Below are 72,089 nucleotides of genomic sequence, written 5' to 3' on the forward strand. Positions count from 1 at the left end.
AGACAGCCTTAACGGTGGGACTCTGGTCTATCACTTACGGACCCATTGTCTAAGATCCAGTTTCCTGCCCTGGCTCAGGGTTAGGGACGGCTCCTTGATTTGTAGAGCTCAGTGCAAAATAAATACGGAGCATGGGTCAGGATAATGAAGTCAGATTCTCCAACCCACTCAAGTGAGCAAGCTTTGGGAAACCGTAAGCTCTGCCCTGTGACAAGCATGACACCTGATTCAAGGATGTGAAAATGGCCCCATTCAGTCAATGCACTCACACTTAGAGTGCTTCCAGCTTTCTTCTTACCACTTACTAATAGCCACATTGTGGGGGGAGGGTGGGGGGGAAGGCGAGTCCATGCTGGAGCACCGGTTGCTCTCCCAGAGGACCCAAGTTCAATTCCATGCACCCACATGACAGCTCACAACTGTCTGTAACTCCAGTTTCAGGAAGCCCAATGACTTCTTCTGGCCTCTGCAGGAATCAGGTATGCATGTGGTGCACAGATATACGTGCAGGCAAAACATGCACATACAAGAAAATAATGATAATAAACAATGAAAATAATAATACCAAATAAAGACTTTTTTCTAAATTTCAAGACAGCAACTGTAATACATTAGATCCCAAGTAAAGGCCCTTCAGAGCACAGCATTGTGACAATCTGGATCAGGGTCTTGTTTTTTATTCTAGGGGAAAAATTCTAGTGTAACACAAATAAAATTTTTAATAATAATTAACCAGAAAAACCTTAGATAAAAATTAGCCAGATATACAAGTATACAAATTCAACTTCTTGATTCTAGAGCATTGGATGATGTTCAAATCTTTGACTATTAAGGCTCTTGTAAAGTTATCATTTAATAAAAAAGTAAATTCTAGCATACCTGCAACTTTATGTAACGATGTATGCATGGGTACAGACTTGATGAGGCCCTGGGCACATGAAAGCAGGTTGGTTTTCATGGTGACAAGGTTACGGAGAAACGGTCCTTTTGGCTAATCTCAGGCATCCAATATTGAGGAAAAACATGAGACAAAATGTTTCTAGTTCTATGGCACTTATCAGAGTCTCAAGTGAGGTATTGGAACTCTGGTTCCAACACGAAGGCTACATCTTCACTGTTAGAATTGGTCAACTAAAATGCCAAAGAATAGCAAAATTTTTTCTTCAAAAAGATTTTTTAATATACTTTAATCCCTCTTTTGTATGTTTGTGTAAGTGTTGAGCTTGAGTGTTTGGGTGCTTGTGTGTGTGTGCACATGTGTGCGCAGATGTTCAATTACATGAGTGGGCTGCAGAGCCAGAGGTTAGTTTTGAATTGGGTTTGCTCTATACCTTATAGTATTGAGGCAGTGTCCTTTCCTTAAAGCCAGAAGTAACCAACTTTTTTAGTCTAACTTGGCGGTTTGCTCTGGTGACCCGTCTCCAACCCCCCAATGCTGGAATTGCAGGGAGGCTGCCCTGGCAGACCAGCATTTCTATAGGTACTGAAGCTCTGAACCCTGTTCCCCAGGCTTGCATGCTGAGTGCCTACCCATCGAGCATGCGGAGTGCCTACCCATCGAGCATGCCGAGTGCCTACCCATCGAGCAACCTCCCCAGTTCACAGCTCATCATTTTCTAAAATTAAAATTTTCCAGGTTAGGATTCTCTGAATGAGGCCGGATTCTCTGAATGTGGCTGGCCCGGAGTCTTTCTGAAAAGCCATTGACAATGGCACTGGGACTTGTTTCCTCTGCATATGCTGGATTTTTGGGATCCAGTCTGTTTGGATGCTCACCTTCCTGGACCTGGAGGGAGTGGGGGAGGAGCTTGAACTTTCCACAGGGCAGGAGACCCTGACTGCTCTTGGGGATGGAGAGGGAGGAGGGGAGGGAGTGGGAGGAGTGGGAGGGGGTTGGGAGGAGGAGCAGAAATGAAGACTTTTGTATTTTAATAAACTTTGAGAAAAAAAAAATTTTCCCGGTTAATTTCTTGAAAGGACTAAAAATCCTATGGACATCAACACCTCCTTAAAACTTGACAAAGATGGCTAGAACTTTGATATCCTGGGTTTAATACTTGAGCTTTATGTAAATTCTATTCATAACCCTCATGTGCCTGAGGATGCAGTCTCAGGAATTTCTTCCTGGAGTTTACTTCCTGACAAAGCACCGTAAAAAGGCAGAGGTGCCGCACTTTGCATGTGTGTGTGTGTGTGTGTGTGTGTTTGTACACCGTATCAGGAACATTTTTCTCTAGAGTTATTTCAAAAATATTTTGTTTAGATAAGGGCCAGCCATCTGTAAATATCCCTGAAGTAATTTGCCATAGGCAGTTTTGTTTTATTATTTTAGTCACCGGTCTTAAAGAGGCAGGACTTCAGAGTCAAAGAAGTTATTCGTACTTTGCAATTCCTTTAGTTTATTTGCTTGTGGCCTCTGCTCCCATGAAGTTTTCTCCTTCTCCCTCTCCCTCATTCTTTCTCCCTCTTCCTCTCTCTCTCTCTCTCTCTCTCTCTCTCTCTCTCTCTCTCTCTCTCTGTCTCTCTCTCTCTCTCTCTTTCTCTCTCTCTGAAAAAAAAATTCATAGGAAACTAACATCTGGAGCCAATTGATTAGATTTTGAACAGCCTCCATTGCAATATGCAATAATTGCTCACCTCAGTTCGTGCTGTGTGACTGATAAAGCAAAGGCATCTTGTTCTCATCCTTAAATTTCTCTGTCATTTCCTCTTTCACATAGATAGAAATCTGCATCTAGAATGCACAGTGACCAGGATTGCCTCAAACAATGAATGCTGAGCAATGTGAACCAAGCCGACAGGATTATTTCATTAGTGAGTTTGCTTCTCTGTGGAGCAAACTGATTTGTCGTGAGCACGTTCATTCATGCATGAAAAAGAAACAAAACAAAACATTCACATATATTCCCTGATTTCAATTTGCTCATTCTCCTTTATCAGTGCATCCTGCATTCGCTTTGACCCATCCACCTGTCCAGAGCATCATAAAATCTGTTTGCTTTTGCAGGTCTCGAGACCCGTCGCCTCTTCTGTTCTCTCGGCTCTTCTTTGTGCTGTATCTATACCAATAGTTTGCTTACTTTAATGCACTCTCGTGAGACACCTAAACCACACAGACTTTGCTGTAGGACTTGAAAGGTGATACGGGGTACTCAAAGAAGGCAAAATAAAAATTTTGGTCTGTCAACATTTTCAAAATATCTGATCATGCAAGTTTCCTAATATCTGCAGCCAGATGCTTCTAATCATAAACTTGAGGACAGTTTGCCAGCATGAGTATATCCTTAATTCCAGGGCTAGTTGTGAACCAATGCACCTATAAAAAAAATACTCCCGTTGATACTGGTCCATTTGAGAATTTAAACTCACATATTTCATCCTATTAGTATTGCTGACATTTATCCCTACCCCAAAACCTTCAATTTCATTTATATGTGAATTTAACACAGGTGCAGATGCTGGCTTAGCATGAGGGAGCAATTTTCTGATTCATTCCTTTAAGACCCTGAGGGAAAAAACGAGCAAGATGCACCAAGGCAATACTGCATTTTTAAACATGAACTTACGCTTGTGTCTCTGCTAAGGCAAGAATATAGATTCAGTGCACAAACACGTGAATCAGGCCTCACAGACAGTTCCCATCGTCACAATGTGGAAACATTTTTAAAACTCAGGTTGAGACAATGGTTATAAAGAGCATAGTTTTAAAGGATGATTATTTTCATATTTTTTATGCTGTTTTTGAATTCTGTAAAGGATGTAAGAGCAAGTGTAGAGAGGTCACTGCCCCAGTCCACGCACATTATTCCACAAAAGGTATTCCTTTTCTTAGATGACACAGCATGGTATAACACAGTTTTTAATAATAGTTTATAAAAATCCTTGGGTTTTATTAGTGCAGGATATGGTAGGCCTTCTAGCCGAACAATAAATATACTTGTTTAGTGCTTAGTCGCGGAATGGAGGAGCAGACTAAGTAGCATGTTTCTTATATCACCAATGGGAATTTTTTTATTTGCCCTCAGGATTCACATTGCCATTCTGCTCAACACTGTTAAATATGACAAGGTCAGTAACCCTGTTTTTGTAAGAATGATTGCTAACGAACCGGGGCCTCACACACATTGTCATTGTTTAACAGGGTCAGCCGAATTAACTGAGAGCATTATGCATGTGCAGTGCCAAGACGACTCCATCAGCAGCCACATGCAATGTCGGCCATATTAGCATATATAGCAGAGCAACAGATGTCCAGTCTGTAAGCAAGTCAGACTAGCATAGAGATTCTGCATTCCAAGTTGAACTGTTGGAAGGCTTTGAGTCACGGTACAGAGAATATTGAACCTGGGAGGCCAAAGTTCTATCTTCATCTTTGCCAAGTCTTAACTGAAGGTCACTTTCCGCAGCAATAGGATGCTAAGTCAAAGGCAGGTGACATCAGAAGCCCCTTGATGTTGGTAAGCTATGGCTCCCAGTGTGAGCTTCAGTGGCAACTGATTTAGTGTGGTGTTTCTGTTTTCACTTCTTTCCATTAACAAAGAGGTAGGAGATGAAGATAGATCAACGTCAACAAGTCTGATTACCTAACATGTCCTGGGTTCAGAAACTCAGAAGCCTGTACGACACTGATTCACTGGTGACTGGCAGCCATCCCTCAGCCTCCTAATCACGAGCACTATAATTGAGTCTAGTTATCATTTCCTGAGAAAGTCTGTACAGAATTCCTTGGGAGCGTATGATTTCTTTTGTAAGTCCAGTGGAATAAACATTATTAAATCCACATTTGAGAACAAGTAATACAATCATCCCAATTAAGACAATGTTCGGAAAACACAATACTGATCAACAACTGGACTTTTGATATTTATTTTATTAAGAATTACTTATTTTCTATCATCAAGTAGAAACAACTCATAAACATCAAATACTATTATTAATACCATTATGAAATAGAATGTTAGCGTTGCCTAGAAAAAAGAAAACTCAACATCCTATAAGTGTGGGGAAAACGGTTTTTTGGTGGAAGGAGGAAAAACAAAGATAAGTGAAAAAACTATTTAATGGAAAAATGCTGTAAAGTATTGGAGATTGGCATGTAAATAAAATAAAAATATGAGGAATGGAGTGTTGCTTTTAAATCCATTTTAGTGTAAATAGACTTCTTAGAATACAATTTATTTTTAATGCAAATTGTTCTAATGTGATAGAACAAATTTCCTTCACCGATCATACTGCCTAAATTATGTCTTCTTCACATTGATTTTCCATATTAAATTGTAAATGTTTATGATGGGCCTTTTAAATGTCTGATACAGTGCTATTATTCTATGGCAAATATTTCTCAGGTGAACACATTATTTTAAACAAATATCTTAAAGTGAGCAGGTTGTTGGAGCCCCCTCAAAATTCCCAGCATGCAGATAATGTGTCTCTTCCCTGCGGCTGCTCTTCCAGGGGATTTTTGCCTGCTGATGCAAACCTTAGCGAGCGGTGCACTTGTTTGGTTAAGACTTTTAGCCTTGACCTTCAGCTTTAAACCCTTGTCCTTTATTAATCACATGTTTCCTGAATCAAAGAGAATATTTTTGGAGCGGGAAAATTGTTCTGGGACCGAAGGAGTGTTATACACCAAACAGACTTGCCCAGATGACAAATAACCCTGCATGATAGCCGGGTTCATCCAGCTGCTCGGCCTCATGTTATGTGATTGATGGTGTTGATGTTCTAAATAGTCCTAAGATGTGCCAAGTATAAGAGCCATAACAAAGTCCTTCAGATTTATACCGTGGCAAGAAGGAGGAAGCGAGAAGGCATGTTCCCAGCACATGGCAATTCTAAAAATGGTGTCATGATTATAAGTAACCTTACAGGGTTTGTCTGCTTTCTCTCGAAGTTAAACAAAAACTATTTGCTGGTCAGGAATGGATAGGGTCACATGAGGTCTGTCTGAACTTTATGATTACTAAAATGTTTCTCTGTAACTGGACACCTGCTGAAGCTACAAGAATATTGGATTCCGTGGAAAGGTCCACATGCTGGCTTTTTCTTTACTTTTGTGGCTCCTTAGACTTAGAGAAAGGTTATTTTCTTTAAAAAAAAAAAAAGTGGTATATGACAGTATAGTGAAACGGTTAAAGTGGAAGAATCCTTGAAAATGATTTAACCTCACTTTTCTCTCTTTTCACTTAAGAGGATACCTTTTAAATCAGATAAATTCACAAAACCCTCATTTTAAAGGTGTTTATAAACAAGTCTTTAAAGGTCAATAGTATATTAAAAAGCTAAAATCTCATATGTAATCTTTTCAACAATAGTAGTTAATATTCTTAAATGAAAGTTAAGTATAACTCCTAGGAAGTTTGTCTGCTAAGTCATCAGAGTTTCTCTCCTTAGGTCCATACATCAGCCAACTGTGACTCTTCATAACACCTAGAGGGAGGCCCTGGGAAGTTAGCTCTCACGCCTCATCTGCTCTGTAACATTGCTTAGCTAAAATAGTTCCAATCTGAAGTTCTAAGGAATAGCTCTGTGGAACTCGTCCTCTGAAATTGATGCAAACGTGTTGTTCAAGACAAGCTCCATCCACTTCGAAGAACTTTTTAGTCTCAGTAGCTGAGAGCATTATACTTTGCTAGTACAGCCACACCCACCATAACAATCCTGAGGCAATGGAACTGATGACATATTTGTCTTCACATGGACTGCCAAAAAGCATGAAACTTAATGCAGAACTCATATTCCCATAAAACAGAGCCCAACACCAACAGCTTTGGCTGCTGGCTCATGTGGTATTCCTTTCTGTTTTCTTTGTCTTCCTCCTTCTTCTCTTCTTCCTTCCTGTTTATCACAAAATTATATTGTCTAGATGTAATACCTTTGGGACCCTCAAGTTGTCTAAACACAATAGAAAATCCCCTTTTTCTCTGTCATCATTTTACATACATCTGAGGACTATTAAGAAGAACAATAATAACTTTTGAATCTTTATGAATGAACATGAATACTACCATGGTTTAATATGATGGAATATTTAAGAGCATAATTGTTGGGCCAGAAAGATGCTTCAGTGTGCATGAAAAGGTTCTTGATGGGCCAGTCTGGTGACATGAGTTCAATCCCTGGAAGCCGCATAAAGGAGGAAAGCAAGAACTGACTTCACAAACTTGTTCTATGGACCTCTGCATGTACTGTGTCATGTATAGCTCCATGCAGACACATCATGATCGCACATGTATGTACACACTAATAATAATAGTTAATAAAACCCCTTTTTAAAAAATTGCTAAATAATCAGATCAGATGAAGATCTTTAATACCATTAATAATGCTAGCTTTTACTTCCAAATTGAGGATGAACTTAACATTCAGGGAAGCTAGGTGGATTCTGTCTTAACCATTATAATATTCAGGATGTTATGAATGTATATAACTGTGCAGAAGACTAAAGTTGATAAATAACAAACATCTGTGGAGAACAGCACATCATGGCGCTCTCATTACATTTTGATAAATTATCTCAACACTGCTTATCACATTAACAAAAGTGTTAAATAGACTAGGTAAATTCCAGGAACTTATGAGATTAGAAAAGTCAATTAGTTTTGGAGGGACTACTCGACACAGGGCATGGAATCACTTAACTTGGCAGGATCTACTTGGCTATGTTTTAGTTATTGTTTTTAATACCACAGGGTAGCGACGTCTTTAGACCCACAAGTCACATGACAGTGTCTTGGAGCAACATCAGCGGTCCTTCACTTCAAAAGCCACAAGTATAAACCTCCTTGAGGAATGTTTCAATTGTAGAAAACACAAAACAGAAAAGTTTGTCTTCACTGTAGTTTAAAACCGCAGCATTACAGTAGTTTCGGATTTTAATTTATTTTGATGCCCTGCTGGGGTTTCTGCCCTGCTGGGGTTTCTGCCATGATGGTGGTTGTGTTTCAAAGAGTTTTATACTTCTCCATTAGTCTTCCCTACATCACTCCATACACAGGAGACATTTATGCCCTTATATCTAAAAAGCAAATACACAGACAAATGCACACATTAAGATACATTTTTGTGCCTTATGTAGTGAATATGAAGGCCTGTGTTCATACAACTCAAGAGAATTGGCTCTGGCCACTGTCTGTGTAAAAGGCACAGTCAATAAATGACTACTTGACAGCATCAATACACCAGTAAAGGAGACCAAATAATTCTACTCCATGCTCTACACTGATTGGAAACAGTTTACATCTAAGCTATTTTCAAATTATTTTTGATACAAAACAATCAAAATAAAGTCTCAAGAAACCCATGCCTTTCTTTACTTATAAATGTTCCTGCTGGCACTGTTAAGAGTTTAGTCATGGTTTTTCATAGCATAACTCATAGCTTCCCAATACGTAAGCTTTTCCACTTCAACATGTTAGACTTTTGACTGCCATGATCTGAGCCTGCCCAGTTCCTAGCACGGCTTCCAACAGTGGATGACTTTGTCATGAGGGTGGCAAGTTCTTGCCCTGGGTGTTGAGCACTTTACGTAGGCCATCTTAACAGAGTTATGAATAACCTGTTCAAGTACTTGACTTCAGTCCAGACTTTGAGCATCCCAGAGCTTTTGACTGCCAAGGAGGCTCTTAGTTCCATGTGGTTAAGAGGATACTCTGAGATCTGAGTTCTCTTTTCTTCTGGGACTTGCTGATCTTTCTTTCTTTCTTTCTTTCTTTCTTTCTTTCTTTCTTTCTTTCTTTCTTTCTTTCTTTCTTTTTTTAAATCAGGGCTCTTGTGACTGCTGGTGGGTTTTCTACTGTTGAATCTGTAGTTTCTCAAACTTCCCTTGAAGCAAGGATTGTCTATTAATAGCATTTTAAAGGATGTTTGCTTCTTCCAAACTTCCCGAGGAAAAAAAATCCTGGCCCTGGTTACATAACAGACTGGGAAAGTCTGCTCTGTTTGTTGCCTTGTTTTCTCTGGGCAATACTATATCTAGCTCGTTCTGTGTGCTTCCCATGTGAAACAGAAGCTTGTGGTTCCGAGAACAAAACTAGACTCCCTAAAATGTGCATTCTGCCTCACCATCACAACGTTCCTCTTTGCCAAGGCTAAGGACCGCATGGGCTCAAGCAGGGAGAGCGCAGCAGTGGCCCAGCTTCCACTTCATTTTATTTATGTTTCATTTAACGGTGAGTGAACAGTTTCTGATCACTTGCTTATAGTTCCCCCAAGGTACAAGTGAGACTGTCCGTACTGTATTTCAGTTCATTGTCTCAAACTTTCTGCTCTGCTCCCACTGTCCCCCTTGGTTTTCTTTCCCTGGATGCTTCCATTTGCTATTCCGAAGGCTCCGGACTCCTATTCTGTCTGTCAGAAATAGTTACTACGTGAGTATTAACATCTTGATTGTTATCTAGTAACTGAGAGTTGCCTGCTGTGCATGAGATTCTGCTAGCTTGGAGCCCGACTGGACACAGCATCTGCCAGCTGCCTGCTGAGAGCGACCATGCACTGAGATACAGGGTGAGCTTGTCACTCGACAGACAATGTCAGGCTCTGATTTCTGGGACTCGGGATGTGTCTTTGAAAGGCTCTTCAGCCAACAGCAGATCGTTCCTTCACTCATCCTCTTGTTTGGTTCAGGAGATAGCACTTGGCACAAAGAGACACATTTCCTAATAACATTTCATTCTTTTCTGTCAATCACTCTCTTTAATTCCCTGCATGTGGTCCGCTGGCTCCAGGTCCTCTGACTATATACCCTGAGCCTGGATGCTCACATTTTGTGTTCCTTGTTCATCATTATCACTCTAGAGAGGTTTTTCTTTGTGATCTCGGTCAGCTTTACTGACTCATCCTTTGTGATGGTCAGTATTGATATCTTTTTTTCCCCCTAAAACATCCTGTAGGGCTTTCAAAACCTTTTGATTTTCAGCTTTTCCATTGTGATTTTCTTATGGTTCCATTCAGCACTTGTTTAGCTATTTCCGATCTGGCTGACACATCAATCAGGATCGTTTCTTTAACGCATCTATTGCTGAGTTTCCAGAGTTTATGGCAGCAGTTTCACTGTGGTGTGTTCATCCTTCTCTGCTTTCCCTACCGTAGAAACTGCCGTCGATGGTTAGTGCTGCTTTCCCACATGGCTGGCTCAGACACGACAGGGCTTGAGAGCTCTTTTGGCCCTTATCTATGGGATTTTCCAAAGATTTCTGTTCTGTAACATCAACAGACTTCTCAAATATGGTTTACATGCTGTTTTACTTACTCTTGTTTTTTTTTTACCTGAATCTCAGTTTATACATAGCTTGTATCTTTAGTTTGTACACACACTCCTATCGTTTGGTTACCTTTTCATAAACACATTTTGTTTCTCTAACATAGTAACAGCATCAGGAACACTTTGAGATACTTAGTAAGGACAGCCGCTCCCACTGTAAATGGAATCCAGCCCTTTAAAGTTGGAAGAGAGATTTAGCACATATCTGAAAGGAAGATGAGCAAGCACGGGATGAAAGCAAGAGAGTCAAGCTAGAATGCAAATCTCATCCTCAAAAGGCTCACGAGGAATATGGCTCCCTGATCTCATAGTTAGGTAAGTCTTCAGGATGCAGATTCTCTGGAGGACTGAACAGGATCCCAGTGAAAACCGTGGTTCCTAGAAGAAAAAAAGAATATTTAAAAATCTGAATGAGTAAAAGAATATGTCTGCACAAAAAAATAGTTTCTCATCTACAACAATCACCTCACGATTACATGGGTCATAGAAAATGTAAAGGAACTTTAATATCCAAAACGAAGATGAAGAATACTAGATTTTTGATCACTCAGAGAGAGTCTCTCCCACTCCACCAATCCATATAGACAAATCCGTTTGTATTAGTATGTGAGTTCGCTTGGCTTTTGTCTTCACTACCTTACCTTCTGTGCCTCTTTCTACAATTTAAAGTCAGCTTCTTGAACAATGAAGTATTCCCCCCCCCAACCTGTACCTTTTATCGACGCGAGGTCTATTCATTCAAGTGGGTTCTTTTGTCTTGAGCCAAACGTACATGTGCTTCATCTCATGTGTGTGTTGAATATGCAACATTATATATTTAGTTTCTAGTTTTGCTGATATAATTAGAAAGCAATTATTTTTTTCTGTCCTGGAGTCTAGAAAAGAATTATTTTTGAAGATCTTATCTTATATAATTTCCCACTAATTCCTCATAGACAAGCCCCATGTTTAACATTCTCGCATCTATTAAAGAATCTGAGCTTCCTCCCAAGTGAGCATGCACACCATGCCGTACCTTTCTCCGAAGCTGCTTCCAAACCCCTCGCCAGCTGACTGTTTCCTCTCCACACTCTCTAGTTCACTTACATAGACTCTTATCCAAAAGATTTATGAAAATACATATTTTAGAATCTAGATTTTTCAGATTTTGAAATTTTACACACATAGTGAGATACAACCTAAGGATGGAATCTTAAGTCTGAAAATAAAAGTTATGATTCATAAACACCAATGCATACAGCATGAAGGTAATTTTATACGGTATTTTTAATGTAATCATGTTTTAACTATAGCCAAGCAAACGAGGTTGGGTGTGGAATTTTCCCCTCATGGCATCATGTTGGTACTTTAAAAGTTTCAGCTATGAAGCATTTTTTGAAGTTTTTATTCTCTGATCAGAGCTACTCTATATGCATTTTAAAAGTTTAGTTACCACATTCTGCTTCATTAACTAGTTCCAAGAAAATGACAGGAAAAGTTCTGCGTTCACCCAGCCTCAATTGTTCACTCTGCACTTTCTGGATCTTTCAAGAGCTGTCTGGATCCCCGTGTGTTCTACAGGGGACCACTGCTCTGCCCAAGATTCCAACGTCTCCCTTGGTACACCCAATTCCCTAGCACAAGAATCTCCTAAAACAAGATGTTGCTTTTCTATGAAGTTAGGAGGGCTTTTGTAGCTCTTCAATGCTGAAACTTCACAGTGACCTATCAACCAGAAATGAGCATGTTGTATATTAAGAGACAGCCTTGAATTGTGTGGGAAGTCACGTTTGCTTGACATTGGCTCAGAGGTGAATCTGGATCCATTCCTGCTATCCAGTTCTGCTTAATCAAGACAACCATTCCTGACTCTAGTACTGAATCCTGGTTTCTCATAGGAACTTTTAAAAAAAATGTATTGACATTGTATCTGTTTTGTCAATATGCAAGGGGAAAGTTAAGAATGATAAAATTGAAAAGGATTAGCGAATATCCAAATTTCTGTTTAGAAAATAAAGACAGTTGGGCATGGTGACTCACACTTACCATTTGCAGGGAAGAGAATAACGCAGGAGAGTGAAGATTTTGAAGTCAGCCTGGGCTACCTAGAAAGTTTTAGTGTGGTGAGACTTTGACTCAAGACTCCTAACAAGTAAGTAATGCCAAATATAGATATGGATATTGATTCCAGATAATTGCGAGCTAGAGAAGTCAGAGGAAATGTAAATTCTTTTATGCACATGTAACTAGTAGTAAAACTAGATTTTTAGAAAGAAAATAAAAGAATAAAAGAATTCTATAAATATTAAACTGCTAAATTATTTTCAAGGCAGTAACAACATTATTAAATTCAATTTTCTTGATGCTTTATGTAAAATCATTCATTTGCCATCTCAAAGGAGGATAGTACAGTTAGCCACGATGAACCTAGCTATGCATGGAGTATTTCAGCTCATATCATTTACTCCTCATCTTTATCCTATAACAGCACTGATTTAAATGGGTGGTCATTGAGCAGGTGATGATGTCACAAAAACGCTCTACAAACTTTCCCGCTGGATTAATTAAGAAATTGACATGGAGCTGTAGATTCCAACATAGCGTCCTTTTAAAGAAAGGAAGTAGTAACATAAGAAGGTGGGACCCATCACAGTGTTTGCGTTATATAAAGGCCTCTCCCCGCCGGGGTAGGAAGTAAACTAGTTAGGAAGCTAATTCTAATTTAATCACTAGTTCAACTTAAATTATGATGACCTGAATGGGGGCTGTGGCAGTGTCTGCAATAGCAAGCATATTTCAGAAATGCTTTGCACAGTGAGTAGGAGGGTGAGAAAGAAGTGACAACGGGACACTATCAGCCTGCGCACAATCCTCCATCTAGCGGTCTCCCCGTGCTGCAGGATGCACAGCACATCTACAGGTGTGCTGGGGAGAGCGCCCACAGATGGCAACTCATTTGTAAGGTGGGCAACGCCCCCTTTTACATCCTTGTGCCTTCCATTATTGGGGTTCTTGGATTTAGGGTAATCTTCTTAGGATTCTTAATGCCACCCACTTCTTCAAAGTTCTTCTCACAAATGCTGAATCAGCACATATACTCATATTTAAATATGTATGTATATAAAACCAAATACACATATATACAACTGTATATAAGATAAAAACTAGACTCAAAGAACTTGGCAGCATCAGAAAAGGAAAGATACTGATAACGTGGAAATGAGGATCGATCCTGCTTATGGCAAGCCCTCTCCATACCAGCAGGAGTTTTCTGTCCCAGAAAAATGTTATTGCAATATAAGTGAACCACAAAGCTCACACTGCTATAATGAGCTTATAGAGGATTCACTGAAGTTAGCAAAATAAAAATATTAGCTTCCTACTGCCAACATTGAATGCAAACACAGTGATTTCACGTCTCACTTTCATACTTGACCTTGAACATGTTTTTACACCTCCTTTATTCTCTATTTGTCAAAAAAAAGGTTTCATAGGTCTAGTTCAAGTCCAAAAATAGGATTCCACTTGTCTTTACTCATGAGCCAGAGAGCATTTCACATGCTAAAACTTCAGTTTAGAAAGGGATTCTTTGGTTGGATAGCAAGGGCCTGCCTCTTTTCAAGTGCAGTCCCCAGGGCTGATCATCATCTAACTGATTAATCATGGAAACCAATTATTCTCTTAAAATTTAGAATAATCTTACTTTAATGAAGTTTTACTTTGCCAAGATGAAAAATAATATATTTTAGTTTTGTTCCTTTGTAGTCAAGTCAAACCTGTAGAACTTTAGTTTTGTTGCTGAATTGGAGTATGTGCTAGATAGTTGACACCAACTGAAGTCATCTGAGAGGAGGCAACCTCAATTAATTAAATGCTTCTATAGAGATCTGGCTCTAGGCAGCTTATAGGGCATTTTCTTAATTAGTGATTGATGGGGGAGAGCCCAGTCCATTGTGGTGGTCCTGGGTTCTATAAGAATTCCCATGAGGAGCAAGCTAGTAAGCATCTCCTCTCTGTGGCCTCTGCATCAGCTGCTTCCTCCAAGTTACCACCCTGCTTGAGATCTTGGGCTGATTCCTGATGAACGTGATATGGAAGTGTCAGCCAGCCAAATAAACCCTTTCCTCCACAGCTTGCTTTTTGGTCATGGTGTTTCACTGAAGGAAGTTAAAGACAAGTTGGCATCGGGAGTTGGTATTGCTGTGACAAACTTGACCATGTTGTTTTGTGGAGAATTGCAGAAGGTCTTTGGAACTTTGTGCAAAAAAGTCATTGAAAGAAAAGTATTCAATGCTTTGTGACCTGCTCTGTAGAAGTTTGGAAGGTAATAATGTTGAGGGCAACGTAAAATATGGAGGCTTGGTTTGCAAAGGATCAGAGGGAATTTTAAAGACTCTATCAGGGCCACTTGTAATTTTGAATGAAGATTCTGTGGTTCTGGTTAACTGAGGCTGAAGAATCAGCTGTAATTAACCAGAGACCAGCACTACTAAAATGAAACCTTTGCTTTGCTGGGATACTCAATGCTAGTCAGCTGAAGCTGTGAAATTAGCAGTGATGAAGAAGACACGAGCAGCATAGAGGTGAAATCAGCTGAGAAGTGTTTCCTGAGAGCATAAATAAGCTGTGTTCCAGAAGCAGCCAAGGTTGGACCTCATACTGGCAGCCAGTGGAGGGTAAGAGTCACCCATACGGCACTGGGTTTGAAGACATGAAGGAGTCATGGGGAGCAGCTGAGGGTTGGCACTGTGAGATGCCCAAAGGGGCCATTGCAGAAAATATATCCTTGTGGCAGTTGAAGGCCCAGGATTGAAGGGACCATGCAAAAAAGTTGAGGCTTGGCATGGTGAAGAGAGCTTATGAGAGGCTATTTGTAAATGTACAGTCCATTTGCATTGAGACCTCAGCAGTTTAGAAATGTCAGTACCATAGTGCGACCATCAAGAACAGCAGCAGGAGTGGAGTGGAGCCAGCAGGATCCTAGAAGACAAGCCGTGTGTGTTGTAGAAAGTGGGGCCAAACTGGAAAAATGGCAAAGCCGCTTGGAGGACCATGAGGAAATCCCAGATAATTGGGAGCTGAGGTATTTACACTGTTGGAATTTAGCTTTGGTTTGTTCAGAGAGTGACTATGCCACAGTTCTTCCCTCTGGAAGAAAGTACTTAGCTTAATTTTAACTTCTACAGGAGTCCACAACCGAGAGACTGGGAACTTATAAAAGAAAAGTTGTATTTTAGAGACTGGTCTCTTAGTGTGTTTGAATTTGTAAAGACTGAGGACTTTTAAGGTTCTTTATGTCAGGTGGTGGCATACCCCTTTAATCCCAACACTCAGGAGACAGAGGCAGGCAGATTGCTAAGGTTGAGTCCAGCCTGGTCTGCAGAGTTCCAGGACAGTCAGAAGACAGAAACCCTGTCTCAAAAAACCAAGTAAAATAAAATAAAATAAAATAAAAAGTTATTTATGTTTTTAATGTAAGAGCTTGGAGATGGATTTTAACAAAGGATGTAGTTTAATGGTGGTGTGTCAAGTTGACAAAGGGTCAGTTGTGCTGGCTACCTTTATGTCAATGTAACACAAGCTGAGACATCTGAGAGGAGGGAACCTCAAATGAGAAAATGCCTGTATTAAATCTGGCTATAAGCAAGCCTGTAGGGCATTTTCTTTTTTTTCCCCAGTTCTATGGCTTTTTTTTTAGAAAGTAATTTTATTAAATTATAAAAGTTTCCATTTCCGCCCCTCCTCCCAACACCCTCCCACTCCCCCCACTCCCACTCCCCCTCCCTCTCCATCACTAAGAGCAGTCAGGGTTTCCTGAGTAGGGCATTTTCTTAATTAGTGATTGATGGATGAGGGCCTAGCCTCATCCATTGTAGGTGGGGCCTGGCCTAGGCCAGTGGCCTTGGGTTCTGTAAGAAAGTAGGCTGAGCAAGCTGTGATGAACAAGCCAGTAGGCAGCACCCCTCCATATCCTCGGCATCAGCTCCTGCCTCCAGGTTCCTGCCTTGTTTGAGTTCCTGTTCTGACTTCCTTCAGCGACAACAGTGATGTGAAAGTGTAAGTCAAATAAACCCTTTCCTCCCCGACTTGCTTTTTAGTTATGATGTTTCATTGCAGCCATAGAAACCCTAAGATAGAGTGAGATTTTTTTGTTTGTTGGTTTGGTTTGGTTTGGTTTTTCTAGACAGGGTTTCTCTGTGCAAGTTTCTCTTGGCTGTCCTGGAACTTGCTTTGTAGACTAGGCTTAACTCACATTCATAGTGATCTGCCTACCTCTGCCTCCAGAGTGTTGGTATAAAAGGAGTGCTCCAGCATGCCGGCAAAACACACGTTCTAATAGAAATGTTGACTCAAACATTTGTTAGACTCAAACGTTGACTCAAACATACTGTTAGAACCGGATAAATCCCCCAAGTTTTTTTTTTTAAGAATTCAGAAAGCAGAGTGGGTGTTTTATATAGGTATTTGCATAAAGGGGGTCATTATAAAGATTGAACAAGGATACTACATGCAAACACATTGTAGAATATCATCAAGTTGGAAAATTGCAGAATTATTTCTTAATACATGATTAATAGATGCCATGTTTTTTAAAACATAAATTCAATCAAAGGATTCACAATAAAAATAACAGAATGACTGAAACTCAGGCAAACCCTGGCAAACAGCTTGTTCTATTGTGGTCCTATGACCTTTCCTTCCCTACAAGCACCAGCAGTGTTACGGTCCTACCCAAGTCCTCTTCAAATAAAATTTTAACATTAAGACCTCTTTGAGAACTTAATACTGAAAAGAAGAGATGTGAGAAATATAACAAGATATATAGCTAGGTACAACATTGCTTATGGCTTATACTAGAAAGCACTCTCATTTATTTATGTAACTATATCAAGAACACATATCATATGTATAGTGCTATGCCAGATATCAAGGTTCCAAAAGTGCAGTTACAGTGTGCCCATCCTTCAGGGACTTTCTGTCCAGTGAGGTCTAAGACACTCAAGCCAGGCATGAGCGCAAGCGGAAATGAGAGGCATATACCTTTGTTGATGGGTAATAGGGTAGTGTTACCCAGGACACACACCAAGTGACAAGAGTTCTGACTTGAACATAGATGGCCCCAGGAAATTAGTCAGTAGCACATTTGGGGAAGATGCAGAATGGAAGGTACAATCCTGGAGACAAGCCACAAAAAGGCAAGTCACTGATCTTGGTGAAAGCTAATGATAATGAGGACTGTCAGGGAATGAAATTGATCAGTTAGGCAGGGAGGGTGATCAGCAGTGTGGTCTGATAAGGCTACACCATTCTCACTTAGGGATGACAAGATAGAGTCATGACATAGCAGAGCCCCGTCAAGTTGGGAGAAGAGTGAACTTACTGTATGTCCTCAACCATTTACTTAATCAAGAAATCTTTTATGTTCTTTTAAATCCTGTTTAAATTAGTACCTATTACCAAACTGCTTTAGAGACATGTTTCCATACCTGATACAAATGCACATTTAAATTCTACTGATAAAGTTTTCCTGGAATTCATATACTGAAACCTAATCTCTAATGGAAGAATGGTAAAAAGTGAGTCATTTGCCTGGCATTAGAATCTTCCTGGGACAAGACTGATAAAGCCTATATCCCCTTTATACAGTCACAGAGCACAGATGGTGATATCTATAGGGAATGGGTCCTTGAAGGATACTAACTCTATAGGCTCCTTGATCTTAAACTTCTCAGTCTCAGAGTGTGAACTACAAATTTCTGTTGCTTATGCAACAGAAACACCTAATCTAAGTAATGTGTTAAGGCAGCTCAGATGGACAGACACCAGTGTCAACAGTATGAAATGAAACCCCTAGAGATCTCCCGCTTGTTAAACACTGAGTGAATGATGATGGCTACCATCCTCCAGGACTTTACCGTTCAGAGAAGCAAAATTTAAACTCCTGTTATTCTGATTGTCCTGCTTTCTGACAAATTTTAAATACAGTTGTACTGGATACTTAGAAGTATCTACTTGCTGCATAATCCACTTGCTGTTTACTGGTTTGTTTATTGCTTTTTGGTTTGATTTTTACTTCCAATTATGTTTTATTTATACCAATATTGGCTCAGACTGTGGAAATTTAATACTTGAAAGATTAGTATTCTTCTGAACAGTTATTTACCTACAAGAGTTTGTGAGCATATTAGCTAGAGGCCAATCCCACAAAGAAACAGTAATTTTAGGAATGTACATGGAAGGAAAAACAATAAACACAGATCAGAACTGTGCCAAAGTCTTTATGTGCTTTAAACTCATCTGAAACTAGAAATAGAAAGTAAAAAGTACCAATTCTTCATCATATATATATATATATATATATATATATGCACAAAGAAAGAAGAAAAATCAATAGACTACTCTCAATTAGAGTCAGTGAAAATAAAATTCTGGGTTAACACGGTAAGTTAAAAAAATAATAAAAGCTGCTTGCCGAGGTGTCATGACCCCATCTTATTGTTGAGTCCAGCTTTTCTGTTCTAAATCCCTATTTTCTGTTTATAACTTTCCCCAAAATGTTCCTTTTGACCTTCGAGTCTGATAGTTCTCTTGCCTGGTCTCAATCCAAAGGCGAATTTATTCGCAATTTGAACTAAATCTCTTCAGTTATTTCAGTTACTTGAGTTTGAAGAAAATACCTGCTTTGTGCTTTCAGAAATTGTTCAGATTTTTTTCCATGTTCAAATAGCTTAAAAATGACTTTGTTTTGAAGCTGTAGGATTGGCATGGCTATACTGCAGATTCAATTCAAAAAGAATTGGTTAAGACATTTGTATTGAAAACCAGAAATGATGAGTCTCTGTCACGTGTAGGTACACACAAGCAAATTCTCACTTCTCTCCACTGTCTTGCATCTGTTTGTGCAGAGGTAACAGGGTGAATGGCAGTAACTCAAGGGTCAATTCTTACCCCTCACCAAAATCCATTAAAATGCATGATTGATTTTTAAGTGTATCAAAAGAATTAAACCGTGACAACTTTCACATACATGAAGGAGACAGTAATATACATGTTGATTGAAAAACAAAACAAAAAAAAACTAAAAAGCATGATGGAGGAGGATCATCTGTCTATGTGTTACTTTCATTGGTTAAAAAGAAACTGCCTTGGCCCTTTGATAGGACAGAAAATTAGGTAGGCAGGGTAAACAGAACAGAATGCTGGGAGGAAGAAGGCAGTGAGGCAGTCGCCATGACTCTCTTCTCTGAGACAGACGCAGGTTAGGATCTTTCTCAGTAAGCCACCACCTTGTGGTGCTACACAGATTACTAAATATGGATTAAAACAAGATGTGAGAATTAGCCAATAAGAGGCCGAAACTAATGAGTCAGGCAGTGTTTAAATGAATACAGTTTGTGTGTAATTATTTCAGGGGTAAGCTAGCCGGGATCTGGGTGGGAATGCAGCCCACCGCTCCTTCTGTAAAAGCACATGAAACATGCACATTGCTACACCAAAAGCAGTCATGTGAATTCTGCTAGCTTGGGGCATGTGATTCCTGACTAACTACCATCCTCGGGACTCCAGTTCAGATTTTCTTCTGATCGTTCCTCATGAGACTGAAGCTAAGCTGTGTCCTAATGCTTACTCAAACCACCATAGACCAAAAGTCTGTGGTGGTTTGAATAAGAAAGACTCACAGACTTGGTCCACAGTTGGGAAGAATTAGGGGGTGTGGCTTTCTGGAGGTGGTGTAGAGTTAGGAGAGGGCTTTGACATTTCAAAAGTCCACATCATTCCCAGTTAGATTTGTCAGATCTGTGCGTCCAGGGTCATACTTTCTCGCCTGTTGTCATGCTCCCAACCATGATCCTCATGGACTTCAAAACTGTAAGTCCTAATTAATTCCTTCTTCTATAAGAAGAAGAAGAAATTGGGCCAAGAAAACAGAAGGCGAACTCAGAGGGGACTCGACTGAGTGTTAGGGATTGCTAGGGAACATTGCTCAAGTCTGTGCCTACTCTTCAAGGAACTATCAGATGTAAAAGAAGAACCTGAGAATATGGGAGCTTTCAAATCCCAGATCATTTTTTTCATTGTTACAGTGATAGAAACGGGTTCCTACAGCCCAAGATCTTCATCAACGTTTATCTAATACTTAACTACTGGGAGGGCACACATTAGTCACCTTTCTGCTTTCCCCTTGACCATGGCGAGTCTTTAACTGTCTCAAACCTACTATTGCACCCACTTTTACACTTGAGAAACTTAAAGTCATTTAAGGGATTAAAAGAGGTGATATGGACTCCAGAATAACAGCTGCTGAACCTCAAGCTAGGGCTTGGAATCCAGGACTGACTTGCTAATTGCTGAATTTAAAGAGCTGTAATAAAGGGTTAGGGGAAGCAAGGAAGCCTTGGTTTCTCATTGTCAAATCTGCTATTCAAGTTAATAAAGTCAAAATTTCAACTTATCCCTCATTCCTTTCTTCATTTATTTATTTTTGGCATGGAATTATGACTTTTTGTTAATTAAACATATTAATTTTGTATGATTGTTATTATTTAAGAGTATAATTTAATTACAACATATCTCCATACCCTCCAATGTACCTCATTCTCCTGTAAATTTATGACCTCTATTTTTTGCTAATTGTTATTGGCAGTATATATATATACACAAACATATTCTAACTATAACTTGCTCAGTCTGTATAATGTTATTTGTATGTATGTTTTCAGAACTGACTGTTTGGCAGTGGGCAATCTATTGGTGTGCTCTTCCTCGGGGAAGGCCACCTCTCCCTTCCCCAGCTTTACCAGTTATTAGCCATATTCTTTGTGTAGGCTTGAGTCCTCATGGGCTTTTCCCCGACCAGTCTGACATGTTGGTTTGTGTTGTCCTTGTTCAGATGGCCTTTGTTCAATCAGGACAGTGAGGCCATATGTACTGAGCTTCTGGTATTACCAGGAGACACAATCTCGAGATAAACTCCCTCGTCCCCTTGTTTATACTATCTTTCTGCCCTCTTTTCTAGAATGTCCCCTGAGCCTTAGGGATGGCAGTGCTTTGTCTATGTATCCACTGGAACTGGGCTCCACTATTCTCCTTTTTGATGGGTTTTTCTTTTCTGTAGTGGTCTCTATCTGTTGCCAACAGAAGTTTCCTTGATGAAGTATCAAACCAAACTTATCTGTGGGTACAAGGGTAAATGTTTATAAATTGTTGTGGTGGTTTGAGTAAGAATGAACACCATAAACTCATACATTTTAATGCTTGGTCACCAGGGAGTGGCATTATTTGGAGGTATGTCCTTGCTGAAGGAAGTATGGTCTTGTTGGAGGAAGTATGCCACTGGAATTAGACTGTGGGGTTTCAAATGTTCAAACCAAATCCAGTATCTCTCTCTCTCTCTCTCTCTCTATTCCTGCTGCCTGTCAATCTGAATGCAGAAATCTCAGCTACCTCTCCAGCACCATGTCTACCTGCTTGTCACCATGTTTTCTGCCATGATGACAATGGACTAAACCTCTGAACTGTAAGCCAGCCCCAGTTAAATGCTTTCCTTTATGAGAGTTACAGTGGCCATGGTGTCTCTTCACAGCGATAGAACACTAAGACAATTGTTAGGGATTGTGATGGGTTAGTAAGTTAGTGGTTGTCAATTCTCTTCCAATAACCATGATCTCACTAGCAATGAATAGTTAACTAGGTCCCCTGTACCAGTCCTAGAATCTGGAGTGGGTCTGAAATCCAATTAGAAAGCTGTTGGTTACCACCAACATATGCATGCCACCACTACACCCTTAGGATTCTCATGCCATGCTGGGCATCACTGCGGTTCAACAGCTCCGTACCTGGATAGAATTGCTGTTTGCTTCTCTCTTTTGGAAGCTCTCATGGCCTTCTCTGGTACCATGAAAGCTAGCCCTCAGGGTGGGTATGTTAAGGCCAGTTCCAGCTCAGGTGTCTCTAGAACTTGGGTTTGAAATGCACAGTGTCTTCAGCAATAGGGACTTAAATTCCCACCTCTGGGGGAGGTGGGAGGTGGTGACTAAAGTCAATACCATTGGGCTGTATGTCTTAGAAGTCTCTTATAGAGACTTATAGAGTCCTGGCAAAGCACTCAAAAGAGTGTTTTTCATTCCTTGTATAGGGGTCTTTGGTTCTTGGAGGGAGCATTGTCAAATTATATAGAAAAAGTTTTGGATTTTGGTTTGATGTGGTTTGTTATAGTTTGGTTTGGGTTTTGGATTTTGGTAGTTAATAGTATGATTCCCTGTGGCTTTTTCAGATATCCTTGTTATATTACCCACTTTCTTTCTTCTGTGTTTACCATAAGGAGCCCCCCATTCCTAATATCTGTGAGGCTATGCCGTCTTAATTGTTGGGGTGCTGGATAATAATGGTCTATCACATTACAAACAGCCTTTGATAATATTAAGAAGTAATATGAGAGCCATCAACTACTTTCCCTATGGCAGAGAAAGGAAATCTACATAAAATTAGGTTTCCTGCTATACTTGAAGCAGCGACCTTCCTGTAACAGATACCTTGTAACTGGCAGAGCAGTTCATGGGTGATCCACCAAGATCAAGTAAATCTAGAGGCAAATTTCAATGTTTCTCCTTTAGGAGTAGCTGAAAAATTTCTTTTATTAAAAGTTGGAAAGCAAGACAGATGGGAATGGAAGGGGGAAGGGATTTGTAATCAAAGAAATCAATGCACAGAATGATGTCAGTGGTGAACTATAAACAAATCTCTGGTTTATATATGGTCTGCTCTATGTGAGCCAATGCTATTGCATTTGCATTCCTATCAGTTCTTGGAAATGGGCCTAGTGGCAAAGGTGGCTACTGAGTTAAGGAACGAACATGGTCAGCCAGGAAACTCCCTCCCCTCCCCTCTCCCTGTGTGTGTACTTTTAAAAGGAGGTGATTCCTAGTTAACCATTAACACCCCCTGGCAAGGGATAGACAAATTCTTCTAGTCCCTGGGAGGCTCAGCATCTCAATGGTTACTTCTTTTGTATTGTTCTTGGATTACTGTGTCCTGCCATAGTAAAATATTACCTGATAAGAGAGTATTAATAAATGACTTCTTAAACACCGCCTGAAATTTTTGAAGGCCATTTGCTATTATTCATGGTTTCTGCTGTAATTGCTATTGTTACTCTTTTCTTCCTATTGGGTTGCATACTGAGTTCAGGCTGCCAGGTGTTCCTTACTTACTAGCATAAGCTCCATTTCTTTTTGTGTAAGATCAAAGCTTTATATTTAGAAAGCAGATAAAATCTTATTATCAAATGTATGTATGTCTGCTGGGAAGTGGTAGTGCACACCTTAAATCCCAGTACTCGGGAGGCAGAGGCAGGTGGATCTCTGTGAGTTCAAGGCCAGCCTGGTCTACAGAGTGAGTTCCAGGACAGCTAGGGATATATAGAGAAATTCTGTCTCAAAAAACCATATACACATACATATGTGTATATGTGTGTGTGTGTGTGTGTGTGTGTGTGTAAGTTTAAAAATACATGTATATATGGCCTGTTGAAAGTTTGCCTGTGTGTTTCCTTTTGTGTGAAATGGTAATAAAAATAACATCTATCCACTCTCTCATATCTTTTCTCATTTTTGCTTATCATCTGTGGACTATGTCTTCATGACACTAAGAATATCCCTGCCTAAAATTAGCAATGCAAGAGTTTTATTGCATGTCTAACACTGTTGTGTCTAACACTCTTTCTATAAGACACTTGTATCTCCTACTAAGTGTCAACACTTCATGCTGTATTCATATCAAGTGACCTTTCCTGTATTGTCACCTTGGCTTTCATCAATTTCAGATTATAACAAATGTCTAAAGAGCAGGGGTATGTCCAGTTGTATTTTAGTCAGTGTGTGATAAAAATGGAAGAGAATAATTGATATTTAAACCCTAGACATTGTGGAAAGGGTAGTGCCTGGAGTTAGGTTTTATTGAGAAGCCATGAAAATTTCAAGAGAAAGGGGCATGCAAAGGAGAGTAGCAAAGAGGGACCTTTTTATTAATTAAATTCATTCTTCAATAATTTCATTCATGGTTATAACGCATTCTAGTTACTCTTCTCTTCTACTTTTTTATCTTTCTTCCACCCTTGTCCTTCCCTCTTCCTCACTACAAATCCCTTTCTCACATTCCTATCTTTTTATTGTTTTGTGACCGGCTAACTTTAAACAAGTCCTTCCGTGTGGCCACAGTTTGGAAGTGTCCATTGGAGATTGGTGGACTCGGCAGTGAATGCACAACAGAAATCAATGACGCCTCCTCTCCCAGAATCCATCAGCAGCCAATAGTTCACCAGGGAGGGGTAGGGCCCCTTGAGTTCCTCCTCGATTCATGACTGATCATTAAAGGGACCAGCCTTGTGTTGTTTTGTGCAGGTAACCATACCACTCTGAGTCCACTGATGCAATGACTCTGTCATACGCAGAAGACTTCACTCTCCCTGTACTATGGGCCTAAAGTTCTTTCCACCCCCCTTTCCATGATATCCCACAGCCTTAGTAGAGGTGGTATAACTATCTTGTTCAAGACTGAGCACTCAGTCGTCACTTGAAGATCCATGGCTCCCTGTATTCACTGATACTCACTGCAAAGAGAAGTCTATCTGATTAACACTGAGAGTAGAATCTGCCTATAAATACAAATGCAACTGATTGGAAGGCCGCTAAGCGCTGTGTCAATTGAACGACAATATTAAATTCCCCTCTATGTTCGTTATGAGATGTATAGTACCAGGCATAGATTTTCTCCTGTGGCACAGGTCTCAGATCTGATCAGGGAGAGAAACCTGGCTTCCCTACCTAATAAATTCTGTACAGCTAGTGCTGTGACAATAAGAGCAATGCCTAATATTAATCAAGTACCTAGAATGGGTCAAGTCCCTAATTTGAATTACTTCATGTAATTCTCACCATGGCTTGGTGATAAAAGGCAATACTATTTCACAAATGGGGATTTTGAAGGTGAAGAACATAAGTGACTTTTTCATGTCTAACTCGTCATGGCAGGCAAGGATTTGAACCCAGGTGAACCTGATGGTAGCTTAAGTTTTAAAGATTATGTAAATACATAATCATACTTGGCCACCATGTGTGCTGACTGAAAATTCTCCCAGCATGGTCATTGTAAGTTCTGGTAAGTCTGGGCTTTCAGTGCGTGCCATACCCAGATCTCAGTAGCAGGTCTAACATCAAGGCACAGGTGCACACAGAGACCAAGTGACCATAGATGCAAAAGCAGTCTCATTCCATTTTCCTAAAGTGTTCCTACAAAAGCCTTTGGTGAAAAAAAACAAGAAATTAGATGTATGAAATAATCCTAAATTTTCTATAAATAATAATAAAGCCAAGCTTTGAGTGAGGGAGCAGAAATCCACATGGGAGAAAGGCAGTTTGCACACAGTGCACCCCACAGCGAGCCCTAGTAGCCCACAGGCTGCAGAACGATCCTTTTCCGCACTATGATCATGCATCACTCTCATTTGCTAATAAGAAGCTGATTGGCCAGTAGCTGGACAGGAAGAAACTGAGTCGGAAAGTCAGACTAGGAGAATTCTGGGAAAAGGAAGAGTGAAGTCAGAGAATCACTGGCAAACACCAAGAAACAAGATGAGACAGTCATACTGAGAAAAGGTACCAAGCCACATGGCTAAGCATAGGTAAGAATTATGAGTTAAAGTGTAAGAGTTAGCTAGTAATAAACCTGAGCTATACACCATGCATTTGTAATTAATATAAGTATCTGTGTGTTTATTTGGGCAGGACAGAAATCTCTGCCTCTGATTTCACCTATCTGCAAATGGAGTGAACCGCGGGCCTGAGACAGCTGAACCTCTGGCTGGGTGAACACCCCTGTTGGGATGCAGCCCGCATGGATCTCCAAGGCGGATGCGGGCAGAGGGATGGCAACTCCGTGGTCCACAAGAGAGTGAGAATGTCTTCTAATTTTCAGAGTGCAGTCCAACAGGAGAACTACCACCTGGACGCTCGCTTCATCAGCTCCCTGTAGACAGCACAAGCATCTGACATCATAATCTCGGTTCTGCAGAAGCATAGCATACAAGCTAATTTGTTACAGTTGAAAGGGGTGGAGGCTGAGGAATCGGACAGGGCCTCCTGAATGCAAAGCTTTACGGGACATAGAGTCGTCTGTTCTCACTCGGTGGAGATGTTTTAGTTTCTTAGGGTTCACACTGCAAATTATCACAGAGTGACTTAAACAACAGAAATTTTGTCTTTTGGTTCTAGAGGTGAGACCTCAAGGACCATGGTATCAGTTGGTAGAGCCTATGCTAAAGTCTTTGAGGATGAATCCTTCATTGCTCCTTCCAGGGCTGGAGGTCTCCAACAGTCCTTGGTCTCCTTTGGCTTGTAGCTGCATAGCCCTAATTTCTGTTTCCATCATCTCACAGCCTCTGTGCATGTCTTCTTTTCCTATTCAACGCTTGGATATAGAACCCACTATAATCCACTCTAACTTCATCTTAACTCTATAGGCAAATGCACTGTTTTCAACCACAGTCAAATCCTGAGATCCTAGGGGGCCGTGGGTTTGGAGAGATACTTGTGACCTCATTGCAGAGGACATGTCTGCCTGTTGGTAGCGGACCTGCCTGTTTAATAGCACATTCCCATATCCTTTCAAAATGACTGCTACCATAATGCTTACAGCACACAAACTGTGTTAGAATTGTCTTTGCACTTCCACAAATATCAAATTATTTAATATTATATTTGTCAAGTAAAGAAAATGATCAGTGATTAGATTCTTTAAATAATATTGTGAAAAATTTAAGTTTTTATCATTAAATTATATGAACAGTTTTTGATGATAATTATCAAGAATATTATATTTTAAGCCTTGATTATAATTTTATAATTTAAGTCTTGATTAGAAATGATATACAGTGATTTGATTCAAAAGGAAAATCTGATGAAATAGTTTTAAAATGTTTTGTTTATATTTCTGGTATTATAAGATAATATTAATATAAATTAATACAGAATTTCATGTCTCAGAGACTAATTATTTCTGTTCTGTTTTACTTACAATTAGTTCATTGTAATGAATACCAACGGCAGCATATATAGACACTTCTAGATATTTCCAATTTTCCAACATGTCATAAAGTGAATATTATATTTCTCCTTATATTGAAGCATAGAAAGTTATAAATTACTGCTACAACCAATAGAGAAATTAAAATATTACTAAATCAAAGACAATAATGCAATTGAAAAGATGGTGTAAAATGGACTGGAGAGACAACTCGGCAGTCAAGAACACTAGCTGCTCTTCTAAAGGACCTGGGTTCAGTTCCTAGCAACCATATGATGGCTTATAACCTTTTATAATTCCAGTTCCAAGGGATCTGATGCCCTCTTCTCTTCCAGCTTCCATAGGCAGCAGGCAGCAGGCATACATGTGTTGCGCACACATACATACAAGCAAAACACTCATACACATAAAATAAATAAGTTGAAAATATAAAAGATGTTACAGAATAAACAATTCAGATTTATTCCCGCATTGCAAGTTTGCTTTGACATAAAAGAATGCAGTGATATAGTTCATCATATCACAAAAGTGAATTTAGAGAAAAATAATATTATAATTGTTGCAAAATAATGCGTCTAATTTTTAAATGTCTTAATAAACAAAGGCAGAGGCAAGCAGATCTCTGTTAGCTGGAGGAAAGTCTAGTCTACATAGTGAGTTCCAGGCTACTCAATGAGACGGGTCTCAGAAAAACAAGCAAAGAATTCAGCTACAAAATAAACTATCAATTAGCAGTGTTTCTGTCACAGCTATTTTATATGTCCAAGTTAGCAGAACCAGATGACAAAACGAACAGAAAAAAATACCAGAAAACTGGTCAAATGTATTACTCACAAAGAGAGACAACTCCCCAAATTATTAGATTATTCATTGTGTTATATTATACATTTTGTATATGCTTATGCATGTACATATATATGAGTTTGTGCATGTGTGAGAGAAACATCCTTAATAGATACTTGTGCATGTGTGTGTAGATATATATAGATGAAGTTTTTATATGGAAATGCAACTATCTGGGGAGGCTCAAAACAACTTTATTGGGATATAATTGCATACAATAAACATGTATGTAATTACAAAAGTTAACGTTTTCTTATGTGCATGAACATGTGTAAAAACAACCAAAACTGCAATAATAAACCTATATACTGAATAGCAACCCATTATACAAATTTAAAGACGGATTAAATTTCATTATTTTTCCAACCATCAGAATGACTAAACACTATATTGTCCTGACTTGCGTGACCTTTGATATAGCCACTTGTTACATTTATTTGTTCTAATACACTGAATTTTTCTCAGATGTAATCAACAAAGGACAAGACACACTAAATGAACTCAGTGAAACTTTTTAAACAGAGACTATGAAGTTGGGAGGGGGACATTACGGAGGATATTAGAGAAATAAAAAGAGATAACAGATGGATGTTATCAGAATACATGGAGCATGTATATGAAATTTTCAAAGAACAATTTTTAAAATATATTAAATATAATAAAATGAACCTCCCAGTAAAACAATGAGCAAAATATGTCACTAGGATCCTCAAACAATAAATGTGGGTGACTCATAAAAACATGAAGGGAATAATTGTCATTATGATTGAAGAAAGTTATAATGAGATTGATTCATGCCCAACAGAGTTCTAAGAACTAGAGTATTGGCGGCTAATGCCACATCTCATAAGCAACTGGGGATGGAGATTCAGGGAAGCACCTTAGGAAAAAGCTGACATCACCCAGGACACTGAAGTGGGGTATCCTCTATAACCTGGGATTTCTATCCTTAGCAGTATACACTTGCAAAACTCTGGTGTGTTGCACCAGAAATTCAAAGAGCATGAATGCTTAGAGTATCATTGTTTCCATGATTGGAGCAACTGGGACCAGTCCAGGCATCCATCAACAGAAGAATAACACAAACAATAGGTATCCACAACAGCACAGATTGGTCTCAAGAAAATTATGTTTTTTTTAAAAAAATGAAATTACAAAAATACAAATCTTAGAAACATACACATAGGTATGAGAACACTTACTTGAAAATCATAAACTTATGACATTATTTATTTCATATCTATACATGTGTATTATATAGCCATAAAGAAAGCAAAGAAATTAATAATAAGCTGTTCAGGGTAATGGTTGCCTCTGAGAGACAAGAGTTAGTGGAACTGGGAAGAAAGATTCTGAGATAACACTGGGTTCTGTTTCTTAAGCAGGAAGGTGGGTCGATGACGTCATTTTGTATTTCTCTGCACGGTGTGTGTTCACTTTCCCCATGTTTCAAATGTCACTTTATGAAAGGTGTTTAGGTTTCAGTAGGAACATCATGTCCGGCTTGCTCTTTGTCTTTCATGGTTGATCCAAGACAGAGATTGTCTTAGTCTTATTTATCAGTTTTACCCTGTGTGTACAAAGAATACCTATAAGTGGAAATAAAATCGTAAGATTCTAGCTATAACAGTTTATTGAGATTTATAAGTCTTGCTAGCTCCAATCGCCATCTCTTGTGGATGAGCACTCGGTGGTAGGAAGAAATGGGACAAGGGAATTAATGCATGGGAGAAGGATGTCAAGGATTCTGAGGCATCTTGCACCACTTCCTGTTTTTCACTATCCAAGTCCAGAAATTCCTGAGTTTCTCCAGATCGATTGCCCAAGCCTAAACCATTGTTGGATTAGGTTGGGCAGAACTGCCAAAGGCAGAGAATCATCAGCTCCACGACAGGTGATCCATCAGCACCTTCAAAACCAACCTTAGCAACAAGAGAGAGAGAGGGAGAGAGTCATAAGAAGCCTAGCCCTGGAGACAACGTCCATCCATTGCCCTTCTCTTTGTCTCATATTCCCTCAATGCAGGGGGGAAGCAAATTCAGGAAAACTAAAAAAGAAAAGAAAAGAAAAATCATATTCCATTGTCATTTCACATTATCTATGCATACAGTGAAGATAAATACACACCTCTGCCAATCACGCTACTTACTACCATACCCACTTCTCTCCCTTATGAACCAACATTTATGGACCTATTATATGCATTATTAATTTCATGCAACTTGTACAGACACCTAATAATAACATGAAAAATAATAGGTACCAGAGTAAAATGCATGCTTTCAAACTTCATTAAAAATCCAACTCTCCCATAGCTTGGTTCTATTCAATGCAACATAATTTCTTTCAGGACCTGGGCCAGCAATCACATTAATTTGCATGACCACCACTGTTTAAATCGCTCCTTGTTCTCCATGAATGGCCTTCTATATTCTACTAGGCTTCTTATGCATAAATCAACTGCTCGATTCTAGTAGAACTAGGGTATGTATCAAAAGGCTGATAGTAGCTCCCAAGGTGCCAGGTTGGTAAAGAAAGAAATGAAAAGCAGCCCTCCAAGGAGAACAGTAGAAAGAGTGGTATGAGGTACAGAGGGCTCAGCTCCAAACAGGGTCATTATTGGACTCTGGGTGTGGAACTTTTGTTTGAGCTGTTGTGCTTTGTCTTCATTGGAACTGCACTCTTTTCGTCTGTAGTTAGACAATTCCAGGTCCAACTTCTAGGTCGGTCTTCTAGGCAGACATTACTACCCTAAAGGTCAGGGAACACACAGACATTGACTAGGAGGGAAATTTCAAAGACGTCTGTGCCCAAATATCTGGAAACCTGACAGCTAAAGCACAGATGACAACCTGATGTCAGGGCAAGAGTTGGTGGATTAACATAATACGAGTTTCAAAACCATTGCTGTCTGTGTCTATCCACAACTCAAGAAATGTAATGTCACTCTTTACTGAGGATAGTTAAAGCTCCTAGGGGGCAAACTCGAATGTGTGTGTTGGCACATATCTGGATCTGTTTTCATGAGTCCCAATTATGACTACAGCAAAGAAACACTACCTATCTCTATCTCCCCTATATGCAGGAGCACGGAAAGCTGTGCTTCTTTATTTCTTGGTCTAATTGCGTGCTTCCCCTGATGGTTCAGCATGAAAAAGAACAGTCAGACATTACTAAAAGGTGTACCCAGGTCTCTAATGGTGGGATTACCTCTCCTACTTACCTCCACAACCCCACAGATTGTCTGACCTCTAAATGTAATCACTCTCCTATCAAATGGAGATATTAATAATAGAGTTTAAACCTATAAAAATGCTACTATCAACTCTGTTTTACCTATTTTATGGCAATTACATGTGGTTTGACCTAATAATAACTTCTGCTCCATGGTGATGTTGTAAGGACTGTGGAAGAAAATTGCATAATTTGAATTGTCATTGCAAATTTTTCTTTATTCATTCTGTGGTTGAGGTTGGGATAGAGAAATGGAATCCTCTGGCAGCGAGTAAGTAGAGGGTGCCAAACAGTCGGGCTCCTGTCAAATCTTTTTGTTAAATTCCATTTAACCATGACTAAGAAAGGCGCTCCTTGTCGGGATTCAGGAACGCTATGGAAGTGCCTTGTGAAATGCTACAATGCAGAAATCTTCAGCCTTCGTACTGCCAGATTAAAGTACATCTGCCTGTGTCGTGAAGCTGAATGGATTAGCGTTACTAAATTAGAAATTGTCAACTTGTGATATCTGAAGAATGAAGATTTTCCAAAGTACTTTTGAGAAGCCCTCAAAAACACAAAGTAGTCATGGTAGATATTGAAATGGTAGGGGGCTTTATTTTCTCTAACCTCAGTTGTGTACCTCGTAAGAAGTAGGATCAGAAACCCACACAGATAAGTGAGACAAAACACCAAGGCAAACTCTACAATGAAAGGAATCTCAAATGGGAAGTGTGTAATGGTTAGACCATTCATCAGAACACATGATCTTGTCCAACGAACATTGTCCAATGAACTGATGCTTACACAATCCTTGACTTCCAAGATACCTGGGAAAGACGAAAGTGGTGAAGAGTTGTTTTAGTGTTGGCCTCCTCTCAAATGCTGCAGGGTTTGCTGTGCAGTCTTAAGTGATATGGTCACTATCCAAGCCAAACAGCTCCTCCTCTGAATTCAGAAAATGGATTCTGATGTCCCCTTAACCTTGGGTTAAGCTGCCAGACAATCGACATCCCATAAAATATTTTTTTAAATATTTTGAATTTGGCAAATGCAATCAAAATTTTTCTTTTTAAATGATTTGTCTGAATTTTTATTCTGAGGACATTCAAAGAGAAATTTGTCATGCCTTTGATTAATTTGGATTTCACATGGCATAGTCTAAGAGCTACTTTATAACCTAGAAAGAAACGTAAGCCATATTCTCCACGAAAGGAACAGACTCAAATTGACAACATGCTTCTAAATCCATAACTCTTGTAAAATTGACACTTGAAAAATGCTTTTCATTCATCTAGATGTTTATAAGCCACCTACCATATATATCCTTATCCAATGTACTGGGTCGGAGTAGAACATGAGCCTTCACAGCCCACAACCTTCTCAGCTCACCTCACTATATATAGTTATATATAGTTGTATATATAGTTATAGTTCTATATATAGTAGTAATAGTAAAACAAAAGTAAAAAAATTAAAGGCAAAATTTTCTATCACCCCAACCATGAAGGGGTGAAACTACGTTTCCTATCATAGGAGGTGTGGATTGGTTGACAGAATAGAAGACAAGAGGGAAATGTGTGGGTGAAGCGGTAGAGCTAATTAGTTAGTCTAGATTATTAAGGGTCTTTAATGTCTTGCTAAACTATTAGAGCTTAATTTTTTTAAATAATGAAACCATCTGAGACTTAAGTTATATAATACGGCATTTTTAGATGATAGTGTAGATTCTGAATGAGTTAAGAGATGGAATTTAGAATATTAATTAAAAGTCTTTAGCATAGCCATGACACGGACACAAGAGCTTGAGCCAAAGGATGGGAATTGGGATGAGAATCAGAGACTGAAGTAGCCAGGACAAACTGGCACTCTTTTCTCTAGGATACACGAGGTTGGGAAACAGGGGTCTAGAGTGACTCTTGGGTCTATCCATGGCCATTATGCAACATAGATACAACAGGGTACTAACAGAATTTAAAATGAAGAAGGTGTGTCTTAGTTTGGAGCACTGGAGCCCCAGATGCTAGGTGAATATCCGTGAAAGAATCAAAATTCTTTTGATCAAAATTCTGATGTGACAATCAGAAAAGCAATCCCCAGAAGCAAACAAACAAGAAGATAAAAGTGAATCCATATCATTGAAAAGGTCAGATTAACAAAGAGCAAGGGGAACATTCCTCCCCGGCTGGTAGGAGTGCAAACTTATACAGCCGCTTTGGAAATCAATATGATAGTTTCTCAGAAAATTGAAAATCAATCTACCTCAAGACCTAGCTGTACCATTCCTGGGCATATACCCAAAGGATGCACACTCTTACCACAAGGACACTTACAAACTATGTTCATAACAACTTTATGTGTAATAGCCAGAAATTGGAAACAATCTAGATGCCCCTCAACTGAAGAATGGATAAAGAAAATGTGGTATATTTACATAATGGAGTATAACTCAGCTGTTAAAAATAACGACATCATGAAATTTGCTGACAAATGGATTTAATTAGAAAAGATCATCCTGAGTGAGTAATCCAGAGCCAGAAAAATAAACATGGTATGTACTCACTTATAAATGGATATTAGCTGTAAAATAAAAGATAACCAAGCTGCAATCCACAGACCCAAAGAAACTAAGTAACAAGGAGGGCTGTGGGGAAGGCGCAGTGTTGTTGATTGAATTGCACCACCTGTCCTATCCATACTGCCTCCATCATGTGATTGTATTTGGAGAAGAAACCTTTAAGGAAATAATCAAGTTGAAAATAAGGTCATCAGGGTGGACCGGAAGTCAATGGTGCAATTCAATCAACAACACTGATCAATACTTTTTGAGATGAGTGATGGAGCATTTGTGTGTGGGGATAAAAGTATAGAAAGAAAATGACAGACAGCAAATGGGTCCAGTATGTCTTTGACTTGTTTACCTTGTTAAATAAAACAGAAACCCTGAAGACACTCAGTCTAACCCTTCTGGGTGGCAGTTTAAAATAATCTTCTTGTAATTGAGTGTGCTGGATTGTTTAGTGAACTTAATACACAAAATTTAGCATGTGTGGATCAACATAAAATATGAAAACTACCCACCAAAGCTTAAAATATACAATATCATGCAAAAACAGATGTGTGTGTGTGTGTGTTTGCTTTATGAAAAATTAGTCAAGAAGTAATAGATTTTCAGCAAAGTTAGTAGTAAACAGGCTTATTTATGGAAATAACTTTATATGATTTGCAAAGGGAAATTCCAGGTGACAGATAAAAATGTATCTGTGAAAGGGGAGATGACATAGTTAATAGGAAAAATTATAGGATTTTTCCAGACTGCACGGATTGATATGTATATGTATCTCTCAAGATGACTGGATTAGTTCTCCTTATTTCATCTTTAGTATGTTTAGTGAGTATGCCCCAATAGCCACTTGACTTTGACCAAGATGGTAATCGATACATGGTATGAGATATGACCAACAGGGCCCCCCAGTAGGATTTGGTTGTTGAATGATGTGTTGGAAGACTACTTAGAGAAACCCCATACCAGAAGGACAGGGGCACTGACAACTTTTGCTATGCCATGCTTCCACAGTGTCTCCTTCTGTTGCCTGTCATAGCACTGACTGAAGGCAGACTTTGAAGCACTGACAGATAAAATGACTGTGACTCTTTAGCTGCTGTGGTAACTAAGGGGCTGCAGTGGAATAATCTGGAAAGCAGATAAAGCAAAACAAGACAAGCATGAAGCCTTAACTTTCCACCTGAAAACACTGGTAGGTAACTACACTCCTCTATTGTGCCTTTCAGATTTCCTTACCGTGTGTGGCTGCAGTACAAATGTAAGAGTCTGACTAAGATTCGGTTATAATCACCAGAGCTACTTCATTGAAGAATAGAGGCTACCAGACTCTCACAGACTAGAGAAAAGTTGAAAATTATTCTAGGTCTGGTCATTAAGGGAGAATATCTGAATAAAGAGAGCAGACTGACAGGTGTGCAGATCAAGATGTCTCTGTTTGATTTTGGCAGGGATCATCCCTGAAGTCCATTACTGGATGATAATGAACCAATTGTATCTTATGAAAGAGAAACCTGCCCCACCCACACCAAAACAAGGACCTCAAATGCATTAAAAATACACATGTGCCAGAGAAAACCCCATGAACATTCAGGAGCCTGGCCTACTGAAAGGTTCTGAGGCCAATGCCCTGGAATACACTAGACTATCCCTGTAGGAAAGAAACCTTACTACACCTAAGCCTCGTGGCATGAAGAAAGAGTTACAGCACCAGATGGGCCTTTTGGACTTTGAGATGTCTAAGTGTGCTGCTCCGACATGTCTATGTTACTGTAGAGCACACCTAAGAGGAAAGGGAAGCACAAGGGCTCCTGAGACCGAGTGACGGCCTCATGGCAGGGTTTGTGACCTGTTGTAAAACTGACAACAGGAAGAGTGGTTCTGGTGTTTCATAATTTGTTAGTCATTGCGGATAGCCAGCAGGTAAGCTTAAAGTAAGTATACCAGTGTATGTGTGTGTGCATGTACGTGTGTATGCATGAGTATGTCCGTGTGTATGCATGTGTGTGACAGAGGACAGGCCATGGGACACACACACAAGAATGTATTTTAAGTAACTCAGACACTGACAACCAATTAAGTGATGGCTCTAAGTTGTGGTTTCTGTCCATATATAAAGTCCTTATTATACTGAGCAGGACACAGTGGTGTGCACCTGTTCCATAGCACTCAGGATATGAACACAGGAGAATCAGGAGTTTATGATAATCTTCAGTCACAGATTGAGTTTGAGGCTAGCCTGCACTACATGACATTGTTTCTAACAAACGAACCTCCATATTTGAATTGGAGCCCTTGAACCAGAGGAAACACAGTCAGCTGAGATTTTTCAATACAGAATGGCAGGCCTACTCTAACCTGCAGAATCAGAACTAGCATTTTCATAAAATCCCTGGGGGATGTTTGTTATGCAGAAACTTCTATAACCACCACACTAAAGCACATGCATATTTTGGAACATGTATCTGAGGCTGGGAAGCCCAGATGTGCCATCTAAATAGCCCCCTGGAAGCTGGTTTAATCTAAACCCACCATGTTACACCAAGTACAGCCTTGGGGCAACTCCTGTGTTCTCTTCCGTGAACACTGTGGACTAAAGAGAGAATAGTTGAATGAGAACACCCTCCCCCATATTATGCATGGCGAATAATTTCTGCAGGCTCTCACTGAAGGTTCTAGTCCTGAACTCTATATCGTCCCTTGTCACATATACACATGCATATACATATATGCTCTCTATATACATACACATTTACATATACGTACACACAACCATACATATTCTGCAGATCGTCACTTCTCTCCAGTTCTTCATACACAGAGCTCTCCCTGTCTAAGGTAGTTTTTGACAACCTTTCACGGCTCATTGACTGACTTCGACAAGAGCCTCTGAGCCTTCGCTCAGTATCTTCTGGGACGATTCCATGGTGTCATCCCAGTGCTCTCTGGAAGCCCTGAGATCTGACTGTATTTCTGCTCTCCCAGAACCAAATACACCAGTATGAAGTCGCCTGAAAGCTCTATGAATGTGGGCGGCTAGTGGCCTCCCTTGTAACCACGGCACACAGCACAGCCTGGCACTTCCCGGGTGCCTATGCTACTAGTTGAGAGAAAGAATAAGGAAGCAAACTAACTAATCCCAAAGCATAAAGAAGGTGTACGTCCCCGTTCTTATTCAGCCTCCCCCTGCTTTGGGCCTTCTACTATTCTATACTGCCTCCAGCTCTCCTGTTAAACACCCCAAATCGATTGATTATAAAGTAGAGCTTGTGACATATACCTGCCAGATAAAAAGTTTTGTGGAAAACAAAGCTTCTTAAATGCATTTTATGTGTAAGATCACGTTTGTGTGTCTTGCAAATTAGCATCACTGTGAAGAAAACTCTAGAACTTTCCAGTGAAAAGTAGGGAGTAAACATCAGAATGAAAGTATATTCTTAAAGCTCAAAAATCCCAAGGAGTCAAGTCAGTACAAGCAAAACAAAAACAAAAAACACAAACAAACAAAAACAAAACATTCAAACAAACAAAAACAGTTCGAGCAGTATTGCAATGCCTGATTTCGATTATATTATAGATCCATAGCCACAAAAACAGCATGGTACTAGCATGAACAGACACACATGTCAATGGAATAGAAAACAGAACTCATCCAGGAGTAGGGTGGCACATGCTTTTAATTCCAGCACTTGGGAAACAGAGGCAGACAGATCACTGCGAATTTCAGGCCAACCTGGTTTATATATAAAGTTCTAGGACAACCAGGACTGTTACACAGAGAAAACCTGTCTCAAAAAACCAAGATAAGAAGAAGAAGAAAGAGAAAAGAAAAGGGAAAAATAAAGAAAAGGAAAGGAGAAAAGAATAGAAAAAAAGAAAAGAAAAGAGAGGACTCGGGGGATAAACCTACAGAACTACAGTGGCCAGTCTCCGCCTGTTCGCCACCATCATGGACACGAGTCGCGTGCAGCCCATCAAGCTCGCTAGGGGAACCAAAGTGCTGGGCAAGACCGGTTCACAGGGACAGTGCACGCAGGTGCGTGTGGAATTTATGGATGACACCAGCTCCTCCATCATCCAAAACGTCAAAGGTCCTGTTCGAGAGGGAGACGTGCTCACCCTATTGGAGTCAGAAAGGGAGGCTCGGAGATTGCGTTGACCTTCCTGCTTTCCTGCTGGGTCCTAAGTATCCATCACTTGGCCCATGATGACCTGCGATTATTAAATAAAGCATTTGTATTGTTTAAAAAAAAAAGAAAAAAAAGAACTACAGTGGCCAGTTTTGCTTTGTTTTTTGTTTGTTTTGTTTTTGTTTACAAAGATGGAAAATATACACACTGGCAAGAAAGCCTATTCAATGGTTCCTAGGAAAGTAGATCTTGACTAGTCCACAAATGAAGTTACATTCTTGTCTCTCACCCTATATAAAAAACGCCTCAAATGGATCAAAGACCTTAATGTAAGGCCTCAAACTCTGGAACTCATTGAGGAAAATACTTCAAGATAGAACCAAAGATGACGCCTTTCTGGGAAAGACTCCAGGAGCTTCTTAAAAAATAGTTGCAAGAATTGACAGAAAGGGTTGCCTGAAATTAAAGTTTCCACACAACAAAAGAAGCGATAAACAGAATTCAGAGACTACCTGTAGAAGAGAAGATAATCTTTGTTATCTACACATAAAATAGGGAAGTAATGGCTAGACTATATAAAGAATGCAAAAACAAACAAACAAACAAACAAAAAACCCACTCAACCCCACAAATGATACAGGCAACCAATTAGCAAATGAAATAAACAGATATCTCTCAAAAGACAAAATACAGACGGCCAATGGATACATGAAAAAGTACTCAACATCCTTAGCTGCTGAGGAACGGCAAAACCAAACAACCCTGAGAGTTCCTCTCCCCCTTGTTGGGAAGACAGCACAGCAAATGGCTGGTTGTGGATGAGAAAATGAAGCCCCATACACTGTGGTATGAATGTAAATGGCATGACCACTATAGAACTCAATACAGGCTTCCTCAAAATAAATAAATAAATAAATAAAACTAGAACTTTCATATGACCTAGTTACACCACTCCTGAAAAATACTTAAAGAAATCTAAGCAGCACACTCCAGAGATACCTGCTCATCCATGTTTATTGTAGCACTATTGCCCTTTATGGGTTCCAACGAGGAATGGCCAATGCAAAGGTGTTAGACATATACAATAGAGCATAGTCCTGCCGTGAAGAAGAGGAAATGGTGTGGGAGAATTGTCTGTATTCTGTCAATCATATTTTAATAAAACGCTGATTGGCCAGGCAGGCAGTATAGGCGGCAAAGCGAGACAGGAAGTAGGGGTGGAGCAATGAGGACAGGAGAATTCTGGGAAGCAGGAAGGTTCCTCGCCATTCCTGCGCAGACCACCGAAGAGGCAGCATGTAACTTGCACAGCTGAGAAAGGTATGGAGCCATGTGGCTATTGTAGATAAGGATAATGGGGTAACATAAGTTATAAGAGTTAACAAGAAGCCTGGCCTAATGGGCCAATCAGTTTATAACCTTATGGAGTCCTGTGTGTGTTTCTCTTTGGGATTTGCCGGCTGTGGGTACCAGGTAGGACAGAAACCCCAACAAGCCGGCCCCCTCATACTACAAGGAAATTTTGGTATTTTCAGAAAAATGGATAAAATGGGAGGTCACCAGAGCAAGCAAAGAAAACCAGATCCAGAAGACAAACATGGCATGTTTTCTCTAGTGTCTGGAATCACACATACACACTCGTAGACGACAAGAAAATAGAAGGGGAGACTATGAAAGAAAGGGGGGAACGGAGGTGGGGCTGGGAAAGAGAAGTAGGGAGTGATTATGGATAAAGTACATTTAATGTTTTATCAAAAACATCAGTTTGAAATGTGTAACTGTGTGCAATGAATATTCATGAACATAAAAGGAACATTTTTTGAACATTCATGAACATAAAAGATTAAATAAAAATAAATAAAAAATTAAGATGTCTTTAAAAATATGGTCATGAAAAAAGAGAACTCAGAATCAATCAATACTTTCAAATAAGCTTAAATATATATCCTACTCTTCCTTTGTTATAAATATACATATATTAGCATGTACATGTAATATAACATAACTATGTATTATACATTATGTATGTATTTATACACTACTCTATGTATATATAACTCTATGTATATATTACACACACATACTATCTCTCTATATATTACTTTACTTTCTTCAGTCACACAACAAATCCTAAAGTTTATTTTCAAAACTGAATCCCTATATAGGTAAGACTCACCATTGTTGGTACTGTTAAATATCTCTTCCATTTTATGCTTAAACGTGTTAACTGTGGTAGCCTGGAGGCAGGGAAACATAATAATTATCTGTGTCTTACTCCCTGACACACTTTCCTTTTATTTATCTTTCTTTTTTAAAGTCTGAATGAAATTCTAGCCTGGTCAGTTCTTTGTCTGATTGCCAGACTTTCCAGTGATCACATCTGAAGGTTTCTTTTTTTTTCCAACATGTGGGCAATTTTCATTATTTCAGTGCAGCAGTGACCTTTGGAATTCCAGGATCATTTTCTCTCCCCTTCCTGGTGCCCCCATAAGAGACCCAGAAGCACAAACATCTGAGGCGCTTCCCTGCATCTTCACATCTGCTGGGGCAGAAGATGGAGGCCACTTGTGGATTACAAGAGCAGGTGCTGGGCTGAGGGGCAAGCCCACTGGCCTTGAGAGATGGGCGGAAGAAGCAAGACTTGATTCCTAGTTTCCGGGCTGTTTGGAAACCCTTGGAAAACAAGGCACGTCTGTGAATGGAGAGCTCAGACTGAGGACTGGCATGGAGAGTCAGGCAGGAGTTTGCTTTCAGAGTTCTGCATTTTATACCATTTTTTTATCCTTCTGAGCGATTCATTCTTTCCATCTAGAATTTATCTCCCTGTTGTATCTAGAATCCATGAAATATTGTTTATTCAAAGGGTAGCTTGCATCTTCTCATATCTAAGTTTCCAACTCCTGCCATAGTTCTGATATCCAGGACACAGACAGAGTGGGGATTCTTTCCAAAGCTGATTTGCTCAGTGGAAGTCATTGGACAGGAACAAAGTGAGAGTGTGAAATGCCATCTATATTATCTGCCTTACAAAAGTCTCTGAAATCATTGCTTTTCTTTGCTCACTGGTAGTAACGACTCTAAATTACAGAAACAATGGAAGCACTGTGTTTAACCCAAAATATCACTGAGATCCATTTTAGGAAAATCTGTTTCTTTCAAATTTTCTCAGAGAAGTACAGAGTGTTGCTGGGTGTGCAGTTATCTGCCGGTGTGAATGGTATAAATGGATAATTGCTTAAATGCGGCTTCTTTTAGCAGGGAGTTGGAGGACTTTACAAAAGCATCACGCTGTGCTTGCTGTACAGGTGAGCCTCTTCCCAAGCAAATAATTTGACTTAAGGGATTGTTAGAAACTTTTCTTATCTCTTTATCTGGGCAATAATTGCTAGATTTCTAATCTGCTTTGTAAAAGGCCAGCTGGAGTTTGGTTCCTCCACAGTATCGTCAAAGTCAGGAGTTATTCCCTGGGAATGGGAAGGCAGGTGAGAATGCTAGCGGTAAATGGCCGTCTTCATCTGAGTACAGAGAAGTAGCCCCGGTCCACTCTGGGGTCTGTAGTCTTGATGGATGCCCGGGCTTTACAGCAAACAATCCTTAAATGTGCGTAGATATGAAGCTTCAGAGAGTGGTTCTCTTCAGTTAAAATCTTCAGTCTGTCAGCCTTGCTGATCTTAAAGAAGTGATTTTCAGCTTAAATGCTGTGCAGTACTGTGCAATGGGAGCGGTCCTCTCGCCAGACACCATCCTTGGAGGAGCAACTTCCCCGTGAAAAGCCTTTGTTCTCGCTGTGCCCCTGACGCCTGCTTGGCCCCTCACATTTGCTCTTCAGTTTTCTAGTGTGCACTGCCTGTTTGCTGCAGATTTCTGAGAATTTACATCAGACTCCCAGAAGCATTTGCTACAGTGTTTTGAAGTCTTCCACATGCAGATTTGCTTTTCACATTTGCTTATAAGATGTTTTTTTAATAGACAACATAATCACAAAAGTTGGTGTATTTTATCCCTCCTTGTGGAGGTTTAGTTGACCTTGCCAGCCATGGAGAGAATGCATTCTACCCCTGGAGCAGAGGACCAGTAGCAATGCAGGCGGATCACTAGGAATCATCCCCTTACAACTAGAGAGAAAACACATTCAAAGAGAATGTCTGATGAAGACTTATGCTCTCTCCTTCCAAGAACAAAGGCCACATGTGGGCACATGGACAAGGCAATTCATGCGCCATAATTATACCCGCCAGTTGGCATACACATGGAAACATGCATTTTAAAATGGCTTCCCAAATATTTTTCTTAGCTTTGCTTCACCACTGCTCTGCAAAACCAATAGGATCACTCCTCCCTATTTCCCTGGGCTTGCATAAGACATTGCTTCCTGTCTACCGCCTCCGTGTTAACATGAGCTTTTCCCCCTTTCCTGGTTCTTTTTTGATAAAATGGCATAAATTTTTCTATTTTTATTTCTATTTTTATCACTTTAGATTTTCATAGTAATAATGAATCCATTTCCACCAGAAGTGTAAAATGTAGACCTATCAGGCCTGAAACAGAAAAACACAAAGTCTTACTGATGGATATGGTACTTATTGGAATTTCTGTGGGGGAAAATATTGCCTTAAATAGTCAGATGTCTCCTAGATCTCTTGTGTTATTTGATAGGCTTTATAATAATAATGCACCTTTGTCATATACTAACAAGACACATTTTTTCCTTAAAATCTCCTATCACCAATTTAACAAAGAAAAGTATTTTTTAGTGAAAGATTTTGGCAATATTTTTCAGAGATGTCCATCCACTGGTCCTGTGCAGTTTTCTGAAACATACTACACATATATGTAGGAAAGCTAGAGTCTAAAGAGATGTCTCAGTGGTTAAGGTCACTTACTGCTTGCTCTTACAGAGGACCGTGGTAGTTCCAAGTACCCACATGGTTGTTCCCGGCCACCTGTAACTTTAGTTGAAGAGGATCCAATATCTTCTTCTGCCGTCTGAAAGTTACACAGGTAAACATTCATACATATGAAATACATCTAAAAACTGATGGGGGAAGTAAGAAAGAAAAGGGGAGAGGAGAGGAGGGGAAGGGAAGAAGGGAGAGAAAAAAGATACTGTTTTTTAGATGTCCCAAGCCACAGTATCAGCAGCAACAACTGTTTAGCAACAGCCACATGACACGCAAAGACCCTACCTGAGTCTGTCCCCAGTTCATGATCACAGAAACTATAAGGACAACTGCAAGTTTTAAGCCACAAACTTTTGGCATGATTCGTAATTTTGCAATAGCCTGCCCAGATATTGTTCCGATATTATAAATGAAACAGCTTGAGATGGTGGCGTTCTGATACTTAAAGAGAAAAAGTTTAAAGATTAATCTATCTATTTAATGTGTGTGAGAGTTTGGGTGTGTCATGCTGCACATATGGAGGCCAGAGGATCTGCAGGAATTGGTTCTCCCCTCCCGTGGGAATCAGGTTAGCAGGCTTGTCTCTAAGTACCCCTGAGCTGTCTCTCTGAAACCTCTATGGTCAATGGCAATAAGAATTGAAAGAACAGCAAGCATCACCAAGACACTGCTTCCTTTCGCTCCTGCTACTCAAATTCGTCTCACAGAATTGGGATACTGACCCACAAGGCTTCGCACTGCATCAGACCTTGCTGGGTCATCCTCAGTGAACAACACGCTCAAGGCGTGAAACATTTCCCAATGCTGGGTTTGAAATTTGTCTAGACGATTCTTACATGCACTTCCTCCAGCTGCTGGCACACTGTCACCTTCTGGAAGTGAGCAAAACAGCCTCGTGCCGTCTCTCACTAACGAATAATAATCTTGGCAAAATATGTTTTTCTTGTTGCCATTGTCTTATTTATGTTAGATATGCTTATCTTTGGTGAAGCTAGATATGTTTAATGCATGTGATGCCCTTTCAATTAAAACAGTCTTCATGTCTGATGAGGCAGCAGCATGTACGCATGTGCACAATTGCCATGTTCTCCAAGAGCAAGTCGGAAATTTTCTGTTTCTTGGGTTCTGCCTTCTAACTGATTTGCTGGCTTCTCTTCCACCACTGCCTCCCCACCTCGTTCCCCTCCCCCTCCTCTTTCTTCTGCATGTGGCATTTACAAAGGCTAGGTATAGGGTAGAAGAGGAAACAATGTGAGTTAATTGTTGTTTGTTGTTGTTGTTGTTGTTGTTGTTTTAAGATAGGGTCTCTCTGTGTGGCTCTGGCTGCCTTAGGACACACTAGGCAGACCAGGCTGGCCTCACACTCATGAAGCTCTGCTTACCCCTGCCTCCCAGGTGCTGGGATTAAAGCTGTGCACACCACCACATCCAGCATGAACTTAGTTTTGCTGTCTGTTTGTTGGTTTTTTGTTTTTGTTTTTCAGGACGGGGTTTCTCTGTGTAACAGTCCTAGCTGTCCTAGAACTTGCTTTGTAGACCAGGATGACCTCAAACTCACAGAGATCTGCCTGCCTCTATCTCCCAAGTACAGTGAGTTTTTTGGATCTGTAAATGTTTCTGCTATGATCTGCTATGAGAGATTCTGCTATGCTGAGGTAATGGCACTCATTAATGCTCTATGTTGGTAGCAAATGTCTAGGTTGGCAGCAACTGAAATCAGCTAATAATATTCCGTTTTGTGGCTTCCATTGTGACTGTGAAAAACGGTTCTACCACTGTGAAGTTGAGGAGTTTGGTGTTTGTGGTCACTCAGTACAAACCTGAGTGTCCCAATTCATTGTAGTTGGTCTATCCCAAGAGTTCACGAGGTACAGAAAATTAGAATTCTGAACCCTGTTCCCTTGCATAGAGGAAGTGACAATATGTTTTATTGTTGTTTAATATCTGGTCACTTGCTATTGTTGGCCTGGATGTTTATTGATTATTATTATTCCTATTTCTCAAATCTACCTCCATGGTTGCAGACTCTCTCCCACTAACATTGAACTTAAAGTGTTTTCAGAGACAGCTTGTGAATTTACTACTACCTAGTGCTACTCTACAGGTAGCAAATACATAGCTTCCATATCACGTAAGGTCTTATTTCTTCCTCTATTGACCACATTCTCCGTACAAACTCCCCACATGCACCCTGCCCACGGCTTTGGCAGAGCTCAAAAACATTATGATTCCAAGATACACCATCAGCTTAATATCTGATCTCATTAAGCTCCGCTGCTTTCTAAGCACAATGTAAACAAGGGAGAATTATTAACCACTTCGCTGAGTCATACGGTATAATTTATTTTTATAGCAGCTAGTTGTTAAACTCGAATGTCTGTCTACACGGTGCTTAGACTTCATTGAATACTGTGTCTTCCTGCTTGGGAAAAACAATTCTGCTCCCTTTGTGGATGCGAAAGAAACTGTAATGGGAAAAATCTTACTTTTACTCTCATGTTTTCAGAGGAATGAACAGGAGACTCTGAAAAGGACAGATTTAAAAAAAAAAAAGAACAGTGTTTTGATGACTTTGAAAAGACAGCAAGAATTCTCCTATTCAGAGAAGAAGTTAATAACTAAATCTAGTAAAAGATTCAAGGGATTCATATCCTTATAAACACAGTAGGAGCAAACAGCTTGGATGGTTTTGAGAATAGTTCATTTATGTTCACTACAGTCATCCTTTTGTTTTTCCGAGACCGGGTTTCTCTGTAGCTTTGGAGCCTGTCCTGGAACTAGCTCTTGTAGACCAGGCTGGGCCTCGAACTCACAGAGATCCTCCAGCCTCTCCCTCCCGAGCGCTGGGATTAAAGGCGTGCGCCACCACCGCCCAGTCAGTTATACTTAACTTATCAGAAAAACTTGAGAGATTTGTAGATCATATAAGACAATAAGTGTACATTGTTGAATAAAAACTTAAAAAAAAAAGAAGAAGAAGGCTGTTTTCTTAGAATATACTGCATGCCTCTTCTAGTTCTGGCGGGAGATTGTGAGTCCAGAGCCAGCCTGGCCTCCATAGCAATAGCAGGACAAATGTGCTGGAGAAGGAAAGGGATCTCTGTATTGTGTGCATAGACATTTGTTTAGGAGCTGGGTTGCTTTTAATTTGAGGAAAGAATAATTAGTGAATTACAGTTATGTTAGGTGATGTTGGCCCTTCTCCTTCAGAAATATTTTTCAATATTTGTTTTACCAAGTTTAAAAAAGTAATAACTTAGGTATTTGTAGGCAGAAGAGCAGTGCCTAGGAATTTCCCATCTTTCTGAATAGCTGACCGCTGCTTAGGTGTTCACTGAAGCTGCCACAGATGCTGCCAGGTGCCACGTGAGCTTCCTTTATCAATGTCTTACTTAACGTTCAGGGCTGTACAATGCAAAATTACACTCTACAGTTGTACCCAGATTTACTTATTTTATCAGAAAAACTTGAGAGAGTTGTAGATAAAATAAGGCAGTAAGTAAACATTATTGAATACAAAGAAATTTCGAGTAAAAAGAACCAGGGCTGTTTTACTAAAAGGTGCTATCCATTTGTAGGTTTTCTTTAATGTTAAATGGAAATAATTTTATATTAGATTTCAACTATCCAAAATATAAGTAGGTGTATTTGTTACAAATATTTACTTAGATAATTAATTAGATAATTACTTAGATAATTAATTTTTGTTGTCTGCATTAACAAAAACTGAACTTAAGGTTGATTTTTTTTTTCCTCTCTCTTTTTCTAACAAAGAAGAAATGACAGCCAGCTTCTCGGGCATACCTGGTTTTGACTTGGGTTTTCCACAGTAAGCTACTGTTTGACTTTATAAGATGTTCTACCTGTAGCCATATAACCCCAGGCCAGGTCAGTGACATGAACAACAAAAGAAGACTGAGGGGGAAGAGAAAGTGTACCCCAACCTATTTTGAGTTCGGTTGCTTTGATTTAGAAAAAGACTGAAGTAAATTGACCCTTTTAAAAAGCGACATGAAAGTCTGTTTGACACCGTGGTTTGTTGCTGTCTTCATAAAAAAAGACCTTAAAAAGCACATTACGACCCTTGACTAGGTGTGAATCAGATACACACACCTTCTCTCCTGGAGACTCTGACGTCAGGCTTTACATGGGCTTCCAGAAAGAAGTGATCTTGGCTCTCTTGGGATGACTTCAGTCAGGGACATCTTACCTACAATGGCCATGCCAGCAAAATGCTGTGAAGAAATATTGGCTCATTTTACATTCCATGATAAAAAAGAAATTAAGTCTTCAAGTTATTGCTAGAAAGGGCTAAAATCCTTCCTTGTCCTTTTCATGACATTCCCTGTAGCATATGATCCTGGAAAAGATCAAGATAGTCATTTCCCAGACACAATCAATTGCATTTCTTACGCAGTCCAGCCGCCAGTACCCATGCTCACACAACACACAGGAAGTAATAGTCCTTGACGGTCAGAATTTCCTAGTCTGTTGCACAACTGTTTTACCCTTTTCTGATATTAGAGCAAAGGAAACGTGTCTTTTTGTATGGGTGAGCATCTCAAGTCTCCTCGTGTGTCCCGAACTCTTCATTGACTTTCCTACTTTTTTTAAAGGAAGGAACAGTTTATACTGAAATTTTATGCAAATTCCTTCAGAAATTGTTTTCCCTCCCAGAGAGTTTCCTGAGTTACTGCCTCCTGCCCATTTTAAATGCTGAGTCTGGCACAGAAAACATTTAAGAAAATGGCCGAAGAATGAGCGTCATCAGCAACTTCAAAGTGAGGCCACACAATTCAGAATTTGTTACCAAGTCTTTTAGGACTGAACCACACATGGAGGTATTTCCCCCCTTATTTCTCAAAGCATAAAGGAGCTGTGTTGAAGAACACCCCAGCTTATTAATTTTGCAATTGATTATCCTGATTGCATGAAGATTTCAATTGCAAAAACAGGTTTTTAAGGACTAAAAATACAATAATTATGCAGGTTACTTATTTAAGCGAGGTGCAACTGCAGGGTTTTAAAGCAGCAGACGCTTGAGAACACAGGAATCATTTGCCCCTCCCTTCACCTGCCTGAAATTTTCACTCATGTTTTTAAAATAAAAGAGGCCAATGCCTGTGAAATGATCGTAATCAAGACCTCCGTGCAATAGTTAAAACCCCAGAATGAATGATTTGTAGGAGCATTGCAGATAATTAAAATATGACATTGTCTTGATAACATATCTGAATGCAATTAAATAGAGAAATCCTCTGGGGGCTGACCAGTCCTCCAGCTCCCTCTAAGCAAACCCTGCCAACTCCCATATGTGACTAATACACAGGTAACTAGACTTTCCAGAAGGATGTTTATCCTTCTGATGTTCTCGGGGAATTGTCATTTTCTCAATGAGAATGAGGGAGTATTATAGGCATTTTCTGCCAGGAACCAAAATGAAGGAATAAAATTCTGTACTCTGTACTCTAAATATCCCGGCGTCTCCTCAAGAAAGAACGCCTTGGAACTGCTTTCATGTGTCCGCATGCCTGTAACCAACTTCACTGGGAGGGTGCGGTCGAGCACTGCTGATAGGAATTTTACCTTGATAAACAGAACCATCCGCCTGGGACAGTGAAAGGCTTCTCAAACTGACTGATGTCCCTTGACAGAAAATCCTGTCTGTTGTGTTTGCTAATGGTACCTGAGCACTTTGTTCTGTGACTGGTGTATATCACATGCTTAACAAGTATACTCTGGTCAAATGACTGAGACAAATGGAACCAATGAGGCACCTAAAACTACAGATGCCTGGGCTCAGAGTAGACCTGGTGATAGAGAGAGAAACTCCAGAGGGCTGGGAGAACCAAGGAATTCATGTTTTTAACAAGGACTTCAGAGGATTATTAAGATCAAGAGATTTCTTTGTTTTGGAACCCAAATAGATCTGGGACCAAGGCTAACTCTAGGGCAGAGTAGAAATAACTGTAAGCGCCCAGTGGGGAAAACAAAGGCAGAAAGGGTTGAGTTGATGGTATAGCCCTGCTCGGAGCTGACTTTCTAGAAGCAACATACTCAAGGGTCCCTACTCCGTGGCAAAAGATCTTTAGAAGGGTTACCTTTCCCAAAGTTCTGGTAGTGTCTTTATGGACAGATGGACAGACAATGTTCAGAAAGCTCTATTAAGTGATGACGGTTAAAATCTGCCAAGCAGTTGGCTCTCCACCTCTTAGGGGGTTAAAATGCTGATACCATAGAGGCTCTTCTCTTGTGGAGTGGACCAGTTTGTAAACTTGACTGCAGGACTGACGGACAGGTCACTCTAGCTCTCCTGGGGGCTGGGACAGGCTTAGAAAAGGCAAGGAGCGGAATCTGTGCTCATGGGTGGAGTTCCCCTTGTATTTTGTTTTTAATTAACTTTTTTAAGGATAGGTTAGGTGGTCTCTCTCTCTCTCTCTCTCTCTCTCTCTCTCTCTCTGTGTGTGTGTGTGTGTGTGTGTGTGTGTGTGTGTTTGCGTGTTTGCTATTGTTTAATAGGCAAGCTGGGTAGCATCTCACTTCACATTATTTTTCACATTTGCTAGAAAAACAATTGATTCTGGTCCTGTGTATTTTCCTGTATAATTTTTGATCCAGTCTGGGTTTCTGCTAGACTCACCTGTCACTATTTTCCACACAAATGACAATCCACAACACTCAGGAAGGGTGAAGACATACCTTATAATTTCTCTGCTCTCTCCTACCCCACCACCCAATTCCATGCTGGGCAGCCTTCTATATTTGAAAAATTTATACATTTCATCCAAGGAATTGGTACTAACGGGGACATCTTTAAAATGGTTCTCGGGCTTGATTTCTTGAGAGAGGAAATGGGAAAAGTTACCACTGAAGACCTCAGGTGGCTGCGATTTCAGGAGACCAAAGGACAAATTCAATTATGCTCTCCTGTGCCTACCGCTCGCTGCGCAGGACCAGCTCGTTTTCCCAGTGGCTTTGACTGCACCGTAATGTTCTGGTGATGCCACTGTCCACAGAGATAAGCAGTGGGGTTTCCTGGAAATTATTTCCATCTACTTAGAAAGAAAACTAGTGCTTAATATGCGACCAGCATGGCAAGATGGGGTAGTTACAGCACGTGCTCCGAGTCTTGCTGTCCGCCTGTCCGCGGTTCAATCAGAGGCACCCTCACTATCTACATCCAGACTAAAGAAAATACTGAATATTCAAGATGCCCATGTGAAATCCAGCTCAGATGCTGTGGCAAGCCCTATTGCAGAAGTGACATGTACCCGGTAGAAGCCTCAAACGCTAGAGGCTCAACATGATCCAAATCACCATCTATTCTGTTGCCATGGCTTACTTCCTCAAAAAGTCAATAACAGATCCATTTTACTCTAAATTGAGTGAGTTCCAGCAAAGGTGTGGGACCTAAAGGATTGCTGTCACTCATATTAGCTTCCCTTGAATGCTAGTCTACCTGCAGAATGTCAGCTACAGGGAGGGGCGAGCCTGTGATCACCGGCCCCACCGCGCTTCAGTTCTCACACTAACAGGAAAACAGCCAACCAGGCATTTCTGGACTGCTAGGGCTAACAGTGTCCAAATAGATGGCTCAGGGCGTTCCTAACGATGCTTCCTCCTCTACGGGATAATAGAAACCCTATCTATCTGTTTTATGAAAATGTCTATTGGTTTCATAATTATCTGCACCATGATATGTGTATTTATTTACTCCTGGTCCAATACTAAAGACAGCATGTAGATATTTTGATTTTAAAATTTTAAAATGTCATTCCCCCCAAACAGTGAATATCTCCTATAAGAACTATGAGCAACTAAAGTTTGTTTAAATTGTGATCATTTTCCCCACAGTTTCCTTGAATATAAGACATCCACAACATTAAGAGGAAAGAGATTTTTCCTTTCAGAAACATGCAAATTACCCTAACCACATTAAGAGGTGGTTCGAGATTTTTCTCTCCTACAGGTGATTTTGCTGACCCTGCTCTACTTCCTGACTGTTGTGTTATTAAATAAATAAAATCATAAACTAAACTCACATTCATCTATATATACTCATAAAAGTACATGTTCCAAAATGCCACTGACGATAACCTAACTTCCTTTCAAGTCATGGCGGCCTGGATGAGAAGCTCAGAACGCGCCAAAGCTGAACATGAAGACTCGTGATGCTGGTAATTAGCCTGGAGTAGTACAGGACTTTTCATGTGTCTTTCCTTGATTTGCCTCAGGTACCAACCACCCAAAAAGTAACAGGCAACATTTAATGTTTCTGGCAAATGGCTGGGCAAAGGTTCACAGTATAACAAGAATTCAACTGAGATAACTTCACAAAAATTAAAAACCCGTTTGAACTGCTGCTGTTGCTGAGTGCCTGGGGCTGTTTGGAATGGAAAGAATTCTACAGCTAATTAGAAATACACAGGATTAGGAAGTGGAGTCTGGCATTGTTTCCCCTCCTGTGCGAAGCTGAAGCACTTCCTGAAGAGCGGCTGTGTGCCAGTTTACAAAAGACTGATCTCCCTGTTGAGTCTGGAAACCTGTTCAACAGAGTCTAGTCATCACTGAAATCAGACCCAAATAAACAGAAAAAGACATATCATGTACATATGCAAATCTTAGTCCTGAATATGCAAGCTTGTTTTAATTAATGCAGAAGACTATAGAAGTATTAATTAATAACTGATTGGCATTCCTTAATGGTCCCAGAATAAGAATATTGTAATAATTTTTTTTTCAGATTATCTCCCTGCTTTGACTACTCAGTAGTCAAAAAAAAACTTGCCTGACCGACTTCCTTTCTGATTTTTAAATAAAAGGCAGAGGAAGATGCTATGATTTAAATGTCCCCTAAAAGTCTTGGATTCAAACTGAAATCTCTGATGTATCAGCATAAAGAGCTAGGGCGTTTGGGGACTAAGTCTGAGAGCTCTGAACTGCTCAGTAGATGAGTGATTGTAATCCGTCTGGAAAGAACGAACAAGGCATTGACATCCTTTTCTCCCTTCTGCCGGGTGGTGATGTGACATTGATCCCGAGCTACCCTCACAGATACAGAGACAGGACCGCAACCAGGCGCCAAGCCTGGGCTATCCTAGGTGCTGGCACTGTAAGAAATCCCCGTTCTTCGTAAGTAGAGTACGAAAGAGTCCCCTAGCCCTCTGCTCACTGGTCGTGGACAACAGAATGCGGGACTCCCAGGGCAGCATGGCTTTGCAAGAAGTAGGTTCAGGACCTAATGTGTTTCTCTTTGCTCTTGATTCTGTCTGTTTCACTGTACTCTACTTCCTTCCATCTCTGCACAGTGGGAAAATCAAGGTGTGTTGTGTACGAAAACCTCCTGTAAGCCCCTGGGGCTTGCCGTACACCTCCCAGAGACCTGTAGAAGGAAGGCATTAAAGAAACACCCACCATAGCCCCCCCCCCCCCGCTGGGGCCATGTTGATGTCCGAGGGCCATGCTTCTGGGGCCCTGCTGATTTGAGTGGCCTGTGCTGCCACCCAGAGCCAAAGTGTCCTCTGAGCCCAAGCTGCTGCGGAGAACCATGTCTGGGTCCCTGGCCTGCTGCAGCTGAGGTCTGTGTTGATGTCCATGGCCTGTGTTACCAGTGGGGGCCATAGGAACCATGCTCCATGAAATCAAGGGGCCATGCTGAGCCAGCTCCACCCTTCGCTGGCCCTGAGAAAGCTGGCCCTGCCCCTTAGTGAACAGCAGTGAGCTGGTCCTGATCCTCACAGGAGTGCTACTCCCCACACCCACCTCCTGCCCCTCCTGGAAGAGAAGGTCTCACCCCTTACCACAGGTGTGGGAGAACTGGCCCTGTTGGCAAGGGCAGAGAAGAACTGGCTCTTCCGTTCATCTGAGGGAGGTGGCCCCAGTGGCCCAGACTACCAGCTCAGTTGCCACCCAGCTCCACATCCAGGGCCGTGGGTCGGCCCACTCCCACATTACCCCATCTGTGACCTGCTGGAGCCTGTGAAGGGACCGGACCTGTGGAACGAACCTGTGGAACGATTCTGCAAGATCTCCAGGGCTCAGGTTGGCTGCAGGTTACCTGAGAGGAGTTTTGGTGAGGGCTCGGTGACGGTGGTGTGCCAGAGTCCAGACCATATACCGCGTGACACACTGAGGCTCCCAGTGCCGCTAAGATCAGTAAGGAGGTGCTGGAGAAAAAGGAAAGATGGAGGAGTGAAGAGGTTTCGTGGTTTGTTTTATTTTGGCTTGGTTTGGTTCTGATTTTTTTTTTTATTTTATTTTGTAGGGATGGTGCAAGGGTGAAGGGCAGATATGGAAGAAATAGTGATGAATGGAATTGGGGAGCACGATGTGAAATTCTCAAAGAATCAATAAAGAAATATTTTAAAAAATAAAAAGAAAGAAAGAAAAGAAATATCCACCAAATGGCAAGATAAGGATTTTGGAATACATGGAAATCTTTTTCTTCAAATACTGTGTAGTTTCTCTGGGTCTGTGTATCCGTACAATGCACACATCCACATTTTCTACTTGTGTATACATGCACGTGTCTGATAATGTCGGATTTTCATAAAACACTCCAGTTTATAGTTCAACTTCCTACTCGGGATGACAGGGCTTCCACGGGATGACACAATGGATCCTTTGCTTCTTTATCAATATGACAAGAAGAGATTTTGCTTGTATTGGTGTCTTTTCTTTGAAGTGAAGTGAAACCCCACCGCTTTTATTTTGTTGGTAAAAATCCTTAAGAACCCTCCTATCTTTGACCCCATATGGAGTCCTATAATCTAGTCTCACTTGGGGCACCAGAACCTTTTAGGCCATCACTGCTGAAATTGGTACTGGAAAGGAAAATAATATCTCTCAGGAAAGTCAGAGAGACTAACAGGAAATTGTGTGAGGAGAATATTAGAAAGAAGGAGCTGAGAGGAATTTCTGTATCTTGCTTTTACTCTGTCTTTGAATGTTAACTCTTTGGTGTTTACAATATTCTGGCTTGCTTTCCTTTGATGCATAAAAATATAATATATGTAAGTGATGTATATATATATATATTTGTATATAATACATATATGTGTATAATTGAAATTAATTCACAATACTTGGGGTGATAACACTCCCCTCGAGAGCCATGGACTATCTAATGGAGGCGACATGGGATGCTTCCATTTGAGTTGTTGGTGGTGGGGATCCAAGAGATTTCCAAAACAATATAGGCTATTGCTGTTGCCCTTGGCTGACTCCCAACAACTTGAAGGTAGCATCCCATTGCTGAAGACACCACACACTTCAAGCACAGGACTTGGAAGACTCAAGCTGGAAGCCTCCTCCCTGAGGACCAGCTCTCAGAATATTGGAAGGTGCTGTGCAAGCCGCCAAGGAAGACAAGCAATCAAAAGTCCTACCCAGTTGCAAAACCTAAGAATCATAATGGCTGGTCTGGTAAGTTATACCCAAGGTTTACAATAGTTGGGCTTAAGTCTTAGTGGTAACCAACAGCTATCTGTTTGGATTTAAGGCCCCCCAACAGGAGGAAAGCCACACCTGCTACTGTAAGCCCAGCCAGCTGCCAGTGACTGTCAAGGTCATTTAGAGAAGAACCTGCTACTACTGTCCCTTTCCTAAACCAGGACTCTTTCTTACTGCATTCTAAATGCTTAGTGCTTATGGCCACAGAGTAGAGTAGAGTAGCTCTCACCCCTCACCCCAAAAGCCTCTTTTTGAAGCAAATAGAAACCATCACAGAGATCCACTCCTGGTAGAAGTATAAGAAAAAGTCACTTCTGTTTGTAAACAAAAGGAGTTGCACCTGTAACTGACCCACTGAAGAGCCTGCGGGGCTGTCTATCCAGTGTCAAAGGTAGTCTGGGAAGACGGCTCAGTGGGTAAAGTACTTATTGTGCAAACATGAGGACCTGAGTTCCTATCCCCAGCACACATGTAAAAGCCAACTCGGAGGATGCTTAACAGTAAGTCCAGAGCTGAGAGAGTGCAGATGGACAGATCCTGGGGATTTTCTAGTCAGCTAATCTAGTCCAATGGTGAGCTCTAGGTTCAGCAAGAGACCCTGTCTCAAAAATATAAGACTGAGAATGACAGAGGAGACACCCAATGTTCATGTCTGATCTACACACATGCACACACATTCATCACGCACACACGCACATGTGCACACATGCAATACAGGTATAACCTTTATCTCTGGATCTAATGCAGGAAATAAAAACCATTTCAGGTATTCCCAGTAGAAATGGCTATAACACAAAAATAGGTAAATCATTACAGAAGGAACTAAAAAAAACTTAAAGAGAAACCCTTTTCAAAATGTTAAAGCTTTCATCCTTACATAATTAATTATGTCATTTTTAAAATGTAGTTACAGCTGCTGCTCCTACAAAAAGTTATCATTGAATAATTGTTCAACTTCTAATGTGGTAACTAGCATTCTTTCTTAGTTCAACTCAACAATTTTGATCATTCTAGGTTTGTTACTTTAAGTTGTTTTGATCAAATTTTGATAAAACCAAAATCTAAAGATAATACTTTTAAAAAATTGCTTTTGTCAATGAAATTTAAACAGTCAGCCAATTGTCCAGGACCAAATGTATGTGCATTTATGTGGTAGTTTAAAAGTAATTGGCCCCCATAAGCTCACAATGAGTGGCACTATTAGGAGGTGTGAGTTTGTTGGAGTAGGTGTGGCCTTGCTGGAGGAAGTGTGTCACTGTGTGGTATGCTTTGAGGTTTCTTGTGCTCAAGATACCACTCAATGTCTGAGGTCATTCCCTGTTGCCTTCTGATCAAGATATGGCCAGCAACATGTCTGCTTGTATGCCACCATGTCCCTGTCATGATGATAACAGACTAAACCTCTGAAACAGTTAGCCACCACCACAATTAAATGTTTTTCTTTGTAAACGTTGCTATGATCATGGTGTCTCTTCACAGCAATAGAGCCCCTAAGACAGAAGTTAGTACCAGAGATGGGGTTTGAACCTATGGGGATATACTTCTGTCATAGGATCTCCTTTGCTATGAAGAGATACTGTGACCACAACAACACTTTTAAAGGAAAATATTTAATTAATGACTTACAGTTGCAGAGGTTTAGTCCATTAACATCACGGTAGGGCGTGGTAGTGTACAGGTAGGCATGGTGCTAGAGAAGAAGCTGAGAGTTCTACATCTTGCAGGCAACAGGAAGTGAACTGAGTTACTAAGTATGGCTTAAGCATATACAAGACCTCAAAGCCTGCCTCCATAGTGACATACTTCCTCCAACAAGGCCATACCTATTTCAACAAAGTCACACCTCCTCATAGTGCCATTCCCTATGAGCTTATGTGGACCAATTACATTCAAACTCCCACAATTTACTTGAATTTTTTCACAAAAGTTTAAAGGCTATGATTATTTAACCTGTAGGAAGTATATGAAAGATTTCCTTATACAAGATGTTCCCTGCAAGTACCTCCTTCAAGCCAAAGACAATGGCTGGAGAGATGAACCAGTGGCTGAGAGCACTTGTTCTTGCAGAGGACCTGGGTTTGAGCGCTGGCTAGACCTGACACAGTGATTCACAACCATCTATAACTCCAGTTCTGAGGGATCCGATGCCCTCTTCTGGGTCATTCATACACATAAATGAAATAACATTTTCCAAAAATTAAAAAAAAAAAAACAAGCATTTCCCCTTTCTCCCGGGGGTGATTGGCTATGGCAGAGTTCTGACGTTTAACCTCTGTCCCTCAAGATCTTCTTTGAAGTCAGTCATGTTCTTCCATTGCTGAGGTAATTTACTGGCAGAGGCAATGGACCATTACTTAAATGAAGGAATTAAATAAGTATTCAGTAATTCATTGTTGAATAACACTTAACAAATTTTAGACTGTTTAGATTATTTACTGTAGATGTGACGGGACCCAGAAGATTCCAGATTTATTCATTTTGTATAATTAACCTTGTTATCTGTTGTTAATTGCCTCACTGTTCCTTGCTCCTCTACTAAAAACTGTTAGCCTTCTCTCTGTCTCTGCGAGTTTCACAGTTTTAGAATTCTCATAGCTGGGTTACAACATCAAATGAAGGATTAAAATTAGACACGATCATCTCAATCAATTCAGAACAAGTGTTTGACAGAATTCAATTTCCTTTCAAAATAAAATTGCTCAACACTTTGGAGTTTAGAAGGGAGCTTCTCTGCATAGAATAATTGTCAAATAAGTCAACAAACATATAATCAAACATGACCACACTCACCATCAGATTCTGTGCTAAAGCGCCGAGAGCTTCCCCTTTAAATCTACAATAAAGGAAGGATGCTTTCATCACTGCTCAGCAGAGTGTTGGAAGTTCCTTCAATTAATAAAAAATATAATAAATAAGAGGCTTCCAGATTGATGAGGAAAAGCAAAAACACCTCAGTTTTCAAGGGACATAATCTTATATGTAGAAAATTTAGCAACTTCACAGCAAAACTGTTAAAATTGATAAATTAGTTCAGTAAAGTGACAGGATGCAAAGTCAACAGATGAAAAATGAGATGTGTATTTATATACTAATAAGGAAACTTCCCCTAAGAGAAATTAAGAAAAAGATTTCATTTGCAGTAGCATTAGAATGTCTGTAGTACTTGGGGCTAGGCGTGATTAAAGGAAATAACCCTAGCCAAGAGTGCGGCACCGGCTACTATACAATGTGGTGAAACAACATTGGCTTCTCAAAGCAAATGAGAAGTTTAAAGTCACACAAGTGAAAGTCTTGAGAAGCCAGGACACTGACTCATGTTTTGATAGTGCTAGTCCTTGAAGCAGTGCAGTTCCTGGTCTCCCAGGTGTCACATTGTTTAAGTGTGCAAGAAACAGTTCTGCTCAGACCTGATTTCTTGGGCTTAGAGAATGCTTCCACGTGAAAATGTCTCACTTGCACATCTTAGGAAATCTTGAGGAAAAAAAAAATCTATCAAGAAATCAGCAAAACTGGAAAAGCATGCTGTAATCTTCCTGAAAGAGACATCACTATAGACCTGACCTGACAGCGACAGCAGAAGCTGGAAGTACACAGAACCCTGGCCGGGGTTGGCCAGCAGCGCTGAGATTCCAAGAGATTGCTTCTCTTGATTGCTAGGTTACAATGGGAGTGTTCATGGCTCTGGGAGAGGCTAGCAGTGAGTCATGTGTGTAAATAAATGTATCATAGTATGTTTTTAAATACAGAATACTGAAGCAAGTCTTAGGAGTAGAGTTACATGAACTAAGTTAGGAGCAATGTAAATATCCTAGTTTGCTTCCCTGTGTCAGTGATCCAATACTAACCAAAACCAGACCAAATCAGCCAGAGCAGGGAAAGGTCAAGTCAACCTACAGCAGTGGCTCTCAACCCCCTTTGGCGTCTGAATGACCCACTCACTGGTGTCACCTAAGGCCATCAAAAAGCACAGATAACTACATTAGGATTCGTAACAGTAGCAAAATTACAGTTATGAGGTAGGAACAAAATAACTTTATGGTTGGGGTCACCACAACATGAGGAAGTGAATTAAAGGGTCACAGCTTTAGGAAGGTTGAGAACCATTGACTTACAGCTTGTAATCCAGTAAAGAGGGAATCCAGGGCAGAACTGAAGCAGAGACGACAGAAACTCTGCATCCTGGCTTGCTCCTCAGGACTTGCCCTGTTTGTTTTATTATAGAACCCTGGACTAGCTGATCAGGAGTGGTACCTCCCACAGTGAGCTGGGCTCTCCCACATCGGTCATCAGCCAAGACAATGCCCCACCAACTTGCCTGTAGGTCAACCTGATTGAGGTATTTTCTCAATTGAGTGCTCCTCTTCCCAGACTCTAGCTTGCATCTGGTTGACAAAAACTAATCAGCGAACTGACACTTTAAAAAGGTGGTGGTTTTTTATGATGGCGAGAGATGGGACTTGTTGATATCTTCATCACACAAAAAGTTATTTATAAATACTCTTTAATGTAATGGTTACTTGTTAAATGAGTTTAGATGCCCATAAAATACGTGAAGAAAATAAACAGCATTAGAAGTAGTTCAAAGACAAAAAAGAAACTCATGATTTTGGTAATTTCTGAGAATTCACGGGGATTTTGAGTTTCTCTTCCCATTATCTAGAGATTAAGATCTTGTGGGAATTTGGAAGTGCCACAGCCAGGTCATGGATTAACATTTTAATTTTGAGAGCTTGTGAAAGGGAAAGGCGTATGTTTTTTATACTGTACTGTGATCCTACTTATTTGAAATTTTACAATAACAAATAATTTAATAAAAACATTATGTATACAATAATGGATTTCATGACATTTCATAATAGATAATTAGACCTTACCTTTATTAGATCATGATCTCACTATTGTACATATGGTTAAATTTGGATTCCACATATGGAGGAAACACGTTGTATATTATCTTTCTCAGCCCATTATCCTCCCCCACCCCCACTTTCCCTGTCTTTAGTGTCTTCCTCCTACATATTCCTCTTCCACTTTTATATTCTTTACGCATAAACATTTAAAAATATCTAAATCCAGATTCCACATGTGTTACAAAACATATTTTTTTCCTTTCTAAGTCTGACTTACTTACCTTAGTGTATTGATCTCTATTTCTATCCATTTCCCTGCAAGTTACAAAACTTCATTTTTCTTAGGACTGAGGACAATGTGTGGTGTGCACATCCACTACCTCTTCTTTGTCCACTTACCTATTGATTGAGTGTTGTTGCTCAGAAAACCTTCCTTCTCATGTTTTTGTTAGCACAGATAAATTTGCATAGCAATGGGCTTCTTCATGACCTTTTCATGCATGTGATTTGATCACGTTCAACCCCTTCATCTTTTGAGCTCCTCCCACTGATTCTCTTCCTCTTACTGATCCTCCTGTTTTCATGACCCAGTGAGTTCCATTAGAATTGCTTACGAGACATGAGGAAGGGGTTATTTACACAAGCATAGGCTCCGTGGCTATGACACCAAAGAAAATGTTTCTGCCTTCCTAACAACCACTAGTTGCCGATATAAATCCTCAGGGAGACATGAGACTTTGAGACCCCCCACCCTATGACAGGATGTTGGCAGGTCCAACCGCATGCAGAGGTGAGGGCTTATGAATTCACAACTGCTGTGGAGCCATCAAGAATGCAGCATTTATCTCCTGCCCAGAAGACAGCATTCCACAACACTCCACCCTTCCTCCAACTGCTACATTCTTTCCACCTGCTGCTTCTGCGATGTTCTCCAGATTAAGGAAAGGGTTACATGGATATCCTATGTGTACATGCTTCAGGAGGAGAATTGTCATCCACAGTCTATGATTTCAAGACATTATTTTCAAATGCAAAGACTAAGAATAATTAGATAAATTCAAAGTCCTAGTTTTTTTCTAATTGCATCTAAGAGAAATGAAGAAAGCTAAGGGTACCTGGAGTCTTGAGAAAAGACTCACTAAATGGATGAAAGAGTTCTTCAGAATAAAATACCTGACTCTAAAACTGTGACTGTTCAGTGTTCTGTATTCCAAACACATACCGACTTAGACAAAACCTGACTGTAGGTAGCTTTGTTGCACACACTTAATTCTGAGAACATTACGTTGTACCCTTTCTGTCTTTCTTATTCTACTCTGCTTTTCTCAACCATGTTTGAACAGATCTTTGGATTCAACTACATAAAAAAATGCTCAAATTCTTATATTATACCCAAAAAGATGCTGACACAGGAAGAGATATTGCTGACCTTTAATATTCTTTTGAAAGCTTATATAGATAGATACCTTGCAGTCAGCCTTAGAGTGTGTACAAGCGTGAAACACTGTGTGAAACCAAACTTCCAGAACGTGTGTAAAAATCAGACCTTGAAATGAAAACATGAGCCACTAGCGCATTTTCCACCGCTGTAGTTAGGGTGACGCCAAGTCTGCCTCTACTAATATACAGAATCGTGCCAATTCTGTAATTCTGCATGGAGGATTCAGAAACAAGCAAGAAATGGTTCCCAAATTCAAGAAAGTCACAGTCCCATGGGATAAGAAAGGTGCCAGTGCTAGATTTTTTAAACAGAATGGCTTCTGAGAAACCAGTTCTTCAAAGGGACCCAGAAGTGGGGAGACAGCTGCAATAGAATGCTGGAAATGAATATCAAAGCAGAAGACTGGAGGGCGTTCCTCCTAGGGAGAGCAGCAAGACCAAAGGGAAGAGGCAGAAATGTGTTGTCATTAGCAGCTGTGACAATATCCTAGTTCCTGGGAAGAGTCTAGAAATGATGGGAGAAAGTGCATTTGGCCTGGATGATAATTAACAGTTACCTGGAGAGTTCAGTTTATACTTGACTGGTTTTCACAGACTCGAAGATCCCTGCATTTACGAGATTCCCTTGGTATCTCAAACCAGTTCTTTGTTCAACTCCCATGTTAATTACCTTCATTCTACAATGGAATTTTCTTTTTTTCTTGCCAAGAATGAAATGATTTCACTTTTGCCTTTCTTCCCTTTTGTTTCCTTCCACTTAAGTTTTTGTAGATACATAGACACACCCTTTAAGCCAAGGTTTCATGAAAAAAACTAAGCCATCCAGTTATAGCCTTGTCCCTGGCGACGCTAATATGGAGACAGTGCCTTCTTATTGCTCAACAGGGTGAGACTTTGAAAAAGGCTTGGGCATGTGCATGGAGCCAATGTGTCTGGCTTCAGCCACCTCCTTCTCTTGTATTGCCAAAGAAACAGAAGCAAAGGAGCCATCTCCTTATTGTTCTCTTGCATAAGCAGGCCTGCAGCACATGGCGGGAAGGTGGAATCTGAGCATTTTATATGACCTGCTAGGAGAGGGTGGGGTTCCTGTCTCAAAATCCCTGCTCTTAAAAGCTGGGGAGATAGTGCCCTGCCGGCTAGCTAATATAAAGGAGAAATTCTGGCCTGCAAGCCTGTTGACCGCTGCTAGTGGAAAAGGATTCTAAACCACTTTTCTGCTCTTCTGAACAGTTGGAGGAAATGCAAGCCACCCCTCACAACTTGAAGAACAGCAGCTCCATGCCACATCTCAAGCCTCAAGAGGCCACGTCATTCCTCAGTTGACCAGACACACACAATTGAGTTCTTTTGAATCTAGCATCATAATCGTTGAGACATATTTTGTTGCATAGTTTATGATGACATTTATGAGCTATGTACACCTTAAAGAAATCTTTCAAGGTGAGTCAAGATAGTCCAACAGACGGGACAGAAACTAAAGTAGAGGGAGCCTCAGAGCTACAGCTAAACCCCAAGAAACGAAGAAACAAACCAACAAAACGTATTCAACAAACATAAGTCCTAAATGAGGGTTACATCTTTTTGAGCAGGAACAGAAAACTATAGTTAGGAAAGTAAGTATGGAGAAGCAATAAAAATAAGAGAGAGTCAGGTGGCGGTGGCACACACCTTTAATCCCAACACTCAGGAAGCAGAGACAGGCAGATCTTTTGAGTTCAAAACCAATCTGGTCTACAGAACGAGTTTCAGGATGACCAGGGCTACACAGAGAAACCCCATCTCAAAAAACACACCAGAAGATTCTGGGAACATCACAAATGCTCCTTGGCCCATTCACTAGCAAGGGAATTGTTTATAAAAAAAAAATCTGGAACACAAGAATAATTCCAAAGATATTAGATAGGTATATAAAATGCAATTTTAAGAAAATGTAATTTCAGCGAAAGAAACAGAACAGGCTAAAGTCAGACCAGTCACATCAGAACACCAAATGTGCACCTGATGTCTCTAGGCATCGTTCAATTTGCTTAGGATGGTGAAATTGCTGTAAGCACCTGAGAACCGTGGGCTTTCTCATAACCTCTTTGTTGGTTTGTTTGTTTGTGAGACAGGGTTTCTCTATGTAACAGCCCTGGCTGTCCTGGAACTCACTCTGTAGATCAGGCTGGTCTTGAACTCACAGAGATCCGCCTGCCTCTGCCTCCTGAGTGCTGGAATTAAAGGCGTGAGCCACCACTGCTTGGTTTCTTTTTAATAACTTCTTGAATCCGAAAATGTAGATATACCCAGAGTGATATGATTCTGGGTAAAAATCTATTTTCCATTAAAACTTTTAAACTGTTGTTAAAATTTCTTAGAAAGATGACAATTGTTTTTAAACAAATGACTTCTGAAGGCCACACAAGCAAAGCCGGGTGAAAAGGAGGCGAGCCCTCGAGGTGGTGACCGTAGTCAGGAGCACATTTCACGAGCCAGGTTCTGATTCGCAGCTCTGAGCTCACATGGTCCCACGCATGTGTGGATCCTACTCAAAGTCACATTCCTATTTTATAGCCTTTCATTTTTGCATTTTTTTTCTGGAAAATTGCCTGAAAGCATAGCCTAGGCACTCTCTTTGAATCTTCAAGGCAAAGTGCTCAGACTTTCTCCCTTCTTTTCAGTCTCTTGGAGTTTCTTATCTAATCTATTTTGAATGTTGTAAGGTTATCATGAAGGCTGAAACACCTTATCCAACAGATAATGAGGGTTGTGGTAGAAGACCAAGCATACAAAAGAGCCTAGGTTCAATCTCTAATACCTAATTCAAATATATATTTTATTTTTTATAAATATGAATATATATCTGTATACAAATAAAAATAAATAAATGCATTTTATTTGTAAGTATAGACTTATATATCTAATAAAAATATATACATATTATATAATATGCACATATATTGTGTATTCATATATATTTACACATTAATGTGAATAAAGAATGGTGAATGGTGTTATGATTCATCCAGTTGCCAAAAGGAAACCCAGTTGGTATCCTTAATTTTCCCTTCCTCTTCTTCCTCAAACAGTTAATGGCCTAGTCTAGCGAATCCCTTTGCTTCTACTGTAATGACTGTAGCTTCATCTCAGGCTACACTAGTCTCAGTCCGTCCTAAGGAACCTCCAGGCTGCCTGCTACACTTTCTTTCTAGCCCACCGAGTCTTGTTTTCACTGCTTCAGGAACCTGGGGGAAGGCAGGTAACGTCACTGGCTCCAGCACACTTACCTGCCCAGTCCCATTCCTGGTCCTGTCTTCCCTGCCGGGAGCCATTCTATCTCTACCGCGATCCCTTTCTCGTACTCCCTTAATCTCTCTATCACAAGCACACTGATATTTGCAGCTGCAAATATGAGTGCTTATTTTTTTGTGATTTAATTGTGGGTTCTTCTTGAACACCATCAGAGAATCTCTCCCTCAACCCTCAGCCCTCTTACTCTGTTTTGAGAATCCTTTCAAATGCCTCCCAAAGTATCCTTCCTCTGGTATGTTTTGTTGATAGCAATTATCTATGAGATACCCTCTGGATAAAGATAGACATTTTGGCTTTAGAACCCTAATAACAGACATACTATTCAGCAGAGTGCTGAATATTCATGCCGGTGAACGTGTGAATGAATAAACTCTGTTTCCAGTCAGCATTCAATGACCATTAGTTTGGTCCATTCCTTCAGATTCAGTCCAGACACAAGGGATTTCTAAAATGAACATTTTACTGCAAGAAATCCTTGAGTCTATCTATGGTCATACTGTCTTGAACAGGCCTAATCTTGTTGGAGCTCAAAAGCGAAGTGGAATCAGGCCTGGTAAGCACTGAGTGGAGAAATACTCTGAGATCTTGTGTCCCTCCTCTATGGCTTGCAGCTGTCTGTTTCCTATTTCTCTGCCTTCCTACATCTGCAAACACAGTGAACCTCTCACACGCAATGCCAATGGCTCAGTGAGGTGTCCAGAGCCCACCTACCCTTCCCTGGAGCTTCTAGACCTTTGCATCTTGAATTTATTCAGAGTTCTTTGGAGACTTTATTAAAACATGTCTGTGCCTCATTCTCTGAGAAAGTCTGTGGTGGGACCCAGTGATAATAATTTTCAAAAACAGTCCTTTGAGCAATCCAGCAGATCTGCCAGGGCTGCAAACGACTGCCTGAGTTAAACAAAGTTATGAAGAGCAGAGCCCAAGCCCACTTCCCAGGCTCCCTCAGCAGAAAGCTGCTGCTGCCAGGAGGGAATATGCATGCTCATTTTTACCTCATGTTATTCCAAAACAGTTTAGGAAGTCTTTGGGCAACACCATTCTGCTAACAAACAGGAAAATACGGAAGCTTGCCTAGTCCCACATCCACCGATGACCAGCTGGCTCCTCTAGATTCATTTCCTTTGCCGTGGTGAAATGTCACAGTAGAAACCAAGTGGAGAGTTCTTTCTAGCTTACCATTTCAGATGACAGTCTATCACAACGCAATGCCACCCCTCTGGGATGGGCCATCCTGTATCATCAGGACAACGCTCTGCTAGACCGACCTACTCTACTCAATATCTCACTGAGACTCTCTGCTCAGGGGATTCCAAGTTGTATCACAGTGACAATCCAACCATCAGTGCAGCCCTCCTGTCTTAGTCAAGGCTTCTATTGCTGCAACTAAGCACCATGACCAAAAAGCAAGTCAGGGAGGAAGGGTTTCCTACACTTACACTCCAGCATTGCTGTCCACCACTGAAGGAAGTCAGGACAGGAGCTGATGTGGAGGCCATTGGAGGGAGGGATGGCTGCTTACTGGCTTGCTTCCCATGGCTTGCTTAGTCCACCTTCTTATAGAATCCAGGACCACCAGCCCAGGAATGGCACCACCACCATTGAGCATTAAATGAGAAAATGCCTTATGGCTGGATCTCACCAAGGCATTTCCTCAACTGACACTCCTTTATCTGAGTCCTCTAGCTTGTGTCATACACACAAAACTGACACACAAAAAACCCAGTACACCTTCCTAAAATAAATAATCTGCAGTTTTTAAAAGGTATTTGGAAATACCACATCTCCCTGTTCGGACATTCCTCAAGGAGCAACACAAATTTGGGATTGAAGGTGCTCCCATGGGAACTCAGAAGTTTCTTGTGCTGTGCTGTATTTCTGAGACAGCACTGACAATCACAAGGTGCTAGTTAGACAAGACTGACGAAAGGCACTGGAACCAACGAGTACTAGCAGGAGTGTGTGTACGCGTATGTGTTATATGCCTGTGTGTGTATCCATGTGTCCATGTGCATGTGAAGACATCAGTGCCTGGGTATCTTCTGCTATCGTTCTCCACTTTTATTTTTGAAGTTCACCAATTCAGAAAGACTAGTCGAGCAGCCAGAGCAGCCAGTTTCATGGATTCTCCCGTCTCTGCCTCACCCGTCCAGAAACGACAAGTACTCACTGCGATGACCTGCGTTTATGGGTGTAGCATACCGTTCCCGTATATGTTAGCCACATGGCTCAGTACCTTTTTCAGCTGGGCAGATCACATCCTGCTTTGATGGTCTGGGAAGGACTGGGGAGGAATGGGCTTCCTCCTTCGCACCACTCTCCTGTTCTCATTGCCCCACCTTTACTTCCTGTCTGGTTGACCCGCCTATACTTCCTGCCTGGCCAATCAGCATTTATTTAAAACATGATTGACAGAATACAGACAATTCTCCCACACCATATGAGAGTGCTGGGATCTTGAACTCAGGACTCCATGCTTATGTGTATGAAACCTTCTCCCTAGTCCCAGCGGAAGGTTCATAAATGTCAGGTATATGTAATGCATAGTTTCTCTTTTATTTTTATTGGTCTTTTGAGAGTTTCATATTTAATCATGTTCACTCTCTTTCTCCAACTCTTTTAAGATCCACCCCTTCGCTACCCATCTAATTTTGCATCCTTTTCGTTTTAATTTTTCAAGACCGGTTTGTGCTGCCCACATATTTCAGGATGTGTTGTCTTCTATTGTACTGGGATTGGTAGAGGCTGCAGTCTTAGAGAAAACTCTCTTCTCCGAGCAGCTAAGAATTATCGGTAGTTCCATTGCTGAGATGGGATTGTATATCAAACTTCCTCCTTTTTAAATGACACAGCAGAACACTAAGTAGCATTTACATTTTTTTAGAAAATAACCAAAGCTGTGTTTCAATTACCTGTAGTCTAGAAATCAACTTTAACTTGCTACATAAATGAGAAAGGAAGTTGAATTTCCAACAAATTTTGATTTTTTTTCAGTATATTTCTCTTTCAGAGCCTTTGTTCAAGGGTGTAAAGGGCAAGCACAATCTGATTCAGTGTGTGCATCTCATCACTTCATCTATTTTTTCATCAGGAAAGAGAAGTACCAAAACCTAAGAGAGAAGGCTGCTCTCAGTGTCAGGGAATCTGAAAAGGAAAGGAGGAGAAATCCTAGAGCGCTGTGTCTTCTTGGTTCTTCTCTCTTCTATTTGATTCTATAATCTTCACTTGCTCATGTGACTTCCATAGTTCAGTAGGAAAGACTCCATCATGGTACCTTGAATCCAGAGCAGATGACATTCAATAGGTCTAGAAACGACCATGAATTCCACCTGATTTCTTTCTCTGAATTCCCAACGCAGTGCAGATTTTTGCATTATTCTTTGTAGTGCACCGCACCCGTGTGTGCTCTATGCGCTATCATACAGTTCGTGAAACCGGGCAAGGGGCTGGAGATTGAAACACACAAAGACTCACAGACAGAGACACAGATTTTCCTTGAAGCAGGAATGCCCCCTTTATCGTGTACCAGAGGCAGTCTATATAGAGAGCCTTAACTGATAGCCACGCCCCAGGCAAACCCACCAGAAACCACGCCCCTGCCATCAGGGTCTCTTGCTCAGAGCAGCTGCAGGTTTCTCAGAGCAGAGGAAAACAAGTTGTTTACAAGAAATTCAGGATCTGGGGTTACACAGCTCTCAACAATTCTTCTTGCCTAGTGGCCAGGAATCCTCATCATCTCCTCGGGGGGGGGGGGGGCACTCATTTCCTCTACAGAAGAGTGTTAATAGAGCAGCATTGTCTCGGAAAGGCTCCCCCTGCATAGGAAACCCTCCACTGCACTTGGAGCAGCATGGCTGTTCTTCCCATGGTGATGAGACCTACGAGTAGGAACTTCCTTGGACACTAACAAACCTGAGGAAGTGAAAGCAACTATTCCAGGTTGCTGCTAAACCCTTCCATGCTTAGCAACAGCTTCTTGAACTACCACTGTGAGTCCAGGGAGGAATCCCGTGTAACTGCACAGTCGCCTCCGGTCCTCCTTAAGATACAACTACCAGAAAACAGTCTTGGAACAACTGCTCTGCTATTTTCCAATGAGGCCATTTTTCCTTGACATCCCAATAGTTGCCAGCTGATGTGGGAGGGTAGGGAAATATCCTCCCCCAACACCATCACACCCTGCTATTAGGCCACAAAACAGAGTTGCCTTGTGACTTAGCTTTTGATTAGCGCCACTATTTTTCCAGCACCATCTCCTAGGACTCTGGCTCTCCTCCAAAAGGGGAGAGGTCAGAAGCAATGGAGGTGTCGACCTCCTTTGAGGCACTTGTTTTAGAAGCTTCTTCTCTGCGTGAGTTATTTCCTCTTTTAGAAAACTGTCCAAGGGCTCAAGGGCTATCCGTAGCTTCCATCTTCTTAAAACCATGAGACGTACTTTCTATTTTGGCTTTTTTTCTTCCCATGAGGCTTTTATCACCCTGTGGGAATACTGACTCATGCATGTGTGTGTGTGTGTGTGTGTGTGTGTGTGTGTGTGTGTTGGTGGTGGTGACTATACAGCAGCTCAGGTCCTTGTCTTGAGGCTTCTTTCATTGTACGACCTATAACCTCACTATGCTATAGCAAAATAAGTAAAATAAGTTCAGCCACTAATTCAACAAACAATTATTGAGTATTCAATATTGCAAGACATTGTCCTATGTGGTTGGGCTACGGCAGGGAGTGAAAAATCTTTGCTATTGTGGATCTTACTCCTACTGAGACAATAGCCAAACAAATGTACGGTTAAATTATGTAGTCATTTATGATACATACTCTAGAAGGCACAGAACTGGGCAGGGACACCAGCAGCAAGAAAGAGTTGGGAGGATGGAGCGAGATTCAAATAGAGGGATGAAGGTAAGACTCTGGGTAAAACTTAAACAGATTTTGAACGAGTTATGTGAGTCAGCCTTTGGCTCCTCAGAGGAGAGGTAAATATTAACTTGCTGTCGAACAGTTACGGAAGCATACCCTAGAAATGGCAGGGAGGCTGATAAGGTTGACGCCAGGTTGGAAGCCACATTATATGATGTCTTGCAGGCTATGGCATCTGTAGTGTGTAAAGTACATTCACATCACTTAATTGTTTCAATTTCAATTTGAAATTTTATAGTATAAATATTAAATTCATATGTAATCTAAAGCACTTACAAGCAAGAGTCTCAATATGAAATAAAAATTAGGTCTAATAGTGTAAATAATACTTTAAAGGGTGGTTGACTTTCACCTCTTTTGCCTTCCACTCTATTCCTTCAGGGTCTAGGATAAGTCATGAATAGAATGCCTATCCGTGTAGAATGTCCACAGACAGCAGAATGCTCACCCTAGTATAATGTCCACAGATAGCAGAATTCTCACCCTAGTATAATGTCCACAGATAGATAGCAGAATGCTCACCCTAGTATAATGTCCACAGACAGCAGAATGCTCGCCCTAGTATAATGTCCACAGACAGCAGAATGCTCACCCTAGTATAATGTCCACAGATAGCAGAATTCTCACCCTAGTATAATGTCCACAGATAGATAGCAGAATGCTCACCCTAGTATAATGTCCACAGACAGCAGAATGCTCACCCTAGTATAATGTCCACAGACAGCAGAATGCTCACCCTAGTATAATGTCCACAGACAGCAGAATGCTCACCCTAGTATAATGTCCACAGATAGCAGAATGCTCACCCTAGTATAATGTCCACAGACAGCAGAATGCTCACCCTAGTATAATGTGCACAGATAGCAGAATGCTCACCCTAGTATAATGTCCACAGACAGCAGAATGCTCACCCTAGTATAATGTCCACAGATAGTAGAATACTCACCCTAGTATAATGTCCACAGAGAGTAGAATGCTCAGCCTAGTATAATGTCCACAGACAGTAGAATGCTCACCCTAGTATAATGTCCACAGATAGATAGCAGAATGCTCACCCTAGTATAATGTCCACATATAATAAAAGGTCCACCACACATGACTAATGTTTCACTGCGACTCTAGAGATGGGGCTTCAATTTTGAGACCATGCTGAGATAAAATGTTGTGGGAAAATATCGATCATTTAAGAAATTAAGTTTCAGGCTGGAGAGATAGCTCAGCTATTAAGGGCTAGGCTAACAACCCAAAATAAAAAAAAAACCTTAAGTTTTACATTTCTCAGTTTTTATTTCTCAGTTTTGTTACAAAAGTCTCTAGTACCAGATGTAATGGCACACACCTGTAATCCCAGCAGTTGAGAAACAGCAGCAGGCTGATCTCTGTGGGTTGAAGTCCAGCCTGGTCTACAGAGAGAGTGCTAGGACAACCAGAGCTACGTGGTGAGACAGTGTCCCAACAAAACAAAATAAATAAACAAAAAACAATGTCTCCAGAAAATCAGGAAGCTCGGGTTAGGAGAGGCCATTATCCGCCCTTGATTACTTGATAACTTGGAGAAGCTGAGGAGAGAGAAACTCTGACCCCGCAGTCCATCCATGGACAAGACCTGTTAGCATTTCCCTTCAACTCATTCCCTGCAGTCACTGCCCACCTCCAAATGTACAGCTCACATCCCTAATTCTCTGTCTACTACAAAATCTTCCAGCCGATACCTTACCACAACCATGGCACCCCCTTTGGAGAGCAGGAGCCTCCCTCAGCATGGTGGTACAAAGATGGGCGGGATCCAGATGATCTTGGGTGGTCCGAAGAAGGCCCGTGAAGATTCTGCATGTTTTCCTAAGTGAAATGGGAAGCCATCGTAGAGTTGTGGTGTGAGAAAGTACATGATCTGATTTGTTGTTTACCTAGCTGACTGTAATGGAGCCAAAGCAAGGAGACCAATGAGGCAACTGTTAAAGTATCAGAGGTGAATCAAAAGATTTATCATGATTTTCTTAAAAACTCAAAGATCCTTCCCACCTCAAGACACTTGCTGTTACTGTAGTCGTGACCTTGAATCCTGTGTTCCTAGACTATCAATTGCCTCACTCCTTCCTGTATCACCTCTACAGAGGCTTTGCCTGACCACACAATCAGAGCCAGCTGCCATCTCTCCTGGTGGTCTTTGTCCTGTTGATTTTGCCCCTCGAGTCACTTATTTTTACCCAATACTTCCCATTTTACCTATCTTAATTGTTGCTTAAGAGATAATTGTTTATCTCTCTCACATGACCACAAGGACCTTCTATGGCTTCGCTGTCGCTGCAGCCATAATGACTGAGTCTGTACCAGGTACAAAATGAATGTATTAGGGATCCAATGAACATTTATTGCCTGGCTGGCTGGATGAATAAATCTATTTATCTAGTCATAAGATGGTCTGAAACAAATTATGTAGGACCAAGTTCAACTTCTAAACAAAACAGTAGAAAATGAATGCAAAGCACCAAGTACTTCTGGTTAACAAGAATCACCTCGTTTATTGTGAGTTCACTGGAATCTGCAGAGTACTGAGTTTTATTCATTTATCTGAGCAGATGTAAGAACTAGATATTATTACCTGTGACCTGATTTTCAGACAAGAAAACTGAAACTTGGCTCTCTGCTCATTGTGGAGTCCTAGGAATACTCGCAAGTTCAGTGCCTTCCAACTCCTAGAAGCCCTTGAAAAGATGGCTTTAGCCTTGAAAAAGTTGCTGATAGGCTTGTTTAAAAGCCCAGAAGTTGTTACAGTTTTAAAGCCTAAATTGGACCTGGTGTCAGCCGATCTGATGACCTTCCTCCTTTTATTTTTTTTTATCCAGGTAATCCCATAATCTCCCAGTGATGAACAAAGCTATTAAATACTGGGTGCACAAATGTGCCCAGAAGAAACCAAAATGGAGAACGCACAGCTGAGGGGCAGGAGAGTCACGGCCCTGGTCCCCTTCCCACTCACCTCTCCTCATGGAGCTGTTGCACAGACCTAGCTGTTCCTCTCCTCCTTGACCAATGCTTGGTGCCCCATAGAGCTGGACTTTTCAAATTTGGCCCAATTCTGTCCCTAACCTGGGTGATTCCTGGGGTGTGTCGTTCATACTCTGCTGAATCTCATCCAAAAGTCACACAGTCTCAGACTGTGTTAACAAC

General features: G+C 40.6%; 2 long non-coding RNA genes and 1 pseudogene across 2 annotated transcripts; 2 read left to right on the forward strand and 1 right to left on the reverse strand.

Moving 5' to 3' along the window:
* The first annotated feature begins 8,953 nt into the window (after positions 1–8,953).
* LOC146889723 (uncharacterized) lies at positions 8,954–28,403 on the forward strand. Its single transcript, XR_014999876.2, has 2 exons — positions 8,954–9,170; positions 26,023–28,403. It is a non-coding gene; the product is annotated as an uncharacterized LOC146889723 (long non-coding RNA).
* On the reverse strand, positions 27,758–43,097 carry LOC125402480 (uncharacterized). The gene is made up of 2 exons (XR_014999871.2): positions 42,952–43,097; positions 27,758–30,209 (listed from the first exon to the last, which is right to left on the reverse strand). It is a non-coding gene; the product is annotated as an uncharacterized LOC125402480 (long non-coding RNA).
* Positions 37,883–38,182, forward strand: LOC125402406 (small ribosomal subunit protein eS28 pseudogene; annotated as a pseudogene).
* Positions 43,098–72,089: the final 28,992 nt, after the last annotated feature.

This window comes from Myodes glareolus, chromosome 25, assembly GCF_982192425.1.
Source record: "Myodes glareolus chromosome 25, mMyoGla1.1, whole genome shotgun sequence".
NCBI lineage: Eukaryota > Metazoa > Chordata > Mammalia > Rodentia > Cricetidae > Myodes > Myodes glareolus.